The 72,089-nt window shown below is 40.8% G+C and overlaps 2 protein-coding genes across 3 annotated transcripts; both read right to left on the minus strand.

Moving 5' to 3' along the window:
• Positions 1-20,032: 20,032 nt before the first annotated feature.
• On the minus strand, positions 20,033-29,560 carry LOC127542517 (UAP56-interacting factor-like). Of its 2 annotated transcripts, none has more exons than XM_051968175.1 (8): positions 28,995-29,560; positions 27,199-27,320; positions 24,330-24,380; positions 23,373-23,424; positions 22,440-22,504; positions 22,268-22,342; positions 21,485-21,605; positions 20,033-20,722 (listed from the first exon to the last, which is right to left on the minus strand). In XM_051968175.1, the coding sequence occupies exons 1-8, from the start codon at positions 29,136-29,138 to the stop codon at positions 20,624-20,626; spliced, it is 729 nt and encodes a 242-aa protein (XP_051824135.1). In that variant the 5' UTR covers positions 29,139-29,560; the 3' UTR covers positions 20,033-20,623. The 2 variants fall into 2 exon arrangements, with proteins under 2 accessions (XP_051824135.1, XP_051824134.1); XM_051968174.1 differs by having other exon boundaries at positions 22,268-22,360; positions 28,995-29,559.
• A 3,134-nt stretch (positions 29,561-32,694) lies between these two features.
• Positions 32,695-50,792, minus strand: LOC127542397 (uncharacterized). Its single transcript, XM_051967948.1, has 2 exons — positions 50,012-50,792; positions 32,695-33,788 (listed from the first exon to the last, which is right to left on the minus strand). The coding sequence occupies exons 1-2, from the start codon at positions 50,508-50,510 to the stop codon at positions 33,670-33,672; spliced, it is 618 nt and encodes a 205-aa protein (XP_051823908.1). The 5' UTR covers positions 50,511-50,792; the 3' UTR covers positions 32,695-33,669.
• Positions 50,793-72,089: the final 21,297 nt, after the last annotated feature.

The following is a 72,089-nucleotide window of genomic DNA, read 5'->3' on the forward strand; positions in this document are numbered from 1 at the left end:
AGATGGCCTGGAGTCAGGAAAACTTCCTAAATTCAAATCCTGCCTCTGACACTTCCAAGCTGCGTGATCCTAGAGCAGTCACTGAATCCTGTTTGGCTCAGTTTCCTCTTCTGTAAGCTGAGCTGGAAAAGGAAATGGCAAAATCCTGCAGTATCTTTGCCAAGAAAACCCCCAAACAGGGACACAAAGAATCAGACAGGAATGAAAGGACTCAACAGCTACAAAGTTGGTATTATCATTCTCATTTCACAAATGAGAAAACTGAGGATACAGCTAGTATCTTTTGTTTTCACTTTTATTTAGTATTTTATTTTCCCCACTTATATTAAAAACAGTTTTTGACATTTGTTTTTAAGACTTTGAGTTCCAGATTCTCTCTCTTTCTCCCTTTGACAAGGCAAACAGTTCAATATGGGTTGCACATGCATAGTCATGCAAAACATTTCTGTAAGTCATGGTAAGTGAGTAAGTCCGTAAGAAAACAGACCAAAATGCTCAAGAAAATGTTGAAAAAGTCTGCTTTGATCTGAATATAGACTCCATCACTTCTTTCTTTGGGTACAAGAAGCATTTTTCAGCACAAGTCCCTCAGAGTTGTCTTGGATCATTGTATTGCTGAGAATAGTTCTATCATTCATAGCTTTTCACCTTACCATATTGCCTTTTCTTTGCACACAGTATATGCCACTTTGCATCAGCTCATGGAAGTCTGTCCAGGTTTTTCTGAGAGCATCCTGCTCATTGTGTCTTATAGCACAATAGTATTCCATCATATTCCCATATTACATTTTATTTAGCCATTCCCCAGTTGATGACCATCCTCTTGATTTCTAGTTTTTTCCTCCAGAAAAGAGAAGCTATAAATGTTTTGTGCTTTTGTTTTTTGTTTTTTTGTCTCTTTGGGGCTCTAGACCTAGTAATTCTATGGCTAGTATATTACATGGCTTTATAACCTTTGGGGCAGTTGCTCTACAGAATGGTTAAATCAATTCACAGTTCCACCAATAATACACTGTCTCATTTTTTCCCATAAGCCCTCTACGATTTTTCATTTTCCTTTTCTGTTCTATTAGCCAATCTAATAGGTATGTGAGAGTACTTCAGAATTGTTTTAATTTGGATTTCCTCAATCAATAGTGAGTTAGAACATTTTTCACATGGCTATAGATAGAATTAATTCATTTGAAAAGTGTTCATATTTTTGATCACTTGTCAATTAGAAAATGGTTCTTATTTTTATAAATTTGACTCAATTCTCTATTTGAGAAATGAGGCCTTGATCAGAGAAACTTGCTTCAATTTTTTTTTCACAGTTACTCTTGCTACTTCTATTTCCTCATTTATTCTATTATCTCTCTCCTTTCACTCTATGCTTTCTCAAAAGTGTTTTATTTCTGACTTCCCCTCCCTCAATATGCCCTCCCTCTAGGAAAATATTATTATGATTTTCATAATTATCAAGATGATGTGTGTAACAAATATACTAATCATTTCAATTTCTCAGAACTGTCCCTTCTGGCCTGGGAATCAGAGTATTACAATGCAACTTGATCAATGAGCAATCCTTGACAGTGCTCTCCTATGCATGTTAAGTGAAGTGAATTGAAGATTGCAGAACCTGTTCCCATCATAGAACTCTGGTCCTGTCCTTCATCGAGTAGCAAAGCCCATAATTTGAAACATTTGCTTATGAACTGTTCACAGGATTAGAGAATAGCCATCTTGTCCTGCATTTGTGGGCTTGTCATAGGAAAGCACTCAGGCCTTAAACATGATCATATTGGAATCTGCTTTGCCCCTCCCTTCCCATTATGATTTGTCTACCTTTCCTGCATCAGGAGGAGGTCTTCTGCCCCAGAAAACTTCCAATTTGAAAACTGTATTCCTCGCTCTGAAAATGATTATTAGAACTGCAACTTGATCTCTAAAACCTAAAACCTGTAAAACCAAGAGAGCCAAATTTGGTTACCACTTCTAACAACCTCTCCCGCTTCTCATATTCCTTTCCCCTTCTATTTTTCTGCAGGGTAAGCTAAATTTCTATACCCATCTTGAATGTGTATGTTATTTCCTCTTTGAGCCAATTCCTAAAGAAGTACATAGTGATAAAGATATCCATTTTACAGGCGCTTCAGTAGCTAGGCTGCTTTCATCTTGGCCAATCACCTGGCACCTCCATTGGGCCTACTGGGTCCCCAGTCATCAGGAATGCTTGAATGAATGGGGTACTTAAAACTTCCCCTTCCTAAATTCTCTGGAGAGCACTAGTATTCACTCTCTCCCCTCTCCGTTTCCCTCCACTGTAAAATCTTTTTCTTGCCTCTTTTATGGCAGAAAATTTAGGCCATTCCAACTTTCCTTTTTTCTTTCTCCTAGTACATTCCTCTCTCACCCCTTAATTTGATTTTTTAGCTATCATCCCTTTACATTCAACTCACACCTGTACCCTCTGTCTAGATAGACTCCTTTTAATTGCCCTAATAATGAGAAAGAGCTTATGAGTTATAAGTATTATCTTCCCATATAGGAATGCAAATACCTTCATCTTCTTAAGTCCAGTATGATTTCCCTTTCCTGTTTACTGTGGTATGCTTCTCTAGAATCTTGTATTTGAAAGTCCAATTTTCTACTCAGCTCTGGTCCTTTCCTCAAGAATGCTTGAAAGTCCTTTATTTCATTAAATATCCATTTTCCCCCTGAAAGCTTACACTCAGTTTTGTTGTGTAGATGATGTTATCGTGGCTCCATTGCTCTCCGGCATATCATATTCCAAGGCATGCAATGATCCTTTAATGTAGAAGTTGCTAAATCTTGTATTATCCCGATTGTGGTTCCACATTACTTGAATTGTTTCTGGCTTGCCATATTTTCTGGGAACTCTGGAATTTGGCTATAATATTCATGGGAGCTTTTAATTTGAGATCTCTTTTAGAAGGTGAACAGTGGAGGCAGCTAGGAGGCACAGTGGATAGAGCACCAGCCCTGAAGTCAGGAGGACCTGAGTTCAAATCTGGCCTCAGTCACTTAACACTTCTTAGCTGTGTGACCCTGAGCTAGTCACTTAACCCCAACTGAATCAGCAAAAAAACAACAAACAAACAAAAACAGAAGGTGATCAGTGGATTCTTTCAATTTCCCTTCTGGTTCTAAAATATCAGGTCACTTGTCCTTCATTTCTTGAAAGATGATGTCTAGTCTCTTTTTTGATCATGACTTTCAAGTGGTCCAATAATTTTTAAGTTATCTCTTGTGGATCTATTTTTCATCAGTTGTTTTTCCAGTGAGATAGTTCACATTTTCTTCTATTTTATCATTCTTTTTGGTTTTGTTTGTTTCTTGATTTCTGATGACATCACCAGCTTCCATTTGCTCAATTCTAATTTTTAAGGAATTATTTTTGTAGGTGGAGCCAAGATGGCAGAGAAGGCACACATGACTTCCTAAGCTCCTCTCATACCCTCATTACCAATTTTTAAAATCAGCCTCAAAAATAGCAATTGACTGGTAAAATTCACGAAGATTGGAAGTACAACAGTGTGCCGGCCAAAGATAATCTGGAAGATTGTCAGAAAAGGTTTGTCCTGAGCAGCAGGAACAGACCAGCATAGGCAGGGATAGAACGGGGAGCCGGGAGCTGCCTCCATGGTTGGAAGGTTTACAGAGAGCTTTCTGTCATAGGCTAACTGCTTTGCTTTGGTTGCAGAGTAGTGGACCAGCAGAGAAATTAGAGCCTAGGGTAGAGGGCACTGTGAAAGACACCAGAGCCTAACAGGATCTGGCTGTGCCCACCCAGGACTGGAAGTGACTCAGCGCAGACCATAACACAGCTCTGCGGTGGCATTCTGCAGCAAGGGCTTTCAAATCTACACAGCAGGGGCACAGCCCGGGACAGCCTCTAATCTGCACAATGGGGGGCTTGGCCTGGGGCAGTGGAATTTCCCCAGCTCAACTACACTCCCCAGACAGAGACACTTCTGGTGCTGTGAGGGATAGGGTAACTGCTAATACTCAAAACAGGCTTCTGTGGGGGACAGTGATACTTTCACTGCTTAGCCTCGAGCCCCAAGGCAGTCGCTAATCCTCACAGCAGGGTTCCTCAAAGAGCGCTTCTACAACTCAGCCATTGATACCCAGGCCTAGTCACTTCTAGTGTGGAGCTCTTCCCAGTGCACTCCCGCAGCTTGGCCTCTCTTTGCAGCCCATTCACAGGACAGCTACTGTCCATATACCTATCCCTGCTCTGCAGAGGAAACTGGTAACCTGCTTGCCCTGAAGGCAGACCCTAAAGGCTTTTTTTTTAAAATGAGTAAAAAAAAATCAAAAGTATGATTGATAGCTTCTATACAGAAAGAGAGCAGGTTTTCAACCTGGAGAAGACTAATAGCAAATGTGGAAGCAGCCAGAGAGAGAATAGCAAAGAGAACTGCACAGATGTAATAGAATCAGAAGGTAAAATAGGCATTGAAAGAATTCATCAAATACAGAGAGGACTGGCGAGACTTACATGAACTGATGCTAAGTGAAATGAGCAGAACCAGGAGATCATTATACACTTCGACAACGATATTGTATGAGGACATATTTTGATGGAAGTGGATTTCTTTGACAAAGAGACCTGAGTTTCAATTGATAAATGACGGACAAAAGCAGCTACACCCAAAGAAAGAACACTGGGAAACGAATGTGAACTATCTGCATTTTTGTTTTTCTTCCAGGGTCATTTATACCTTCTGAATCCAATTCTCCCTATGCAACAAGAGAACTGTTCGGTTCTGCAAACATATATTGTATCTAGGATATACTGCAACATATCCAACATATAAAGGACTGCTTGCCATCTAGGGGAGGGGGTGGAGGGAGGGAGGGAAAAAAAATCGGAACAGAAACGAGTGTCAATATAAAGTAATTATTAAATAAAAATTAAAAAAAAAAGAAAGACTAAAAAAAAAAAAAAAAGAATTCATCAAATACCTTCTGAAAAAGACTAAAATAAAAACTCCAAGGACTATTGTGGCCAAATTTCAGAACTATCAAACTAAGGAAAAAATATTGAAAGCAGTCAGAAAAAAGCAATTCAAATACTGAGGTGCCACAATAAGGATCACTCAAGATCTGGCTGCTTCCACATTAAAGGATCGAAGGGCCTGGAATCTGATATTCCAAAAGGCAAAAGAACTTGAAATGCAGCCAAAAATAAACTATCCAGGTAACCTTAGCATTTTCTTCCAAGGAAGAATATGAATATTTAATGAAACAGGTGAATTCCATTTGTTCCTAAGGAAAAAAACAGATCTAAATAAAAAAAAATTGATCTCCAACCATTGGACTCAAGAGAAGCAGAAAAAGGTAGAAAGAACTCTTGAGAACTGTATTTCTGTTATGGATATACATAAAGAGTACATCTATCATTTGATTTTATTGATATAACATAAAAAGGGAAGTAGAAATGGAAAGGGGATAGTGTCAGAAAAAGGGAAAAGGGCAGATAAAAAGAGGGAAAATACATCCCATGAAGAGGCAAAGGAAACCTCTCATATCTGAGGGAATTCAGAGAGGGGGAGGAACGTTGTGTGAATCTTACTCTCATTGGAGTTGGCTCAAAGAGAAAATAATTGACATATTTGTTTTACAGAGAAACTTCTCTCACCCCACTAAAAAGTGGGAGAGGAAAAGGGAAAAGGAAAAGAGTAATAAGGGAAAGGTACAAGAAAGGGGAAAGGATTCAAAGGGGGGAGGGAGGGATCCTAAAAAGGGACAGCTGCGTGACACAAGTGGTGCCCATAAGTTTAATACTGGGAAAGAGGGTAAGGGGATGCAAGAAAAAGAAAAGCATAATCTGGGGATAATAAGATGGCAGGAAATACAGAATTAGTCATTTTAACTGTAAATGTGAAGGGATAACTCTCCCATAAAGCAGAGGCAGATAGCAGACTGGATCAAAAGTCAGAACCCCACAATATGTTGTCTCCAGGAAGCACATTTAAAGCAGGGAGATACATACAGAATAAAGTTAAAAGGCTGGAGCAGCATCTATTATGTTTCAGGTAAAGTCAAAAAAGGGGGTAGCCATCCTTATCTCAGATCAAGCAAAAGCAAAAAATTGATCTAATTAAAAGAGATAATGAAGGAAACTATATCTTACTAAAGGGTAGCATAGCCAATGAAGCAATATCAATACTAAACATATATGCAGCAAGCGGTATAGCATCTAACTTCCTAAAGGAGAAGTTAAGAGAGTTGCGAGAAGAAATAGACAGCAAAAAGAGAATAGTGGAAGATCTCAACCTTGTACTCTCAGAATTAGATAAATCAAACCACAAAATAAATAAGAAAGAAATTAAGGAGGTAAATAGAATATTAGAAAAATTAGGTATGATAGATCTCTGGAGAAAACTGAATGGTGACAGAAAGGAATATACTTTCTTCTCAGCATTTCATGGAACCTATACAAAAATTGACCATGTATTACGACATAAAGACCTCAAAATTAAATGCAGGAAGGCAGAAATAGTCAATGCTTTCATTTCAGATCACAATGCCATAAAAACTACATTCAACAAAAAGTTAGGGGTAAATAGACCAAAAAGTAATTGGAAATTAAATCATCACATCTTAAAGAATGATTGGGTGAAACAGCAAATTAAAGACACAATTAATCATTTCACCCAAGATAATAACAACGATGAGATATCATACCAAAATTTGTGGGATGCAACCAAAGTGTTAATAAGGGGAAATTTTATATCTTTAGAGGCTTACTTGAATAAAATAGAGAAAGAGAAGATCAATGAATTGGGCTTGCAACTTATAAAGCTAGAAAAAGACCAAATAAAAAACCCCCAATCAAATACTAAACTTGAAATTCTAAAATTAAAAGGAGAAAGTAATAATATTGAAAGTCAAAAACTATTGAATTAATAAATAAAACTAACAGTTGGTTTTATGGGAAAAAACCCAATAAAATAGATAAACCTTTGGTAAATCTGATTAGAAAAAGGAAAGAGGAAAATGAAATTGTTAGTCCTAAAAATGAAAAGGGAGAACTTTCCACCAATGAAGAAGAAATTAGAACAATAAGGAATTACTTTGCCCAACTTTATGCCAATAAATTTGATAAGCTAAGTGAAATGGATCACTACCTCCAAAAATATAGGCTTCCCAGATTAACAGATGAGGAAGTAAATTGTTTAAATTTCAGAAAAAGAAATAGAACAAGGTATTAATCAACTCCCTAAGAAAAAATCCCCAGGACCAGATGGATTTACATGTGAATTCTACCAATCATTTAAAGAACAATTAGCCCCAATGCTATATAAACTATTTGAAAAAATAGGGAATGAAGGACTCCTACCAAATTCCTTTTATGACACAGACATGGTTCTGATACCTAAACCAGGTAGGTTGAAAACAGAAAAAGAAAATTATAGACCAATCTCCCTAATGAATATTGGTGCTAAAATCTTAAATAAGATATTAGCAAAAAGATTACAGAAAATCATCCCCAGGATAATACACCACAATCAAGTACGATTTATACCAGGAATGCAAGGCTGGTTCAATATTAGAAAACTATTAGCATAATTGACTATATTAATAACCAAATTAACAAAAACCATATGATCATCTCAATAGATGCAGAAAAAGCATTTGATAAAATTCAACATCCATTCTTATTAAAAAACACTTGAGAGTATAGGAATAAATGGACTTTTCTTAAAATAATCATTAGCATCTATTTAAAACCATCAATAAGCATCATATGTAATGGGGACAAACTGCAGCCATTCCTAATAAGATCAGGAGTGAAACAAGGTTGCCCACTATCACCGTTACTATTCAATATTGTATTAGAAATACTAGCTTTGGCAATAAGAGTGGAGAAAGAGATTAAAGGAATTAGAGCAGGTAATGAGGAAACCAAATTATCACTCTTTGCTAATGATATGATGGTATACTTAGAGAACCCCAGAGATTCTACTGAAAAGCTATTAGAAATAATCCACACCTTTAGCAAAGTTGCAGGATACAAAATAAACCCACATAAGTCATCAGCATTCTTATGTAACACTAACAAAATCCAACTGTTAAGAGTTACAAAGAAAAATTCCATTTAAAGTAATTACTGATAGTATAAAATATTTAGGAATCTATCTGCCAAGGGAAAATCAGAAATGTTATGAGAAAAACTATAAAACACTTTCCACACAAATAAAGTCAGATCTAACCAATTGGAAAAACAATAAATGCTCTTGGATAGGGCGAGCAAATATAATAAAGATGACAATCCTACCTAAACTAATCTATTTATTTAGCACTATACTAGTCAGATTCCCAAAAAAACTATTTTTAATGACCTAGAAAAAATAACAAAAAAGTTCATATGGAAAAACAAAAGGTCAAGAATCTCAAGGGAATTAATGAAAAAAAAAATCAAATGAAGGTGGCCTAGCTGTACCTGATCTAAAATTATATTATAAAGCAGCAGTTACCAAAACTATTTGGTATTGGCTAAAAAATAGACTAGTTGATCAGTGGAATAGATTAGGTTTAAAGGACAAAACAGTCAATAACTTTAATAATCTAGTGTTTGACAAACCCAAAGACCCCAGCTTTTGGGATAAGAACTCACTGATTGACAAAAATTGCTGGGAAAATTGGAAATTAGTATGGCAGAAACTAGGTATTGACCCACATTTAACACTGTACACCAAGATAAAGTGAAATAGATTCATGACCTAGGCATAAAGAATGAGATTATAAATAAATTAGAAGAACATAGGATAGTTTCCTTCTCAGACCTGTGAAAGAGGAAGGAATTTATGACCAAAGAGGAACTAGAGATCATTATTGATCACAAAATAGAAAATTTTGATTATATCAAATTGAAAGTTTTTGTACAAACATCTTTAGAGGCTTACTTGAATAAAATAGAGAACTTTTTTGAGCATAGTTCAACAACTTGCTCTAATTCTAATTTTTAAGGAATTATTTTTGTGGGTGGAACTAAGATTAAGGGCTGATGCTCTATCTAATTGAGAAATGGTTAAAGGATATGAACAGACAGTTCTCAGATGAAGAAATTGAAACTATTTCTAGCCATATGAAAAGCTGCTCCAAGTCATTATTAATCAGAGAAATACAAATTAAGACAACTCTGAGATACCACTACACACCTGTCAGATTGGCTACAATGACAGGGAAAGATAATATGGAATGTTGGAGGGGATGTGGGAAAACTGGGACACTGATACATTGTTGGTGGAATTGTGAATCCATCCAGCCATTCTAGAGAATGACATGGAACTATGCTCAAAAAGTTATCAAACTGTGTATACCCTTTGATCCGACAGTGTTAGTACTGGGCTTATATCCCAGAGAGATCTTAAAGAAGGGAAAGGGAACTGTATGTGCCAAAATATTTGTGGCAGCCCTCTTTGTAGTGGCCAGAAACTGGAAACTGAGTGGATGCCCATCAGTTGGAGAATGGCTGAATAAATTGTAGTATATCAATGTTATGGAATATTATTGTTCTGTAAGAAATGATCAGCAGGATGATTTCAGAAAGGCCTGGAGAGACTTACCTGAATTGATGCTGAGTGAAAGGAGCAGGACCAGGAGATTATTATATACTTCAACAACAATATTATATGAGGATCAATTCTGATGGATGTGGCCCTTTTTAACAATGAGATGAACCAAATCAGTTTCAATAGAGCTGTAATGAATTGAACCAGCTACACCCAGCAAAAGAACTCTGGGAAATGAGTATGAACTACTACATAGAATTCCCAATCTCTCTGTTTTTGTCCAGCTGCATTTTTTATTTCCTTCACAGGCTAATTATACACTATTTCAAAGTCCGACTCTTTTTATACAGCAAAATAACTGTTTGGACATGCATACATATATTGTATTTAACTTATACTTTAACATATTTAATATGTATTGGACAACCTGCCATCTGAGGGAAGGGGTGGAGGGAAGGAGGGGAAAAGTTGGAACAAAAGGTCTTGCAATTGTCAATGCTGAAAAATTACCCATGCATATAACTTGTAAATAAAAAGCTATAGTAAAAAAAAATTTTTTAAATTGTCATATGGTTGGAACATTTTTTTTCTCTCTCCTTTTTTTTTTTGTTATAACCATTTGGCCTATTCTCCTATTTAAGGAGGTTTTTTTTTCCTTTAGTGAATTTTTGTGCTTCTCTTTCCATTTGGCCAATTGTGGTTTTTAAGGCATTCTTCTCCTCATTTGCTTTTTGGACTTCCTTTACCATTTGGCCTAGTCTCTTTTTAAGGTATTATTTTCTTCAGTATTTTTTTGTATCTCCTTTACTAAGGTGTTGGCTTCTTTTTTATGATTTTCTTGCATCATTCTCACTTTTCTTTGCATTTTTTCTCTGCTTTTCTTTATTTTCAAAATCCTTTTTGGATTTCATGGCCTTTCATGTCCTGAGACTGGTTCATATTTTATTGAAGGCTTTGGATGTAGGAGTTTGACTTTGTTGTCTTCTGAGTATGTGTTTTGATCTTCCTTGTCATCACAATAACTTTCTATAGTTTGACTATTATTCCTCTTATTTACTCATTTCCCCAATCCATTACTTGACTTTTAACTTCTTGTTAAAGTGGGGCTTTGTTTCCAGGTTGAAGAGTACAATGTTCCAACCATCAGGGGTTTTGTGCAGCTGTTTTCAGAGCTCCTTCTAGGGATCTGTAAGTTTTCAAGTCTTCCAAGATGGTATGATCTAAGAAGAGGTGTTTCCTAATCTCTTGACCTGTGTTCTGCTCTATGAATAACCACAAGCACTCTTTTCTTCCCTGGAACTGTGAGGAGGATCCCTGTTCCACTGTGGCCACAGGCTGTGGTGTGCTAGAACTCCTTTCCACTAAGGACAACCACCCCAGATTGAAACCTAGATCCAAGTATAGGAAAAGCTGCAGAATTCTACCTTACTGCTAGCAAAGACACCCCCTATTATCTCCTTCTGACCAGTTGTTTCACTTTCTTACCACCTGTGGGCTGAGAACCCCAGAAGTTGCCACTGGTGTGGATTCAGTGGCTCTCAAGGCCTACTCCTGATTTGCTGGGGCTGGGGTTGTGCAGGCTCTCCCTGCACTGGACTGTACTCCACTTTCACTCTGGTGCAACAAACCTTTCCTGCAATCTTCTAAGTTGTGTTGGGCTAAAAAATTGTTTCTCTTCATCTTTTGAGGGGTTCTGCTACTCTAGTTTGTTTAGCATCATTATTTAAAGATCTTTGGGGGGCAGCTAGGTGGCGCAGTGGATAGAACACCAGCCCTTAAGTCAGGAGGACCTGAGTTCAAGTAGAAAGAAAGAAAGAAAGAAAGAAAGAAAGAAAGAAAGAAAGAAAGAAAGAAAGAAAGAAAGAAAGAAAGAAAGAAAGAAAGAAAGAAAGAAAGAAAGAAGATATTTGGAAGGATTTGGGGAAAAACTCAGGCAAGTCCTTGCCTTTACTCCATCTTCAACTAGTAAATATCTAAGACTGGATTCAAACTATGTCCAAGAAGGAAGGAAGGAAGGAAGAAAGGAAGGAAGGAAGGAAGGAAGGAAGGAAGGAAGGAAGGAAGGAAGGAAAGAAAGAAAGAAAGAAGATATTTGGAAGGATTTGGGGAAAAGCTCAGGCCAGTCCCTGCCTTTACTCCATCTTCAACTAGTAAATATCTAAGACTGGATTCAAACTATGTCCAAGAAGGAAGGAAGGAAGGAAGAAAGGAAGGAAGGAAGGAAGGAAGGAAGGAAGGAAGGAAGGAAGGAAGGAAAGAAAGAAAGAAAGAAGATATTTGGAAGGATTTGGGGAAAAGCTCAGGCCAGTCCCTGCCTTTACTCCATCTTCAACTAGTAAATATCTAAGACTGGATTCAAACTATGTCCAAGAAAGAAAAGAAATAGAAAGAAAGAAAGAAAGAAAGAAAGAAAGAAAGAAAGAAAGAAAGAAAGAAAAAAAAGAAAGAAAGAAAGAAAGAAAGAAAGAAAGAAAGAAAGAAAGAAAGAAAGAAAGAAAGAAAGAAAGAAAGAAAGAAAGAAAGAAAGAAGATATTTGGAAGGATTTGGGGAAAAGCTCAGGCGAGTCCCTGCCTTTACTCCATCTTCAACTAGTAAATATCTAAGACTGGATTCAAACTATGTCAAAGAAAGAAAGAAAGAAGAAAGAAAGAAAGAAAGAAAGAAAGAAAGAAGAAAGAAAGAAAGAAAGAAAGAAAAAGAAAGAAAGAAAGAAAGAAAGAAAGAAAGAAAGAAAAAGAAAGAAAGAAAGAAAGAAAGAAGAAAAGAAAGAAGAAAGAAAGAAAGAAGAAAGAAGAAGAAAGAAAGAAGATATTTGGAAGGATTTGGGGAAAAGCTCAGGCGAGTCCCTGCCTTTACTCCATCTTCAAATAGTAAATATCTAAGACTGGATTCAAACTATGTCCAAGAAAGAAAGAAAGAAAGAAAGAAGATATTTGGAAGGATTTGGGGAAAAGCTCAGGCGAGTCCCTGCCTTTACTCCATCTTCAACTAGTAAATATCTAAGACTGGATTCAAACTATGTCCAAGAAAGAAAAGAAATAGAAAGAAAGAAAGAAAGAAAGAAGAGAAAGAAAGAAAGAAAGAAAGAAAGAAAGAAAGAAAGAAAGAAAGAAAGAAAGAAAGAAAGAAAGAAAGAAAGAAAGAAAGAAGATATTTGGAAGGATTTGGGGAAAAACTCAGGTGAGTACCTGCTTTTACTCCATCTTCAACTAGTAAATATCTAAGACTGGATTCAAACTATGTCCAAGAAAAAGAAAGAAAGAAAGAAAGAAAGAAAGAAAGAAAGAAAGAAAGAAAGAAAGAAAGAAAGAAAGAAAGAAAGAAAGAAAGAAGGAAAAAAGAAAGAAGGAAAAAAGAAAGAGAAAAAGAAAAAAAAGATATTTGGAAGGATTTGGGGAAAAACTCAGAGGAGTCCCTGCCTTTACTCCTTCTTCAACTAGTAAATATCTAAGACTGGATTCAAACTGTGGCCTTTCTGACTTCAGGTCTAGCTCTCTAACCATTACGCCACTGTAGCCAATTCAACAATGAGTTTTTTCAACTTTTCTAGCAAGATAGTTACAAAGTGATACCTCAGAAGTATTTCAATTTATTTTTTTTTTCTGGTAGTGATTTTGAACATTTTCTCTAGGAATTGAATTTCTCTGGAAAATTGTTAATATGTTTCCCCAGGTTCGTTGGGGGGACCAAATAGGATGTTTTTCACACGAGGCTTTGCAAACATGAAATTTAAAATAACCCATTGTTTCCTTGCAATAGTGGCCCTCCAGATCCCTTGCCTTGCTTCTAGCCTACCCCCACAGAATGCCACCCTTGGAGAGATATGGCCTGGAAGTTGCTTCTGCTGGGGCTGCAACCCCTGCCTCCTCCTCAGCAGCTACAGAGGGGAACCCCCATAGAGGAAACCGAAGTCCTCAATTCTGTCACATGATTCACCAGCCCAAACTGCAGTCATTTTATCAATCAAAATGCTATGAAGGAAGGGGGCCATTCACTTTGCGGCTGGATCCTAAGGATCAGGAAATGTTTTCATGCTATTTGCTGAACCGTGTGTCTTTTCCCCATCAGAATGTGGGCACCAGAAAGTGGATCACTTTTCTCTTTGTATCCTCAGGGGACCATCCTCAGCACATATTATATACTTAATAAATGCTTTTTTCACGAATTCGCTTTGTCTATTGGGAAATGGCACTTAATTTTCCAGATTTATATCCATTTTCAAAGCCTTTGGTTGTTGCATTTTATGTAATGCAAAGAACTTTCCCTGAATCTCTCTCTTTTCTTCTGATTCTGAGTGAATTTTACTTTGTCACAGGCTTTTTGATTTTATAGAATTGGGATTTCTTAATATGTCTCTTACATTCTCTATGTACCATGTTTACAGTTTTTTTTTTTCCTGCTCACAGTCACAAGAGATATTGAATATTCATTTTTATGGTATAAAGTAACACTGAGGTGGGCAATCCTTTGGGGAGCCATTGTGGTATATAAGAGATTGAGCCATATTGAATTTGCCCACAACTGAAAGCCATGCTTTTGTCTTCCTCGTCATTCTTACCAAATACAGTTTGTGTTACTGGGTTAATTGAACCAGATTTGGGGGCTCATTTGTTTTAAGGCCTTTTTATACTCTGTTCTGCTAATCTACTTTCCTTTGGTTTTTTTTTGGGGGGGTGGTGGTGGTATAAATGTCAAATAGTTCTGATAATTATACAATCTGGTCTAACCAAGCCATGCTCCTCCCTCCTTGTTTTCATTATATCCCTTGTTTTTGTTTTCATTTAAGTTCTCCATGGGAATATTTTAAAGTTTTTTTCGGTTGTTCTAAAGTATCCTTTAATTTGAGTCATTTCCATTAGGTCTGACTCTTCATGACCCCATAGGGATTTTCTTGGAAAAGACACGTGAATGGTTGACCATTTCCTTTCCAGCTCACTAGGGAAACTGAGGCAAACAGTAAAGTCTAGAGTTGCCCAGTCAGCCAGCTAGTATACCTCTAAAGCTGGTTTTGAACTTAGGATGATGAGTCTTCTTGACATTAGTGCTCTATTCACTGTGGCACCTTGCTGCACGCAAACCTGCCAGCGAACAATGTAACTGGCCTAGACTAAATCTATGGAGTGATTTGAGTTGTTATTTTTACTATCCTAGGTATGTCCTGGCCATGAACAGTGAATATATACTAATTCTTCTGTGAAAATGGCTTTGCTTAGTCCATAGTTGCATTTTGATCAGTCCTGTGTATGTCTAAGTAGTTTAATACCTAGATCTTTAATGCATTTTATTGTCATTTGAAATAAAATTTATTTTTTTACCTCTTTCTGTTTTGTGTTGGTAATGTACAGAAAAAGTAATGACATTTGTGGATTCATTTTATATCTCCTACTGGGCTAACACAATTGTATCAATTCATTTTTTGGTTGATGATCTATGGCTCAGGAAATAAACCTAGGAAGACTTGGAAGTCATCCATATCGCGTAGAGGGAGACCAATTGGGAGACCAGCTGGGGCGTTGGGTTGAGTAGTCAAAGAATCTAGGTCTCTGATTTTCAGTTACCTCGTCATGAAAATGAACAGTTTGGGGATTTCTTGATCAGAGGGAGGAGGTCTCTTTGATTGCCTGTGGCCAGCTGGGGGAGAATATGTTCTGGGTTTAATAGTGAAAATGAATAATATTTTGTAGATGTTCCTGTAGCCTCTTTACTAATAGATTAGTGGATATTTTTGCATTGATATTTATTAGCGATATTGGTCTATTGTTTTTGCTTCAGTTTTCCTGAACCACATTTGTTTTCTAGAAAGAGTCTGGCATGGTGCCTTCTTTCACCTTTTTGGAGTTTATGCAGTATATAGTTGATCTTTAAATGTTTCTCACACTTCACTAGTCGGTGTATTTGGAGAAGGGGCTTTCCTGGGGCACTCGCTCATGACTTGACTTCCACTTCTGAGACTGGATTGTTGAAAATCATCTTTTTCTGATTTTGTTACATTGGATATTTGCATTTTGGGCCACATTCATCTGTTTCATTTAAGTTTGACTGGTAGTCAATAAAAAGAGTAGTTTTGATAATTTTCCTGCTTTCCTCTCTATTTGTTGTGAATCCCCCTTTCTCCTTTTTTTTCCTTTGGGTAATTTGGTTTTCTTCTCTGCTATCCTAGTAGTTGATGGTTTATTTTATGAGGATTTAAAAACAGCTTTCAGTTTTATTTCTCAGTTCAATTGTGTTGCAGAAGAAAAACAGTAATCATATACTCTGTGATGTAGACTCAAAATTGCAATTTGGACCTGAACTTATGGTTAATCTAAATTTAAACACTTTTCCAATCAGAGGGTCAATGGGAGGGCCTCCTCATAGTGTCTGGCTTCATCCAACACGAGCACAAAGTTTGGTTCTGTTTCCTCATTGCTATCTCTAATGGCTATCTATCCTCATTGCTTACTATTTCTATTTGTTTTTTTGACAAACTCGTTATTTAGATAAAATTCTTTTTCCTTTGCTCCAATTTCCCTTCCTGATTATAAATTTTACTGTTATTTGTCAAATGTTTTTCTGTATTTCTTGTGAGTTCTTTCTGCCTGAGCACTAACCAGTTTTGGTTCAGAAGCTATGTGATGCTGAAAAAGAAATTTCCACCCAAAGTTTTTAAATGTCTAGCATCATCTAGCTTTTCTACATTCTGTTCAAAACATGTCATTTCTTCCTTTTGGCTTTCATTTAAAGTGTGCAGAAGCACATTGAATTCCCCACCTATTATTATCTTATCTTTGTGTGTTCCTGTAATCCAGTTAGTTTTTTTTTTTCCCCCAGCAGTCTTTAGGTGCTGGCCACTATTAGTGCATATCCAGTTAATGCTGACATGTTTTCCTTATCAGTGATTCCTTTGGGTAAGATGGCGTCTCCCTGACGACTGTCTCTCTTGAATATGTTGCCTTGTCTGAGATCATGATCGCAACTTCTGCTTTGTGGGATTTAATTGAGCCACAAATAATTGTACCGCAATACCTTATTTCAATTGGTATGGTTATGATATTGTGTGTCTGTATACATGTATGTATGTGTGTAGTATGTGCATCTATAAATATATACATATATGCGTGTACATTTTATACATAAGAGATTGTTGGGTTTTGTTTTCTAATATCTTTTGCCATCCTCTTTCCTTTTAAGGATTTTTTTTTCTGTTTATAACTATAATTATAATTATGTTTGGTTTTCTTTGCATTTAATTGTCAGAATACACACACACACATACACACACATACACACACATACTGACATATGCACATTCACACACACACACACACACACACTTTTTAAATTCAATCAATACTAGGGATATGTATTGCTTCAAACAACCTGATCTCAGGCCCTTCTGTTTTCCCCATCCCCTCTCAACCTAGACACAAATCCTTGATCTGGTTTCCCTTCTCTCTCTCTCTCTCTCTCTCTCTCTCTCTCTCTGGTAATCAGTCGTTATGTATTCAGAGCATCATAGATTTATAGCTGAAAGGGATCTCGGAACACAAGCTCCTGATTTTATAGAAAAGGAAACTGAGACTCCCGTTAGTGAAAACATTTGTTCAAGGTTACACAGCTGGTCAGTGGCAGAACCAGAATTTGCATCCAGATCTGCTGAGTTCAAATACTGGGCCCTTTTCCGCAGTTCCAGACAGCTTCCCTGGCAATATTTTCTGAACTTACTCTTTTTCTGTTATAGTTGCTTCTTTTCTTTTTCTTTTCCCTTTTTATGCCTGGTCCAGATCAGAATGAGATTCCAAGCGATCCCTCCCCATTTCCATCTTTACTTTTGAATAACCTTCCCCTGTGAATGCCCTCATCCATCGTTTTTGAGGGTATTTACTTTTTTGGACACCCAAACTGCAAGCTTGTGTTTTTGTTCCCTCGTTAACCCTTAAGCACAGTTCTGGGAGGTAGCTGCTATTATTCCCATAATAGAGATGGGGAAACTGATTTGGGGATATTTGAACCCTAGTTTTCCTGTCTGTAGCACTGTCTCTTACACCAGACTGAGTCTTCAAGAACTCTCTCCTCCCCAGCTTTCTACAAATGATGTTCAGAAGTCTGTTCAGTTAACCCTTAGGTCATTTTGAGACAGACTGCTCCTTAGCCATGCTTCCCCAATCTCATACCTGGAAAGTGGATTTTTGAACCCAAATGCTAAGTATTGATCCCTGTATCAGCTTCTGCCCAATCTTCTGGCCTATCAAGATCTTTCAAAATTTGGGCTCTGTCATGGAGAACATCAGCAGTTCTCACTAGCTTGGGGCTATCTGGTGAGCATGTTATCTATATGTTTACCCAAGTCATTTCAGCGTCAAACAGCAGAGACTCCAAGGACATTTCACTTAACATGTGGGAGTCTGACCATCTCACAGGTACAATTTCCCAGCTGTACTAATATCTAGCCACAATTCCTCGCCTGTCCCCCCGGAATAGAATGAGAGACTACCCGATACTGAACTAACACCGAATATGGATTCATCCATTTCTGGTCTTCTATTTTCCTCAGTTTGTGCCTTTCCAAAAAAAATGGTGGACTTCTCGTCTTTTCTAATGAGATTTCATGTTCTCTGGATGTTCCGTGATTGCACAAATAATTGCTTTTTGTTGCCGATTCAAAGTATTAAGATGCAAGGCCACGCTCTTTGGTACCCCGCCAGGAGCAGACAGAACAGCAGGAGACAGCTCATCCTGTTCCCACACGACCATGAGCTCTTCTGCTGAATTTCTCTAATTGGAAAGTGTTTTGTTCTCCAAGTGTAGCTCAGAGATGATGTTTATTTGCTGGCCTACCATCTACTTAAAATGCTTTTCTGAATTTTTCATGAATCACTGTTATGCTCAGGCAATTGTGGCCAACACACACGCATATTGGCAGTTTGGGGATTGGCATAATGGACGGCAAGCTGGCCTAGAAGCCAGAAAGCCCAGAGTTTAAGTCTTGCCTCTAGGTGATGGTCAGGTCATTTCACCTCTGAAGCCTCAAGGCAACGAAGATGCTAAGTTGCAAAAACTGGTATCTGTGGAGGGAATGTCTGTGGGTTGAGAGTTCTCTATAACACCAGTGACATCACAGCTACAGGCCCTAGTTCCTTTTCTTGTCTGGTCCAGTGCTACGGGTACCCAAAGAGCAAAGAACTATTGGGCTACTGTCAGAAACCATCAAGATGTTTGACCCTTTCTGTTTCCTATCTCACCTGACAAGTTTTTAGTCAAGGAATAGAAAGAGAGCCCAAAGGCACTTGGTTTTTCCCTTACACTATATGTATATATCTGATGATAATGGATCACTGAGACTGAGGCTGTAGAATAAGAAGTTTTCTGTGAAGTAGAAAATCTGTTAGCAAACTATTTGAAGGAAAAATCACTCTCTCTGGTCAAAAAGAAATGCATGAAGGGACTATTGACTCTAGCACTACAGCACAGTCAGGTGGCCTAGTATAGTGCCAGACCTGGAGTCAGGAGGACCAGATTCTAATCTGACCTCAAACCCTCTCTAATTCAGGGCAAATCAATCCGTCCCGTTTTCCTTCTGTTGTAAAATAAACTGGAGGAAGAGATGGCGAGTCACTTCACCTTTGCCAAGAAAACCCCAAATGGGGCCATTAAGAGCTTAAAAGCTCTATGATGACTACTACTCAGTTGAAAAGTCTGTTTTCATTGGCCTCTACAGTTACCCATGGTCCACTGAGGCAGCATTGACCGGTACTCACTCTGCTTGTTTGTGAAGTATAGAAATGTCCCACGATCCCTTTTGCCGGTGTGTAATGGGGGCAAAATATGGTGACCCAATGACTATTATAGTTTCATTGAATTCTAAACTGTTGGACATGGAAAGGACCTCAGAGATCATCCGGACTAAGCTGTCATGTAACAGATGGGTACACTGAGGCTCACTGGACTGAGCTTAAAGGAGTTGATTTGAAAGATCCTTCTGGCTCCAGCATTCTATCTATTCTTCTAACTCAGTGGTTCTCAAACTTTTGTTCTTAGTATCTTCATATTATTAAAAATTATTGAGGATCTCTCCAAGAGTTTTTGTTTCTATGGGTTATATTTGTAGATCTTTATCATCTTAGAAATAAAAACTAATTTTGAATTTGTTGACACTCTGAAAGGGTTTCAGAGACCCCACAGAATTCTCTGGACCACACTTTGAGAACCACTGTTCTAATTGAATGGAAAATGGCACTGCGTGAGTTTGAAGGAAGCCCACCTTGTCTGTATCTCTATACCCGGTTCTTGTGCATAGGCTAGAGCCTTCCAGAACAGGTCCGTGCAAGCTCATGGAGGATCTCCCCTGCCAAGCAGCTCAAAGCTGACATTTTCTGTTGTCCATTTGAACTCACTCTGCCAGTAACCCCAAAAGCCAGTAACCCTTGAAGCTCCTGGGTGAGCCTGCCCCTCCGAGGAGGAGATCGGGCTCATCTGGCCACGGATACAGGTATGGACTCACGAAACATAGAAATGGACTCCAGGCTTGATTTGCAAAGTCTTTATTTACGTTGTATACACATAGCATCACACTCAATCTTAGAACTGATTATCTCTACATCGTCACAAAGCTATGTTAAGGTTCAATAACACTTAACGTCAAAAGAAATGCCTGATGGTTTGTCCAAGATGTCACACTGGAAATAGCAAGTTTGGCTGAACTTAATGAGTGTTTTCACAAGGCTATGGGCACTAGCTTATTCTACTGATGGAGCAGAATCTGAAATGGATTTCTTAGTTGCGATGAACGAGTGAACTCAGAGTGAACAAGCCCTCGACTGCTTCAAAAGCAAAGAACGATTGTGCTACCATCAGAAACCATCAAGGTATTTGATCCCTTCCTTTTCCTGTCTCACCTGACAAATTTTCTCGTAAAGGAATATGAAGAGAGCCCACAGAGATTTTTTTTCTTATGATTTATGAATACACTTGACTGGGATGGATTACTGAAGCTGTAGCATAAGAAGTTTTCTGGAAAGCGGAAAGTCTATGTTAGCAAACTATTGGAAGGAAAAGCACTATCTGTGGCAAAAAATTGTACGAAGCAACTACTGACAACTCTGTATTATCATAACATTTAAGGCAGTGTGACGGTTCTGCTCCCAGATTTGGTAACAGTGAAATTCCCTTTGATGATCTTCAGGCCAGAGAATCGCTCGTTGAGGGTCATTTTAGTCTACAGAAGAGAAAGAGAAATGTCTTCTATTAGTTGTTGTGATTTAGTGGTGGAAAACAGTTCCCCAGTACCCACAGAACCTGGCCACTGAAGCATTTGAAAGGAAGCAAGGGATTCTGGGAACATTGGCAATCCACACACACATCACATTCTTCCATTCCCTCAAGAACTTACCATGGCTCCCCAGTGCTTAGAGGTTCGAGTCGAAATTCTTTATCTTTGGCCCCAAAGCCTAGATCCTACACTGCATCCCATCAAGGAGCCTCCTTTCCAGCTAAAGCAGCCCCTCGAAAACCTCTGCTATCCTCTGCATCTGTGCTTGTTTTGTCCCACCCCCGATCTACTGCTGTTTCTTCAAAGTTCAGACCTTTCCCAACAACCACAGAGATCAGTGGTTTCTTTGCTTATCAAACTCCATCAACTATCTGAACCACTCCTGAGACTTGCTGGTATCTCCCTGACTGGCCCGGGAAGCCAGGATGCAGAGTGCAGAGCCTGGAGTCAGGAAGCCCTGAGTTCAAATTTCACCTCAGATGCTGACTAGTGGTGTGACCCCAGAAAAGTCACATCTCATTGGGAGCTCCTCAGAAAAGTGAAGTACGAGGCAAAAATCGAGTTCACTGGAGGCTCTGGTTAATTGAAGTTCTGTTCTAGTATTCAGTACAACTAGACCTCGTATAATCCAAGTTCAGCCTGAAAGCAGGGTGGGATTTTGACTTGGCACCTCGTAAGCGATTTCTGGGGTGATCACCTGCGTCTTACCTGATTGGCAACGGCTCGGAAATTGTATCTCAGGGAGATCCCTCTGGGCTGAAACTTCTCATGTTTGGGAGCGCTCCATTTATCTTTCAGAAATGAAGTTTCGCCATCAGAACGCTTGAATCTGTGAATTAAAAATACATGTGGAAAGCTGTAACTGAAACTCTGCATGCACGAAATCAGTGCTGCCTCCTCCGGCCCTAGCACTGGGACTCTGCAGCCGGAGTGCAGCTCTTCCCCTCTCGGGCCCAAACTTTCCTCTGGAAACCAAAGGGCTTGGATCAGCCCATCTCGAAGTTTCCTTTTGGTTCTAGGTATCTAAGGGGCTAATTGACGAATCTGGGCCCACTAAACATTACATCCCCCTAAACACCAGCAGCTGGGTCACATCTGGGGTGGGGGTGGGGGTGAAGCTCTGCACCAGGAAAGAAAGGCTGGTTTTCCATAGGACTTTTTCAGGTATCCCCTTATTTCCTCCACCAGATCAAGAGGGCTGGAGTTTTTCATGGAGCTGTCCTCCCCTTCCTTCCACCCTTACCTAGAGGAAGCTGGAGGAGTGAGGGGAGGGATGGGGAAGGGCCATTTTGAGCATCAACATTCACTAATGTGGAGAAAATGGACTTGAATGAATCCCCTGAGATGCCCCCGCATCTACGACTCCATGAAAATCCAAAAGGAGGAGGGGGTAGAGGGTAGATGAAAGTGGCTACCCATTGAAAACAGACACACACACACACACACATATGAACAGTGGCTGAACCACAAAAGGTAGCAACTGTTACTTACTGTCTACTTATGCTTATTTGAGGGTTGGCAACAGACACCGTCAGGATTGACCCAGGCCTGAGCTGGACTTGGTACCTGCCAGAAAAATTGTACCTACGGACAGTTAGTGAAGACCCAGCCCCGCCCACCCCCACCAATGAGATGGACGAACCTCATCCCGGTATATAGTCACCTGTTCTTGTTTGGAGATTTCCCCTCGGTTGCCCGCATCTTGTGCGATGGTGGAGGTGGTGGTATCTGAAGGAAAGGTTAGACTTTGGAGTCAGAAGGGGCTTCCCAGGCCATCTCGGCCCATCTGGCGCCACCCAGAACTCCTGCAACATCCCTGGCGGGTGGGGTTCCTGTGCCCTCCGGTGAAGGAGGGGGCCCAGCCCATCTGAGGTCAGCTAGCTCTCGAGGTTAGAAAATTACTGCGGAACTTGAACCTGAGACTCGGTGGCTCGGCACCCCTAGCCTTGCACCCAGGGCTAGTGGAGACATGGTGTTCTGGACCTAAATGGGTCTCAGTCATTCTCTTCCCCTCTATTAATCGAGTAACACAGGGCTGTGGTGGAGAAGGAACCGTCTGGAGGCAAATCCACCCAGGATAAGGGAAGACATTCGCTGTTTTGGGAGGCACACTGATATTGCTATCCTAGACTGAGAACTGGCAGGAACTACAGAAGTGAAGCCTCATCTGGTCCTCTTATTTACAGAAGAGATCTGTTCAAGATCACAAAGTTAGGGGCAGCTGGGTGGCACAGTGGCTAGAACACCGGCCCTGAAGTCAGGAGGGCGTGAGTTCAATTGTGACTTCAGATACTTAGCACTTCCTGGCTGGGTGACCCTGGGCAAGTCACTTAACTCCAATTGCCTCAGGGAAAATAGATTTAAAAGATCACACAGCTAGTAGGGAGCAGAACTTTTGGTTTTTTTTGGTGTGTGTCTGTTGGGGAGTGGGGAGGGGGCTTCTTCCCATATAAGCAGATCTTATGGAAATAATAATCGGCTCAAAAAGTAAATAATGAAATTGGCTACTTGAAGAAAGCCGGCCCACCAGAGCCAAAACAACCTGTAAAATAAAACCCGGACTGTGACTTGGGAAATGAAAATGATGGAGACTCACCCCCCGGTTCTGGTTCACCCTGTTGTCTCTCTGCTTCTTCTGCTTCATTGTTCTGTGCGGTACATAAGACTCGATATTAATAGTAAGCAGAGCCGTCTCATAGGACGTGGAATTATGACTTTGTGATGAGTTCTTTAGGATGGAAGCTTTCAGAGTTTGCCCATGAGATTTAAAGTATGACCTCAAAAGCCAAAGAGGCCCCTGGGAGCAAATGTGGGGGTGCAAAGGCGGCTCCCAGGGCATCTTGGGGTTTAGCGACTAGGTCTTTTTCTTAAGGACCAGGCCTTCAACCCAAACCGATCTGATTCTAACTGGCCACCAAGAGGTCCCAGGCCAAGCCCCATTTGGTCATCTTTAGGGTCCGGATCAGCCCAGATTGACGGTAAGTAGCAATTGTTTGTGTTTCTTCATTCCCTTCCCCCTCCCGGATTCGTTTGTTTATTTGTTTAGATTTTGATTTGGGGACTAGGTGAGAGAGGAGATTCTTTGTCTCAACGGCTCCCTAGCCTTACTCGCTGAATGGGTGCCGCCTCAGGCAAACTGAGACCTGTTGGGGCCAAAGTCTCCCATTTCATCCCATCTCCAGTCACCTCGATCTGTGGTTAGCCATTGGGTCCAGATGCTCCGGAGGGGAAAGTGAGGCAGGTGCCCTTGCACAGCCCCCCCTCCCTCCCTGAAATCCCATTTACTTACGTGTCATGGCATCGCTTCCCTGATGACCCGGGCCTCTCGAAGGACAAACAACAACAACCTCAGTGGAGGCATGAAGGCTTAGTGTTTATCATGAAGTCTAAGGAAACCTAACTTGGAACGTTTTTGTTCAAAGAAATCAGGTTTTCCCAACAAGCAGACTGAACCCAGCGCTCAACACCAATGGCAGCATGCAGACTCAACTACGAATGAATGAACGAGAAGGGATGAAGCGGCTGAGTGGCCAAAAATGAAACTCCTTCCTACCTGGTGGCCAAGGACTCCCCAAAGACGACGGAGCTGGATCCCTCCGAATTGCTGAGGAAACAGAAAGGGGACGGGGAGGGCAGTGAAGGAACCGGGTGGCGGTGCCGGGGAGCCGACTGTTTTGACAGGCGTCCAGAGGGGCCCCGTTTCCAAAGAGATGCCCCAAGCCCCACGGCTTGTTTGACCTGGAGTTTCTCCAAGGGACTCATTCCCAGGCTTAGGTCATGTTGTATAAATTCAAAGATGCTCCGAAAGGATGATGGTGATACTTGCTAGGGTTTTCTAGGTTTGTGTTTGGGAAGCTAGTATTCTAAAGGGAACACAGTGGAGGAAAGGAGAAGGGAGAGAGAGACCGGGATAAGACCTACCATCAGCGGTCAACGTTTCTTCGGCTCTCGTGGAAAGCCCACACTGGCTCAGTGTGGTGGTGGTGACTCTCACCGGGCAGTGACTCAGTACCCTGCTTTATCCTTCACTGCTGGTGGGAATTGGGCCTGAAGTAGCTAGTATTTTGTTTGAGGACCCTGACGGGGGGGGGGGGGGCGGTATTTTACACTTGATGTATTATTCGTGAGCATTTGGGGACTTCCAAGGGAAAAGCCCTCAAAGTCCTAAACCAAAGCTCCTCCATCCCCGAACTCAACAGAGTGAGGAGAGCCAGCTGCCAAGCCCCTGCACACATAAGACCTCCCTCTCCCTTGAGGTCCCCTATGAGTTTTCGAGAAATGTTTACTCGTTAGCCCTCCCTCAAAGTCTTCCCCAAATCCGCGTTCCTGGCACGAAGGTGAGCCTGGGCTCTTCAAGGCTGCGGCCGCACCCACCGGATCTGGCCGTTGGGCTCTGCCGAGGTAGAAAGGGCTGACGATGGGGAGACCATGTGCCTGAAGCCCGATGCCTGGGCAGGCCAAGTACCAGCTTAGCTGCAGAGGGATGACTTTTTACTTACCTGCAGTTCTTTTACTTATTTGTTTGTTTATTTATTTTTGCTGAGGCAATTGGGGTTAAGTGTCTTGCCCAGGGTCTGAGTGTCTGAGGCCAGATTAGAACTCAGGTCCTCCTGACTTCAGAGCTGGTGCTCTATCCACTGCACCACCTAGCTGCCCCATCCACAGTTCTTCAAGTGCATTTAAACACCTGATTCTGAAAAGGAGTACGGAGACTTCTGCAGTCGTCCAGTACGGCATCCATGACGCCAAAAAAGAAGCCCTGAGATATTAAGTTAAAGAAAACCCATGATCTCCATCGGGAGTACCCACACTGAAAATGGAACAGATCCTTAAATGATGAAGTCATATTTTAATCAAACAAATAGTATTCAGCTATACCATCGTGGAATTGTACAATGTTCCAGCCAGATGGGGGCTGGAGGGTCATCGTCAACCCTCTGACTTCATAAATGAGGAAACTGAGGTTGGATCTTTTGATCAAATCCACACGGCCAGAATTTGAACCCAGCTCTCTTGACACAGATCAAAAGGACAAAAAAGAACAGAGAGGGAAAGGCAAATCAGACCATTTCACATTCATAGGCAATGGCCATCAGTTAGGAAATTCAGACCAAAATTTCCATTTTATCAAATTGTTTGGTCTTTCTAAAGGCTTTTTCCTTTGAAGGAAGTGGGAGGAGCTAAATTATCTGGACCATTTTTTCAATTCTTAGAGGCAGGCCTTTGGGCTAAGGCAGGAGCATGTCCAGGAAACCAGGCAACAGCCCAAGGGGCTGCGAGGGGGGGGGGGAGAGCGGGACAGTGCCCAAATGGCAAAGGAAGGAAGGTAGCTCCAAACACCTGCTCCACAGCCAGCATTGGTCCAGGGGGATCATGAGAGAGGGTTTAATAATGAAACCATAGCCAAGGCCTGTGGTGGGCTGGGGGCATGCCCATCTACTTTTCAAGGCCCAACTAGAACGATCGATATTTAAGTACCTGCTGTGTCTGAAGCCTGCTGCCATCTTGCTGGAAAGGATCAAAAATCAATTTCAGACCCTTCCTGCCTTCGAGGACCTTATATTTTAGTAAATAAAAGAAGAGACCTATACAAATAACTATCACAGAAAATAAAATAGGAATATGTACATATAGGAAAGACATGCAAAAAATGTTATGAGGGATCCAAAGGAAAAAAAGACTATTTTCAAATTGGACACAATCTGGTCAACTGGTAGGAGGAAATCAAAAAATCTGGCTCTCTCCTCCTTCTAGCCGACAGAGAGAGAGAGGGAGAGACAGAGAGAGAGAGAGACAAGAGACAGAGAGATAGTTTATAGAAGCAAGTGTGGAATTTTTTGCAAAAGCATGGCTACAGCTAAGAAGTGGCTTATATTCTATAATAGTCTTAATCCCTTAATATCTCGATTCATGATAGAAAAGAGGGGAAAATGTGGCTCTTGAGAACAGACAGCTCCAGTGTCTCCCCGTCCCCCTCCCCAGCATCTTCAGCTACTCTGGTATAGAATAATATAGAAAAGATTTCTTTGGAATGGAGTCTATGATTTTTTCCTTGTGGAAACTTCCATTTGCAAACACGGCTCCATCAGACCTGAGGATCTTCAGAGGCTTCTAGAGCTGGAGCTGTCAGCTGAAGCCTGGGGAGGAGCAGTGGTTGCCAATGGTTACGAGACAATTAGCTTCTACCTTCAAAATGCCGCTTGACTCACTGAGATGTACCATGACGTGGCCCTGTTTGAGGCAAGATCTGAGAACGCGAGCGTTCCAGATGCTACGCTGGGCCCTCTCTCCTAACATTATGCTGTTTCTGGTCTTCTCAATGACCAAAAGGGGCATCTCGTTGTCACGGAGCTGCCAAAATCCAGCTGTCACTAAAGGGATATGGAGAAGGCTTTTGCAGTCTTACCCAATTCTATCCTTACCTTCGTGTATCATTTACCACTGATTTTCTTATTGGCCCGAACATCAGCTGTCTTCCAAATCTCTCAGGCCGGTTGTTGTAGTTCCTGAACTGCCTGATGGTTGTCTCGATGTTGTCATTGTCCTGGAAAGAAACGCCATTTGACAAAACAATTTAAATACCCCTCCACGATTTTCCTCGGCCGTGGCTTTATTTGGCTCCCCGAGCCCCTGCTTTCTCTGTGCCGGTGATGATACCAAAGGGACAAATCCACCGAATTCAATTTTTTTTAGAACAGAGATGAAAAAAAATGTATTGGGTGCTTTAGCACTATGCAAATCCAATTTTAGCAAAATTAAAAATCTAGATGGAGTAGAAACTGACTCCTATGTGAATGGGATGAAATGCCAAAGTCCCACTCGGGAGGGCCGTTTTCAGGTCCTGAGATCTCTCTCGAGGAGTAGAAAATCAAGAGGGAACTCGGCCAGCCCAAAACAATATGGCTGTGGTAGTACTAGTAGTAGTAATAATAATAGCATCTAGATGTCACTTTAAGGTTTGCACATCCATGTACCCAAGCTCCTCTCCAGAGTCCCAAAGCCCCCACGTCATTGATCAAATCGTGGTCTTCTGATTTTCAGGGGGAAAAAACATCTTGAAAAACATCAAGCTAATCTGTCACACTGAAAAAATTATTGGAAACGTTAAGCACTCATTCAGATTTGGGTTGTTTTTTTTTTTTTTTTTTTTTTTTTTTTTTTTTTTTTTTTTTGGTGCAACAATGATGCTCAATCTCCCTGCCATTGCTGCAGTTCAACGTATTTGCTTGGAGTCCTATTTAAAAAAAAAAAAAAAGCTCAGAAATGTGCGTTATCCACCAACTGGAAAAAAAAAATTTAATCTATCAGCAGGCAGCCAAAGGGCCGCCAGGTAGAAAAGAAATGAATGAATGAATTTGGTCGGGCACCCTCCCAGGAGAGGGCGGGCCCAGGAGCGGCCCTGGGGGGCAGCTGCGGAGAGATTAATTTCACCCCACCGGGAGGAAACGGTTTGTTCAAAGTGAAAAAGGCTTTGGGGGGGGGGCCCAAGGGGCCCCCTGACTAGCGGCCTCCAAATGAGGGATGGGCCCCTCGGTGGAGAGCAGATGACATCATCCAGGTAGATGGCTTTGCAAATGTGGCTGCGTCGGGCGAATATTAGCCATCTTCATCGCCATGATCATCACCGTGATGATCAGCATCATCTGGGATGTTGGCGTTCAGGGACGGCCTGGCTCTGGGCTGCCACGCACTTTGAAATTGGCAAGGCGCTGCCTTCCCCGGGGGGAGGGGCGGGTGGGCTCCCCACTATGGCGTTGGGGGGGAGGGGGGTTTCGAGGGCCGCCCGGCCGTCTATCCCTCTGAAATCCCTGACACTTGTTGCCCCGGGGCAGCGGGGCCAAACGTGAAATCGAATTCTCCGTCGCCCCGAGGTGTCTGCCCAAATGGTTTTTAACCGCGCCACAAGACCTGAGCCAATATGGCAATACGCAACCCAAAATGGCTCTGGGTGGCCCCGTCAAAAGAGCAGCATCTCGCCAGGCTCCCCCCTCTATTTTAGCGGAGCCTGGGAATCGAAGGGAAAATTTCCCCACGACCAAAAAAAAAGGGGGGGGGAGGGGGCGCTAATGAAAATCAATCGGGGCGGCCGTGCCCCGGGCCGGCCGGGGTCAGAAGGATGCTGAGCCCCTGGGCGGGGTGGGGGAGGGGGGCCATCTAGGAATAAATCGTGGCCGTCCGCGAGGCGATCCGAGTCGCCAAATATCGATCGGGGCTTTACCTCGGCGGCCGCATTGTTCGCGTCGTACGGGATCCGGCGGGTGAAGGAAGGGTATGCCCTCGGCTTGAACGTATTCTGAATGGTCCTCCGGTAATTGTTCTGGCGGCCGAACCACTTCCTCAGGCGCGGGGGTCCTAGGAACATAATGCCCGACTGTATGGATCAGGCGCTAAGGCAGAGCGGCTCCCAGCAGGGTCTGCTAATGCTCCCGAGCTCCGGAAGTCATACACTGGGCTTGGCAAGAGGGCTAATCTGCCTTCCCAGCGAATCCTTCCCAGCAGCCCTCTGCTCGCGCTCACACTGCTGCTGGGCAGAAGAGCTGCCCACTAATGTCCTGCCGAAAGCGACTGCAATGGAGGGCTCCTAGCCTTTCTGCCAATGGAAGGCAGGCTGACATACTGTGCCCAGGGAGGACGGCTGCCTTCCTGACATGCTGGACCAGAAATAGGACGCCAGGCACCTGCTTAAAATAGATGCCGTCTCCTAGAGACGGCCAATTTGGAGGGGAGCGACGCGGGGCTGGGGCGAGGGCAATACAAAGCGCCAGGGGACGCGCGCGCCCGCGCCGGCCACTCGGGGCCCTCCCCTGCACTCAGTCACACTGACAATTGGAGGGCTGCAGATCGATGGGCGGGGGAGGGGACTCGGGGGGACTGGGGAGGGGAAGGGGCAGGGAGGGGAAAGGGGCACTGGGTGGGAGAGGGAAGGAGCAGGGAGGGGAGGAGAGAGGTAGGGACGGGGAGGGAGGGGAAAGAGAGGGAGAGGGGGGAGGGAGGGAGGGGAGGGGAAGGTAGGAGAGGGGGATGGAGGGGGGAGGAGGAGGGAAGGGGAGGGAAAGTGGGATGGGGAAGGGGCAAGAATAGGGAAAGGGAAGGGGAGGGGGTAGGGAGACAGGTTGGGAGGGAGGAGGAGGTGGGGAAGGGAAGGTGGGATGGGGAAGGGGCACAGGGTAGGAGGGGAAGAGGAAGGGACATAGGGTGGGAGAGGGAAGGGGATGGGAGAGGGAAAGCAGGGATGAGGAAGCGACACAGGGCAGGATGGGGAAGGAGTGGGGAGGGCAAAGGGAAGGTGGGATGAGGAAGAGGAGGAAGGAGGAAGGGAAAGATGGTGTAAGAGAGGAAAGAAAAGGGAGGGGGCAGGGGAAGATGGTGGAAAAAGGGAATGAGGAGAGAGGGGGGCGGGAGATAGGCTGGTTTGAGGAAAGAGAAGGGAGGGGGCAGGAAAAGATGGTGGAAGAGGGGAAGGAAGAGGAAGGGGGAAGGGAGACAGGCTGGTTTGAGGAAGGAGAAGGGAGGGGGAGGGAAAGATGATAGAAAATTAGAAGGAACAGGGAGGGGGAAGGGAGACAGGCTGGGATGAGGAAGGAGAAGGGAGGGGGCAGGGAAAGGTGGTGGAAAAACAGAAGAGGGAGGGGGAAGGGAGACAGGCTGGGATGAGGAAGAAAACAGGAGGGGGCAGGGAAAGGTGGTAGAAGAGAGGAAGGAGAAGGGAGGGGAAGGGAAAGATGGTGGAAAATGGAAGGAGGAAGGAGGGGAAGAGAGTCAGTCTGGAATGAGGAAGGAGAAGGGAGGGGGCAGGGAAAGATGGTGGAAAACCAGAAGGTGCAGGGAGAGGGAAGGAGACAGGCTGGGATGAGGAAGGAAATGGGAGGGGGCAGGGAAAGATGGTGGAAGAGGGAAAGGAGGAAGGAGGGGGAAGGGAAAATGGTGGAAAATGGAAGGAGGAAGGAGGGGAAGAGGAAGGGGGAAGGGAGTCAGTCTGGAATGAGGAAGAAACAGGGAGGGGGCAGGGAAAGATGATGGAAAAACAAGCAGGGAGGGGGAAGGGAGACAAGCTGGGATGAGGAAGAAACAGGGAGGGGGCAGGGAAAGGTGGTAGAAGAGAGGAAGGAGAAGGGAGGGGAAGGGAAAGATGGTGGAAAATGGAAGGAGGAAGGAGGGGAAGAGAGACAGGCTGGGATGAGGAAGGAGAAGGGAGGGGTTACAGAAAGATGGTGGAAAAACGGAATGAGGAGGGAGGGGGAAGGGAAAATGGTGGAAGAGGGAAAGGAGGAGGAAGGGGGAAGGGAGACAGGCTGGTTTGGAGAAGAAACAGGGAGGGGGCAGGGAAACAGGCTGGGATGAGGAAGGAGCAGGGAGGGGTTAGAGAAAGATGGTGGAAAATGGAATGAGGAGGGAGGGGGAAGGGAAAGATGGTGGAAAATGGAAGGAAGAAGGAGGGGGAAGGGAGACAGGCTGGGATGAGGAAGAAACAGGGAGGGGACAGGGAAAGATGGTAGAAGAGGGGAAGGAGAAGGGAGGGAGAAGGGAGACAGGTTGGGATGAGGAAGAAGCAGGGAGGGGGCAGGGAAAGATGGTGGAAGAGGAGGAGAAGGGAGGGGGAAGGGAAAGATGGTGGAAAATGGAAGGAAGGAGGGGGGGGAAGGGAGACAGGCTGGGATGAGGAAGAAACAGGGAGGGGACAGGGAAAGATGGTAGAAGAGGGGAGGAGGAGGGAGGGGGAAGGGAGACAGGTTGGGATGAGGAAGAAGCAGGGAGGGGGCAGGGAAAGATGGTGGAAGAGGAGAAAGAGAAGGGAGAGGGAAGGGAAAGATGGTGGAAAAAACAGAAGGAGCAGGGAAGGGGGAAGGAAAATAGTCTGGGATGAGGAAGAAACAGGGAGGGGGCAAGGAAAGATGGTGGAAGAGGAGAAGGAGAAGGGAGGGGAAGGGAAAGATGGTGGAAGAGGAGAAGGAGAAGGGAGGGGGAAGGAAAATAGGCTGGGATGAGGAAGAAACAGGGAGGAGGCAAGGAAAGATGGTGGAAGAGGGGAAGGAAAAGTGAGAGGGAAGGGAAAGATGGTGGAAGAGGGGAAGGAAAAGGGAGGGGGAAGGGAAAGATGGTGGAAGAGGGGAAGGAAAAGGGAGGGGGAAGGGAAAGGTGGTGGAAGAGGGGAAGGAAAAGGGAGGGGGAAGGGAAAGGTGGTGGAAGAGGGGAAGGAAAAGGGAGGGGGAAGGGGAAGGTGGTGGAAGAGGGGAAGGAAAAGGGAGGGGGAAGGGAAAGATGGTGGAAGAGGGGAAGGAAAAGGGAGGGGGAAGGGAAAGATGGTGGAAGAGGGGAAGGAAAAGGGAGGGGGAAGGGAAAGATGGTGGAAAATGGAAGGAAGGAGGGGGAAGGGAGACAGGCTGGGATGAGGAAGAAACAGGGAGGGGACAGGGAAAGATGGTAGAAGAGGGGAAGGAGGAGGGGGGAAGGGAGATAGGTTGGGATGAGGAAGAAACAGGGAGGGGGCAAGGAAAGATGGTAGAAGAGGAGAAGGAGAAGGGAGGGAGAAGGGAAAGATGGTGGAAAAAACAGAAGGAGCAGGGAAGGGGAAGGAAAATAGGCTGGGATGAGGAAGAAACAGGGAGGGGGCAAGGAAAGATGGTGGAAGAGGGGAAGGAAAAGTGAGAGGGAAGGGAAAGATGGTGGAAGAGGGGAAGGAAAAGGGAGGGGGAAGGGAAAGATGGTGGAAGAGGGGAAGGAAAAGGGAGGGGGAAGGGAAAGATGGTGGAAGAGGGGAAGGAAAAGGAGGGGGAAGGGAAAGATGGTGGAAGAGGGGAAGGAAAAGGGAGGGGGAAGGGAAAGATGGTGGAAGAGGGGAAGGAAAAGGGAGGGGGAAGGGAAAGATGGTGGAAGAGGGGAAGGAAAAGAGAGAGGAGGAAGGAAGATCTGGGATTTTCTAGTGCAGGGAACCCCACCTCCCAATGCAGATTGACCCCTTTTCTGCAACTTTTCATCTGAGAGACTAAATTACCCCCTTTGGAATTTGAATCCAGGGCTTCCTGCAGATCACCAAAGGGAACAAAACCACTTTGGGAAGAATTCCATGACTATTTCAGGCCAAAGAAACATGTTTGGGCCAAATCAGCCCAATAATTTTCCCCATCATACATTTGTCTTCAAGTGAGCAAAAAGAGCTGTTTAGGATTTCCAGTGGGTTCCGATATCACCTTTGCTCAACTTTGGGCTTTTGTCCCATGTCTTCTGCCCCTCTTTAAGCAGATTCCTTTTGGGTCACTTGGATAGCGTGAGGGAAACAGCTGCTGAGGGATTCTAACATTGACCCTCAGAGAGAGTCTAACTTTGACCCTCAGGGGGAAGATTCTCTGGCCCAAAGCCTCAGGTGCTTTCTGATCTGTCTAGAGTGCACAGTGGTTCCTGAACAGTGCTCCCCCATAGGACTACTCAGGCAGTAGCCATGAAAGGTTCATGGTCAGCAGCGCAGTGAGGCTGGGCCTGGGCCTAAGCATCAACTCCCTACAAAGAACACAAGCATTTTTCAAAGCTTCTTTCGGGTTTGCCCCACAACAGGCAGTCGGCCTGTCCAGCAATACTGTGGGAGGAAATGACACCCACTCCGTTAAGTTGGAGTGGCCAAGGGGACCCAGACGGGCCCCAAACCATGGTTCCGACCAGGGCCAACAGCCCCTGTGAAGGGGATGACAAGCCCAGCAGAAATAGCTGCATTTTGTATTTCCCCCAATGGGAGTGACTAGGTCAACAAGCATCCTGGAGACTAATAAACTAAGCCCCCGATTCAAGTGGCCGGACCCTCTGTCCGCGCTTGGAGGGAGCAGGAAGGCTGCCTGAAGTCAGATTGCTTTCACAGCTCACTAAGTTAAGCTAGTGAGTATCATAAAATAACAATTGTGAAGCTAACCATTGAAATCTCCAGTCTCCTGCTTGATATCTTCATTTCTGTTGAACTCAATGACTCTCCGATCACCCTGTCCTTGGTTCCAGTTCTGCTGCTTCTGTTGGACCTTTATGTCATCTAGAAAGGGAAACACCAACATGGGTGAGGGCTTGGCCACTCCACACTGATCCTGCCTCCAGAATGAGGGTGGGAGACACTTCGAAAGTCCCAAAGAACAACAAATGTTATTCTACTGGTAAAAAAAAAAATCGTTAAAGGAAGGCTGTTGGGCCAATTGATGGCACTTGGCTTAAACAGGCTTGTACCTCAAGAGAAGCAGTATGGACATAAAGGTTATTGCAACTGTGATGAGCAGGGGGAGGGAGTAGGAGGAGGGGAGGAGATAAGTAGTCCAGAGCCATGAGTTCCTCTAAAGCACACCACCAGATGTTCACCAGCTGGCTCCACTTTATGTCAGTGGGCAGCAGTGCAGGAGTCCCCACAGGGCCTGGTCTCAGGGCATCCCACTGTCTTTACTCTCCCCAAACCCATTCACCTTCACTCCCCATCCCTATTTCAAAATAAACCAATAAAAATTAATTACCTTGGGTGTGATGAGTTTCTCTTCAAGAGGCCTTTTTTGAGATAAATGCCCCAAGTGGAGATAGACTCAACCTGGATTTCACCAGCTAACACCGCACTGGGCCATCCAGTTAAGAGAACAAGAGATCGCGAGCGAGGCCCCTGAGGAGAGGCAGAGGCTGCCGAGGGTTCTGGGAAGAAGCATGGAAGGCAAGGCCATGGTGTGCTATGAAACAATTTTGCTTGGACCCCCAGGTATCTGAAACATTCGAGATACTGGATGAAGGGTAAGAGGACTTGCCACTCAGTACCAGTTCTTACCATCTGTGTCCCCTTGAGCAGTAAGCCTCAGAGGCCTGGTCTATAAGACAAAGAGTTTGGACTAGAACCTCAGAGGTCCCTACGATCTCCCCATGTCGCCAAACATTGGTGAGTCTGCTTTCACTGAGCACATCCTGAGCATTTCTTGGGAAGCCCCTGCTCTATTGGACCCTTGGCAACCAAAACCATGGTTTGTAGCCTCTTAGAGAGTCCTGTTCTTTCCATTACCTAAAGTCGGACATTGTTACCCACACTTCCCGGCCCTTACCCTTTTGCCCAGCTACTGGATTCCACCCTCTCCAGCCCATTTCAACTCTTGAATCTCTACTCTATTGGGGGGGGGGTCCCTCATGAGATATCCTTTTGGACACCATAAAAAAAGCTCTCCCTTCCTTCTAGAAAAGTCTCTCTGAGGATTGTGGGAACTGAACGTGGATCACAACATAACATTCTCACTTTTTGTTGTTATTCACTTGCTTTTTCTTTTCTTTCTCATTTTCTTCCCTTTTTGTTCTGATTTTTCTTGTGCAGCAAGAGAATTGGATAAATATGTTTACAAATATTGGATTTAACATATTTTAACCTGTCTAACATATATTGGACTGCTTCCATCTGGGGAGGGGGTGGGGGAAGGAGGGGAAAATCTGAAACTCAAGGCCATGCAAGGGGCAATGTTGAAAAATTATCCGTGTGCTTATGTTTTGGAAATATAAAGCTTTAAAAAGAAAAAAAAAAGTCTCTGCCCCACCCTACCCCAATGCTAGGGACTGGGAAGGGCTTGCCATGCCCCTAAGGCCAGGGAGGATCCTATTTTCACATGTAGAATCCAAGAAGGTGCAGGAGGTGCTCAGACTCTCATACCATCCTTAGGTGCACCTCTCTGGGCCTGCATTTCCTCCCCTGTAAAATGAATAATTTGTACTAAATGAATTCTAGCTCTAAGTCTATTAACCCACCACCCAGCAAACCCAATTAAGCCTTCCTTAATTCTTTTCCTTTTTCGTCTGACCAGAGTTAGTAGCAGTGTGGGCCTGGCCGTGCCCTGGATGGATGCCTCAGGCTGGCACATCATCCTATCAGATCATCTTATCTGTTTGGACCTCAGTTTACCCACCTGTAAGAGAGGCTGATATCACCTCATTGAGTGGTTGCAAGGAGAGTGCTAAGACAGGTGAGTGATCAGTACATTTCGGGCCCCCTCCGCTACCCCTAGGCCAAAAGCTGGCAGAAAGGAAAAACAGTGGCAGGCCAGCAAAAAGAACGGGGTGCCCGTGAGAAAAGGGAGACTGCCTCCAGCTCGTGCAAACCCACTTTCAGACAAAGACCAACTGTCCTGCTCCACATCGAACAGATGCAAATGCCTTTCCTATGAGTCGGACATTTTGGCAATTCCCCGCAGTTGGTCTAGGGCAGGGAGGGCACCGGTGCCAGCTGGCCCGTCTCCTACTCCCGATGAGGCGAGCAACAAACAACCAGCTGGGCTTGAGCCTTCTTTTGGCTTTCTGCTCGATACGCTGGGTCAGAAAGGGCAGGAGCCCCAACAACAACAATACAGACAGTGCAAACCATTGGATGCCTGCGGGAGAGGCCCGACACCACCCTCTGATGGGAAGGAAGGTGACCATGTGACACGGGGGCTGGGATTCCAGGCCTACTGTTGACACTTCTTGTGTGACTCTGGGCCAGTCCCTTAATGATCCTGGCTATCAGTTTCCCCGGCCAGCATTTGAAATTCCTCCTAGCTCTAGAACCATGAGCCTCTTCTCCACAAGCACCTCTGGCCTCAGTCATAGGATCGAAAGTAAAATAAGCGAGCGGCAGGATGGACCGAGGCTGGTTCCTCTGCTGGCCATCTTTGCTTTCTGGCCTAGTTCTCAGGTGACTCTTTCCTTAGCCATGTAAATGTCTTTTGAACTGGGTTTTCAGGACAGAACCCTGGACACTGAAACAGCTTGAACTGGCTAGCAAAAACTTTCTGGTAGCTTCCCACTTTTAGCATGTTTGTTGTGCAATTGGATTCTGGGACAGCTGAGAGGTTAGTGCTGGGGACAGAGGGAGAAGTACTCAGAAGGCAGGAAAACCAGCAGTCCACATGATGGCAACAAGTTGACTTCTCAGCCTGCGATGCAAGGAAACCCAAGTGTTGTTGAAAATTGGGAAGAGAGCAACAGCAGAGTCTCTCAGGCCTGGAATGGGGCTCCCCACCTAAGCAGTCACTACACCTAAATTTGCAATCTGGGAGAGAGCGGCAGCAGGCCCGAAGGGAGGGCTCTCCTAAGCGAGCAGTAGTTTCAGCTAGCTGCCATCTCAACGTGGACGATATCAGATTGTTGCAGCACTTTGGCTGGTTTGGCCAAAGTGTTCTTATGTGCCTTAAAAACATTTTGGACAGGGGGTTTGGAAGGGACATATTAGGAAATAAATCAATGTATTTGAGGGGGAAAAAAGAAGAGGGACTGGTTATTTAGGGAGAGGGGGAATTATCAGGTGAAAAACCTACGTGCCTCGTGGCTAATGTTACTAGATCTGAAAAAAAGGTCGCTCCAGAAAGGCAGAGCCAAGAAAACTTGTGAAATATGGCCCCATATGTCTAGCTTCCAAAGGCTCTGGTCTCTGTAGTTCTGTACCCTTATTTCATTATATGTCTAAGGAAATCGTTTTGTTATTTATACATTTGTAACTGCATATGCTAGCCCTCTTCTTTATTCTGGAGAACACAAAGGAACCATTAGCACTTCACAATAACATACACACACATGTATACACTTGTACATGATTATATGAAGGCCTGTGGTTGGACGTGGGAGGTTTATGCCCTCTCTCGTATGGAAACTGAGTTCATATTTTAAATATAAAATCCCCAGTGCAAAAAAAAAAAATCAGCCAGTTTTCCTATTATTTGCTTGAGTAGTGCTTCTTCTATGCTCATCACTCGCCATTCAGCTGGCCCAGAATTCAATTGTACAACAAACACGATCAAAATGGAAAGCCACCGGCGAGAAAACAGAATTTTCCCATCCAGTTAAAAGTGTTTCCTATAGATCTCTTTGAGGCCTTTGATTCATCATTTGCTTGCTTTTTTGTTTTCTCATTTTTTCCCCTTTTTGATCTGATTTTCCTTGCACCGCATGATAAATGTAGAACTAGGTATAGGAGAACTACACATGTATTCTCTCAAATGATGAATTCTCTTTCCTTTCCACCTTTCTGTGTGAAAAGCATTAGTCAATGATGCTGTCTCAGTAGCACGACATATCAGCAATCTCCTTAACATAACCAATCCTGCATCGGTCTCAAGGCCGATTTCAATCCATCCCTGCTTCCTGACCCCGTGCCATTTTTGCCTCTATTTATATCATACATTCTCCCCAAAGGAACCACCCACTGAGCTGCAGGCCTCCCTTAAGATTTTTTGGGTGGGCTTTTTTATTTGTATTTCACAGGTTGCCAGTAAGGTTCTTCGCTCTTGTCACATGATCAGCCCATTCTCTTTTCCATCTATACCGAAAAACCTTCCGGGGCTAGGACTTCGATTTTCATAGGAGGCAGTGTGCCATTGAGAATAGAATACTGAGCCTGGAATCGGGAAGATCCATAGCTTAGCACAACACATAGCAGACATTTAATGGATGTTTGTTGGCTGACTTACTTAGGTCATAGATTTTTAAAAAAATTTTTAGTAATAGCTTTTCATTTTCTAAATTCATGCAAAGATAATTGTCACCATTCACCCTTGTAAAATCTTGTGTTCCAACTTTTTCTCCCTCCCTTTCCCCCCTCCCCTAGACGGCAAGCAAGCCAATATATTAAACACATACAATTCTAAACATACTTCCACATTTATTATGCTGCACAAGAGAAACAATATCAAAAAGGAAAAAAAAATGAGAAAGATAAAAAACAACAATACAAAAAGTGAGAAGGTTATATTGTGACCCACACTTGGTTCCCACAGGCCTCTCTCTGGGTACAGATGACTCTCTCCATCACAAGACCCTTGGAAATGGTCTGAATCACCTCTCTGCTGATGAGAATTGAAGATCACAGATTTAGAACTGGAAAGATCACACAGAGATGGGACACGAATCTGGATCCTGAGATTCCAAAGTAAACCCTGCATTGCTATTTTGTCTCTGAAATTTTTTAGATGTGATCCTGAGCAAGTGATTTCTCTTTTATGTATTTCAGGTAATTCCATAAGACCCAGCTACTAGATTACAGATAGATTGTACGCTGTTTTAGTGGAGAGAGATTTCTACATTGAAGAAATCAGATCTTTATCCTATTCACACATTTATAGTAATAAATTCTTTAGTTTTACAGTCATTGTATTGTATAATTGGCAGCTAGATGGCACAGTGGATAGAGTGTAGGCCTAGAGTCAGGAAGACATCTTTCTGAGTTCAAATTCTGCCTCAGACTGAGCAAATCACTTAACCCTGTGTGCCTCAGTTTCCTCATCTATAAAATGAGTAGGAGAAAGAACGGACAAATCACCCCCACTATTTTTGCCAAGCAAACCCCAAATGGAGTCACAAAATCAGACATGTCTGAAAAACAGCATAGCAAAAATATTATGCAATATATATAAACGGCTATTGTTCTAAAGTGTCACATAAACTACAAGACAGTAATTAAGTTTTGATTGACTTTCGAATTCATTATTTGATAAAAACTGCTGGGATAATTGGAAATTAGTATGGCAGAAATTAGGCATGGACCCACACTTAACACCATATACCAAGATAAGATCAAAATGGGTCTATGACCTAGGCATAAAGAACGAGATTATAAATAAATTAGAGGAACATAGGATAGTTTATCTCTCAGACTTGTGGAGGAGAAAGAAATTTGTGACCAAAGATGAACTAGAGACCATTACTGATCACAAAATAGAAAATTTCGATTACATCAAATTAAAAAGCCTTTGTACAAATAAAACTAATGCAAACAAGATTAGAAGGGAAGCAACAAACTGGGAAAACATTTTCACAGTTAAAGGTCCTGATAAAGGCCTCATTTCCAAAATATATAGAGAACTGACTCAAATTTATAAGAAATCAAGCCATTCTCCAATTGATAAATGGTCAAAGGATATGAACAGACAATTTTCAGAGGATGAAATTGAAACTATTACCACTCATATGAAAGAGTGTTCCAAATCATTATTGATCAGAGAAATGCAAATTAAGACAACTCTGAGATACCACTACACACCTGTCAGATCGGCTAAGATGACAGGAAAAAATAATGATGAATGTTGGAGGGGATGCGGGAAAACTGGGACACTATTGCATTGTTGGTGGAGTTGTGAACGAATCCAACCATTCTGGAGAGCAATCTGGAATTATGCCCAAAAAATTATCAAATTGTGCATACCCTTTGATCCAGCAGTGTTTCTATTGGGCTTATATCCCAAAGAAATACTAAAGAAGGGAAAGGGACCTGTATGTGCCAAAATGTTTGTGGCAGCCCTGTTTGTAGTGGCTAGAAGCTGGAAAATGAATGGATGCCCATCAATTGAAGAATGGCTGGGGTAAATTGTGGTATATGAATGTTATGGAATATGATTGTTCTGTAAGAAATGACCAGCAGGATGAATACAGAGAGGACTGGCGAGACTTACATGAACTGATGCTGAGTGAAATGAGCAGAACCAGGAGATCATTATACACTTCGACAACGATATTGTATGAGGACATATTTTGATGGAAGGGGATTTCTTTGACAAAGAGATCTGAGTTTCAATTGATAAATGACGGACAAAAGCAGCTACACCCAAAGAAAGAACACTGGGAAACGAATGTGAACTATCTGCATTTTTGTTTTTCTTCCCGGGTTATTTATACCTTCTGAATCCAATTCTCCCTGTGCAACAAGAGAACTGTTCGGTTCTGCAAACATCTATTGTATCTAGGATATACTGCAACATATCCAACATATAAAGGACTGCTTGCCATCTAGGGAGGGGGTGGAGGGAGGGAGGGAAAAAAAATTGGAACAGAAACGAGTGTCAATATAAAGTAATTATTAAATAAAAATTAAAAAAAAATAAAATAAAATAAAATTAATTTGAGGATAAGTGCCACAAGCCAAAAAAAAAAAAAAAAAAAAAAGAAATTGTTGTTCCTGCAACTCATATTAGTGATCCTGTCTGCTGAGAGCCTCCTCCTTAGACCAGACGACCAGGATTGTCAGGTCAGTACAAAGTAATGAGTTTGTGGGATATGACCAGATTTCTTTTTCTTTTTCTTTCTTTCTTTTTTTGGGGGGAGGGCTAAGGCAATTGGGGTTAAGTGACTGGCCTTGCCCAGGATCACACAGCTAGGAAGTGTTAAGTGTCTGAGACCAGATTGGAACTCAGGTCCTCCTGGCTTCAGGGCTGGTGCTCTATCCACTGTGCCACCGAGCTGGCTCGGATAGGACCAGATTTTTAACCAAATCTGCCATTCCCTCCATGATCTATTCATACAAGCCTCACTCCCAACAACAAAGAAAAGTAGGGTAGCGAGCATTTCACCTGTCCCCAAACACTGCTAATCTCCTGTCTTTGTTCCTTGATACCTAACCTCGCTGTCCCAGCAAGACAGATCTGGTCTCGGGCTCAGCTCTTCTAGAACCCAGACACCAGCACTTGAGTTAAAGTGTCAATTGTGCCTGGAGTTAAGTGGGTGAGGTCATTTTTCACCTTGGAAGTGCTTTGGATTCAAAGGGGAAGGGTGGAAAGTGACCACCTTCTTTGGAATCCCTGGGGTTTCCCTATTCTAGAATCCTCCAAAATCCACACCGGGTCCTTTTTTGGCTAGAGTAACATATTATAAATCGATGAGTGTTCAGATTGAAGAACTGGCAGAAGGAGAAGAGAAACTCTCGCTCCCCACCTCAGATAACAGGAAACACAGAGCTGTGCCATGGGCTCAGTCACTTAGTCACCAAGCATGTGTTAAGTGCCTGTGTACCAGCCACCGAGGGCTAAGGTCTGGCCTAGAACACAGAGGCAAGACCGACCGAGACATTCCCCACTATCGAGGAGCTGAGCGTCTAAGAGATCGCAGAATGACCTCGGACCTGATGGACTTAGCAGTCAAAGTACAAAGCGGGCAAACTGAGGAATGATTTCTCATTGGCATTGGAGTCCAGTGTGGCTGGGTTTAGGAGTTCAGAAGGACTCTTTTCTTTATAAGGAAGGAGGCCAGCGGGATGGGGAAATGACTGGTAAAGAAATCCCAAAGCATCAATAAAATAAAAATAAGGAAAAGAAACAATGCAATGAAGTAAGTGGTCAACCTAGATGATCTTTAAGGCTCCTTGCAGCATACTATCCTATCAATCAATACTGAGAACTGAACTAAAATTTCTTCTGGGTCACCTAATTAATTCACCTTTAGCTCTATATTTCACCTCCCCCAAAATCTTGGTAACAGGGAAATCGGCCTTCTAAATGTCTCCGGAACAGATTGTTTCCCGCTCCCTCATCTGGTGGTTGTCACCTTAATCCTGGGCCTCCTCCCGCTGGCTTAATCTTCTCAAACTAGACTTTTTGTCATGCTAGTCTGCTGCTCCAGAACCTCAAATGGCTCTGGGATATCTAGATCAAATTTTTCTCCCTGGCATTCAAGGTTCTCCATTATCTGAGTGTCCATGTCTTCCTTTGGGGGGATCTTAGGACCCTGATATTTTGAGCTAGAAGGGACCTTCTACATCATCTATCCAAATGTCCCCATTTTACTACTGCAGAACTTCAGGCAGAGAGGTCAGCCTACCTACCCAGAGTCCTCCATGCAGGGAGACAGGAAAAGAGCAATGGGAAAGTTTCACTTGGTATTCTGCCTTCCAAATCTGGGGTTCTCCAACTTAGGCTCGTCCTACACTGACACTCCACACTCTTTGTATTATCCCAAGTGAGTTTCAGTCAGTCAGGTTGGTACCAGACATAATTCTATTCTCTGAGACTTCATACATGTTATTTTTTATTCTTTATTTTAGTTTTTCTCAGTACATACCAAGAAAATTTGTTGCATTCATTTTTACAAGGTTTTGAGTTCCAAATTTTTCTCCCTCCCTCCCCACTCAGTTTATACACAAGCTCTCATGTAAAAGACACACACATACATATCTACACATATACATATACATACATATAAATGTATGCATACACATATATAAATATATCCATACACACACACACACACACACACACACACATATATATATACATACACTTTATACATACACACACACACACACACACACACACACACACTTTATACATGTTATTCTTCCTTCCTGGAGTTCTTTGTCCCCTCCCAAATAATCCTTTTAAGGTAAATTCAAGCCCAATCCTATTTTTAAAAAACCAAAGAGACAGATATTTTCTAGCAGTTTGGAGAAAGGCTTCAACATCTAATATTTTTTCTAACCCTGTCCATCTGCTTTCATTTCCTTTTTTTTTTTAACTTTCTAATTTCCTTTCAAATAAAACAAAACAAGAAAAAAACTGGATTTTAATCCTTTTCTTTTGAAAAAAATAGTATTTTATTTTTCCAAATACATGCAAAAATAGTTTTCAACGTTCACCTTTGCAAAACCTTGTGTTTGACCCTGTTTCTTTTTTTTTCTTTTTAAAGTTTGTTATTTTCAAAACATACACCTAGTTTTCAACATTCACCCCTGCAAAACCTTGTTTAACCATGTTTCTAACGCTCACTCTGTACTAACTTTTAAGCAGATGATTCCACTAACATTTTTCCAGAGTGTCTTAATACAATCAACACTTCAAAGGAGAGAGTCTCCAAGATCCACTAAACTGTACTTCCCAGCTTCCACTTCTGAAAATTTGAAGTCCCTAAATTCTCTGCTCAAAGCCTCTTTTTCCGGCCTTCTTAACTTAAGCCCAAAGGACGGCTCTCTATACTTAGTGAACCTCAGCAATGCAAATCTTCACACATCAAACTTGTCTGTTCTTCAGTCTCAAGTATCATCTTCCCATGAGCTAAGTTACACATTGAGAGTTCTGAGTAACTTGGATGAAGTGAGAACACTTTCAAGAAGCCCTAGCTCACTTTGCAGTGGCAGCCTCTAGTTCTCATGTTTATTAAAATGTAGTACTTTGATCATTAATCTTTTCATTCTATATGCAGAGGCTCTGATTGGATCTAAATTAATTGCGTTACTTAGTCATGTATTTGTTGTTTCTGAACTTTTGTGCCTCAGGTTTTTAAAGGAAAAAAAAAACTGGAGTCTTAGGATAACATATTTTAGTTAGAGAAGCCTGTAACTGGCTTTGCTTGGATCTGAATTTATTTATTTATCCATGCATCCATCTATCAGTGTATCTATAACTATATTTCTCTATTTCTATCTATTTAGCCATCCACTTATTTATCTCTCTTTATCCATTTATTCATCTATCTATATTTATCTATCCATCTATATTTCTATCTTTGTCCATCTATCAATCTACATCTATCCATCTATCTGTATGTCTGTATTTATCTATCTATCTCTATCTATTTATCCATCTATATCTATATCTTTCTCCATGTATCTATCTCTATCCATCTATCTCTACCTAGCCATTTATGTATTTATCTGTTTCTATCTACCCATATATCTATGTATATCTCTGTACCTATTTATCTGTCTCTCTATATCTCTATCCATCTATGTATGTATGAATGTAGGTATCTATCTAACTTTATAATTTCTGGATTTCTGGGCCTTGGGTTCTTAAAGAAAAAAAAATGCTGGAATTATAAGATAACATACTTTAGTTAGAAAAGTCTGTAACTGGCTTTGCTTGGATCTAAATTCATTTATTTATCCATCCATCCATCTGTCCATCTTTCCATCTATCTATGTATCTATATCTATTTATCCAACTATCCATATGTATATATTCATCTATCTATATTTGTCCACCCATCTATCTCTCTATGTATCCATTTATTCATCAATCTATATCTATTTATTTATCCATCTATTTATCCATCTCTATGTATGTGTATGTATGTATGTATTTATCCATCTATTTAGATCTATACATTTCTCCAATATCTATATTTATTCACTTATCTATATCTACCACTTCATGTAAGTATCTATTTCTATTTATCCATCTATCTATGTATATCTATTTCTCTATATCTATTTATCCATCTATGTATGTATTTATCTATCTATTTCTTTATAGTTTCTGGATTTATGGGCCTTGGGTTCTTAAAGAAAAATGCTGGAGTTATAAGATAGCATATTTTAGTTAGAAAAGCCTGTAGCTGGCTTTGCTTGGATCTAAATTCATTTATTTATCTATCCATCCATCCATCCATCTTTCCATCTATCTATGTATCTATATTTATTTATATTTCTCTATCATATCTATTTAGCCATTCACCTATTTACCTCTCTTTATCCATTTATTCACCTATCTATATCTCTTTATATCCCCATCTATTTATCTATCTATCTATCTCTATCCATATATCTATCTCTATCTATGTATTTATTTATTTATCCATCTATTTAGATCTATACATTTCTCCATATATCTATATTTATTCACTTATCTATATCTACCATTTCATCTATGTATCTATTTCTATTTATCCATCTATCTATGTATATCTCTCTATATCTATTTATCCATCTATGTATGTATGTATCTATCTATTTTTTATAGTTTCTGGATTTGTGGGCCTTGGGTTCTTAAAGAAAGAAAAATGCTAGAATTATAAGATAGCATATTTTAGTTAGAAAAGCCTGTAACTGGCTTTACTTGGATCTAAATTCATTTATTTATCCATCTATCTATGTATCTACATTTATTTATATTTATCTATCTCTATCTATTTAGCCATCCACCTATTTATCTCTTTTTATTCATTTATTCACCTATCTATAGCTCTTTATTTCCCCATCTATTTATCTATCTCTATCCATATATCTATCTCTATCTATGTATTTATTTATTTATCCATCTATTTAAATCTATACATTTCTCCAGATATCTATATTTATTCATTTATCTATATCCACCTCTTCATCTATGTGTCTATTTCTACTTATCCATCTATCTATGTATATCTATCTCTCTATATCTCTTTATCCATTTATGTGTGTATGAATGCATGTATCTATTTCTTTATAGTTTCTGGATTTATGGGCCTTGGGTTCTTAAAGAAAAAAAAATGCTGGAATTATAAGATAGCATATTTTAGTTAGAAAAGCCTGTAACTGGCTTTGCTTGGATCTAAATTCATCTATTTATCCATCTATCTATGTATCTATATTTATTTATTTTTATCTATCTCTAGCCATCCACCTATTTATCTCTCTTTATCCATTTATTCATCTGTCCATATTTATCTATCCATCTATATTTCTATCTTTGTCCATCTATCAATCTACATCTATCCATCTATCTGTATGTCTGTATTTATCTATCTATCTCTATCTATTTATCCATCTATATCTATATCTTTCTCCATGTATCTATCTCTATCCATCTATCTCTACCTAGCCATTTATGTATTTATCTATTTCCATCTACCCATATATCTATGTATATCTCTATATCTATTTATCTATCTCTCTATATCTCTTTATCCATCTATGTATGTATGAATGTATGCATCTATGTAACTTTATAGTTTCTGGATTTGTGGGCCTTGGGTTCTTAAAGAAAAAAAATGCTGGAATTATAAGATAGCATATTTTAGTTAGAAAAGCCTGTAACTGGCTTTGCTTGGATCTAAATTCATTTATTTATCCATCCATGCATCCATCTTTCCATCTATCTATGCATCTATATCTATCCAACTATCCATATGTATATATTCATCTATCTATATTTATCCACCCATCTATCTCTCTATGTATCCATGTATTCATCAATCTATATCTATTTATTTATCCATCTATTTATCTATCTCTATGTATGTATGTATGTATTTATTTACACATTGATTTAGATCTATACATTTCTCCATATATCTATATTTATTCATCTCTGTCCACCTCTTCATCTATGTATCTATTTTAATTTATCCATCTATCTATGTATATCTATCTCTCTATATCTATTAATCCATCTATGTATGTATTTATCTATCTATTTCTTTATAGTTTCTGGATTTATGGGCCTTGGGTTCTTAAAGAAAAAAATGCTGGAATTATAAGATAGCATATTTTAGTTAGAAAAGCCTGTAACTGGCTTTGCTTGGATCTAAATTCATTTATTTATCCATCCATGCATCCATCTTTCCATCTATCTATGCATCTATATCTATCCAACTATCCATATGTATATATTCATCTATCTATATTTATCCACCCATCTATCTCTCTATGTATCCATGTATTCATCAATCTATATCTATTTATTTATCCATCTATTTATCTATCTCTATGTATGTATGTATGTATTTATTTACACATTGATTTAGATCTATACATTTCTCCATATATCTATATTTATTCATCTCTGTCCACCTCTTCATCTATGTATCTATTTTAATTTATCCATCTATCTATGTATATCTATCTCTCTATATCTATTAATCCATCTATGTATGTATTTATCTATCTATTTCTTTATAGTTTCTGGATTTATGGGCCTTGGGTTCTTAAAGAAAAAAATGCTGGAATTATAAGATAGCATATTTTAGTTAGAAAAGCCTGTAACTGGCTTTGCTTGGATCTAAATTCATTTATTTATCCATCCATGCATCCATCTTTCCATCTATCTATGCATCTATATCTATCCAACTATCCATATGTATATATTCATCTATCTATATTTATCCACCCATCTATCTCTCTATGTATCCATGTATTCATCAATCTATATCTATTTATTTATCCATCTATTTATCTATCTCTATGTATGTATGTATTTATTTATTTACACATTGATTTAGATCTATATATTTCTCCATATATCTATATTTATTCGTCTCTGTCCACCTCTTCATCTATGTATCTATTTTAATTTATCCATCTATCTATGTATATCTATCTCTCTATATCTATTAATCCATCTATGTATGTATTTATCTATCTATTTCTTTATAGTTTCTGGATTTATGGGCCTTGGGTTCTTAAAGAAAAAAATGCTGGAATTATAAGATAACATATTTTAGTTAGAAAACCCTGTAACTGGCTTTGCTTGGATCTAAATTCATTTATTTATCCATTTATCCATCGATCTTTCCATCTATCTATGTATCAATATCTATTTATCCAACTATCCATATGTATGTATTCATCTATCTATATTTATCCACCCATCTCTCTATGTATCCATTTATTCATCTATCTATATCTTCTTATTTATCTATATCTATCCACCTAACTATATATCTATTTATATGTATATATGTATTTATCTACATATGTGTGTATGTATTTATGTCTATTTGTCCATCCATCTCTATCTGTACATCTATCCATCTTTCAATATGTATGTATTCATCTATCTCTCTATAAAATATGTATTTATCTATCTGCCTATCTATCCATCTATCAATATATCTATATCTATGTATTTATCCCTCTATCTACATGTATATATATTTATCTAATCTATTTAGCCGTCCATCTAGTCATCCATCTATTTATCTCTATCCATTTATTCATGTATTTTCTTTCTCTATACATCCATCAATCTATCTATTTGTATGTATTTACCTATCTATCTGTATCTATTTATCCATCTATCTATATCTATATATTTTCCATGTATCTATCTCTACCTATCCGTCTATGTATTTATCTATTTTCATCTGTCTGCTATGTATATCTATCTTTCTATATCTATTTATCTATGTATGTATGTATCTATGTGCATTTATCTCTCTATAAAATATGTATTTATCTATCTTACCTATTTATCTATATCTATCCATCCATCTCTATCATCTATCAATATATCTATATCCATTTATCTATCTACATGTATCTATCTATATTTATCCATCTATTTATCTATCTCCATCCATCTATACTTATCCATCTATCTATATGTATATATGTATTTATTTATCCAGATATTTAGATCTATACATTTCTCCATGTATCTATATTTATTCATTTATCTGTACCTATTCATCTATGCATCTATTTCTATTTATCCATCTATGTCTATCTAGCTCTCTATATCTATTTATCCACTTATGTATATATGTATCTATCTCTTTATAGATTTTGGATTTGTGAGCCTTGGGTTCTTAAAGAAAAAAAAATCTTAAATTATAGGATAACATATTCTAGGTAGAAAAGCTGTAACCACCCATATCCCCATACCCACCTCTGTGGTATTACGAGAAGAGCTAGGCTCAAAGAAAAGGAATCGGCCCTTAATTATATAATGGACTCACATACGGAGCCTCTTATTTGAACTGACATCCCATACTTAGGATGTCAGGAGTGCTACAAAGGAAAAGCAAAGTTACACACAACACAAAACAAATTTCAATAAGATCAAATTTAAAATTAGAAAAAAAAATAAAGAACCCCACAGTGACTAAAAAAAAAAAAAAAAAAAAAATCAAACCTCTGCCTTTTATACCACTAACAGCTCAAAATGACCTCTGGAGAAAAAAAAAACTCGTGCCATTTGAACGGTTTCCAGAGCTAAGGGCCCTTTGTACTGGCCATTTTTAAAAGTGTAACGTTCAAAGCTTATGGATGCTATTTTAGATGCAACGACATTATTTTAAGTTCACAAACATTCCCTTTTATTCTGGTTCCTCTTTCTCAACATATTAGTATAGAAATAGCTTTAACATAATTATACATATATAATCTATATCAGATTGCTGGCTGTCTTGGAGAGGAGGGATGGGAGGGAGGCGAGACTGAAGGAGAAGAATTCAAATCAAAATCTTCTAAAAAGGAATGTTTAAAACGGTCTTCCATGCGGAAAAACACAATACTATGCAATTTACAAGACTCAAAACCATATATAGTCTTCCAAAATATCATTTTGAAATTCCCCAAATGAACCCTGACAGGAATCTTGGAGCATGGGGGGGGGGGGGTGTTCAGCCAGACCAAGCACTTGGATGGTAATTCCTCTGTAAAGCGCATAGGTCTTTTTTTTTTCCCCGGGGGGGGGGGGGCTGTCTCCCAAACACCTTTCCTTTGATCGGGCCCTTTCTTTTTCTCCCAAAGAGGTATACGTGGAAGATTGGGGTGGGTGGGATGGGAGGAAGGGCCTAGAAGAGCCCCAGAAAGTACCATCGCCTGGGCCCAGCCTCTCCTGATGTGGGGAGGAGAGAAAGGGAGGAGCATGGTCAGTAGCTACTGGTCAGTGGGTCGGAAGTCCCAGCAATCAGAGTGGCCGGCTGACCCTCCCCGCCCAGGATCTCTTCAGAAAATGGGAGGAAGGCTTCCCATAGGCTCTTTGTGAAAGGCTCTAGATGGGGATAGGCCACATGCTTCGGGCCGGGACCACTCACCCAGAGACTTGGTGACAATGCTGTAGCGGATCATCCTGATCGAAGCCAGCGTGTGTGCAGCTAGCGAGGCTGGCGATAGTGGTATCCGCACTGGTCTCTGTGCTACCGGCGCTTCCATCGCTTCCTCCCTAGCCACCGCTGCCTCCTCACTGGCCTTCATCTCCTCCGGCCCAGCAGGCGCTGCCCACGGTCCCTGAATCGAGAAGTTTGCGATTCTCCACGGAACTTGCAGGAATGGTGGAAGACGACCCCTCTCCGTGGTCTTCGGCTTCTTGGGCATCGTGGCCTTCTCTGCATCGGAGGTGGGGGCCTGGGCCTGTTGTGCTTTTCCCCTAAAGGAAGGGGAGGTGATGGCCGAGAACCTTCCTCCTCCTGCTGCCTTTGCTTTTGGTGCCTGCGCCACCATCTCCGCAGCCATCTCCTGTTCTTTTTCTGGGGTTTGGGCCTGGGCCGAGGCCGGTGTCGCCTTTTTTTGAGTGCCCGCTGAGGCAGCTGCCATCGTCTTCGAATTTCTTCCTCCAACTTGGAATCCGGAGCTTCGTGTGGCTCACAAACCACACGCCAAACCGTACGAAGAAAAAGTGTGCTGCGACCTCACCACATTTATAAGGTCTGCCTCTGGCCCCGCCCTTCTTTTTTCCACGAGCACTACGAGCTGTGGCCAATCCCACTCATCCTTCCGGCTCAAGGCCTAACTCTGACAGAAGTCGCCTGGAGAACTCTAGGGTATCCCAGCGAAGCCCATCCCCATTCCTGTGGGCTTTTCTGCCTGGTATTTCATTCCCCGGGCCTTTCCCACCGGGTCTTTGGCCCTCACGGGCTTGCAGACTGCCTGCCTGCCTGCCAAAGCCCTGGGAAAGGGAACCTTTCAGAGTTTCCCTCGGCACAAAGCTGTGCCAATCGTAAAGCCAAGAGATTTCTGGACAGGGTTACATAAAATCCTAACTGTGTGTGAAGAAGCAAAAGCAAACTCTCCTCAACGGCTATCTTGGCAAGCCTCCGACATGACAAGACAATAGAAAGACGAGCCTCCGAGCAACTGGATGCCAAATATTAGTGTTCCATGTAGCTTTCCAAAATATTAGTGTTCCATGTAGCTTTAAAAAATGCCTAGGGAAAGAATCCTGTATTTCACAGACCTACTTGAGAAACCTGGTCATGATCGGCAATTTGGCTGGAAACAAAGTTAGCTCCCCGGTTCTCACTCTTTGCCTCAATGAATTGAGCTCGATGATAAACAGAAAGGGGGAAAACAGCCTAGAATTTAATTCACCAGACATCGAGTGCCCACTCCTTAAACATAAAAAGTAGAAGCAAATGGGCTGTGAGGAGACTGTAGAAACTATTAAATTAGTGCAAAATAACTGGACTTGACTACATTACATGGCAAGATCAATTTGACAAAGATGAAAGAAATAGGAAAAAATATTGACGGCTAAGAGCAGAGATTGAAATATGGTATCCAAGTTGATATACGGAACTTGTGAAAAAAAATACCGGAGTAATCCTAGACCATAATGGATGAGAGAGAGAGAGAGAGAGAGAGAGAGAGAGACAGACTTTTGAAAAAAGGACATACTTGAAGATAAGCACTTGGAAAAAAATGTTCCAACCATATGACAACTTTCAGGTACAAAGTTAAAAGTAATGAAATGAGCTGATGAAGGGAAAGGAAGAGGGAGACTTGGATGTTGTAAAGAAACACTTGAAAATAAGCAATTTAAAAAAATGTTCCAACCAAATGACAATTTTCAGGGACAAAATTAAAAGTAATGAAATGAGCTGATGAAGGGAAAGGAAGAGGGAGACTTGGATGTTGTAAAGAAACACTTGAAAATGAGCAATTAAAAAAAATGTTCTAACCAAATGACAATTTTCAGGGACAAAATTAAAAATAACAAAAGGATGGGACAGAGGGAAAGGAAGAGGGAGACTTGGTTGTTGTAAGGAAGCATTTGAAAATAAGCATTTGAAAAAATGTTCCAACCATAGGACAACTTTTAGGTAAAAATTAAAAGTCATGAAAGGAGGGGACAGCGGGAAGGGAAGAGGGAGATTTGGATGTTATATACAAGAACCTGGAATTAAGCAATTTTTTAAAAAAGTTCCAACCATATGACAACTTTCAGGTACAAAGTTAAAAGTAATGAAATGAGCTGATGAAGGGAAAGGAAGGGGTAGACTTGGATGTTGTAAAGAAACACCTGAAAATAAGCAATTAAAAAAAATGTTCCAACCAAATGACAATTTTCAGAGACAAAATTAAAAGTAATGAAATAAGTTGATGAAGGGAAAGAAAGAGGGAGACTTGGTTATTGTAAGGAAGCATTTGAAAAAAAATGTTCCAACCATAGGACAACTTTCAGGTACAAAATTAAAAGTCATGAAAGGAGGGGACAGAGGGAAAGGAAGAGGAAAACTTGGTTGTTGTAAAGAAGCACTTGAAAATAATCAATTAAAAAATGTTCCAGACAATTCTCAGATGAAGAAATTGAAACTACCTCTAGCCATATGAAAATATGCTCCAAGTCATTATTACAGTGTTTCTACTGGGCTTATATCCCAAAGAAATCTTAAAGAAGGGAAAGGGACCTGTATGAGCCAAAATGTTTGTGGCGGCCCTGTTTGTAGTGGCTAGAAACTGGAAAATAAATGGATGGCCATCCATTGGAGAATGGCTGAATAAATTGTGGTATATGAATGTTATGGAATATTATTGTTCTGTAAGGAATGACCAGCAGGATGAATACAGAGAGGACTGGCGAGACTTACATGAACTGATGCTAAGTGAAATGAGCAGAACCAGGAGATTATTATATACCTCAACAATGATACAGTATAAAGATGTATTCTGATGGAAGTGGATTTCTTTGACAAAGAGATCTAACTCAGTTTCAATTGATCAATGATGGAAAGAAGCAGCTACACTCAAAGAAAGAACACTGGGAAATGAGTGTAAACTGTTTGCATTTTTGTTTTTCTTCCCGGGTTATTTTTTACCTTCTGAATCCAATTCTTCCTGTGCAACAAGAAAACTGTTTGGTTCTGCACACATATATTGTATCTAGGATATACTGTGCCATATTTAACATGTATAGGACTGCTTGCCATCTGGGGGAGGGGAAAAATCGGAACAGAAGTGAGTGCAAGGGATAATGTTGTACAAAAATTACCCAGGCATGGGTTCTGTCAATAAAAAGTTATAATTTAAAAAAAGAGACAGAAAAAAATGTTCCAACCATATGACAATGTTTTTTACATTTTTTACTATAGTTTTTTATTTAGAAGTTATATACATGGATGATTTTTCAGCATTGACAATTGCCAAACCTTTTGTTCCAGTTTTTCCCCTCCTTCCCCCCTCCCTCTCTCCCAGATGGCAGGTTGACCAATATATGTTAAATATGTTAAAGTATAAATTAAATGCAATATAAGAATACATGTCCAAACCGTTATTTTGCTGGACAAAAAGAGTTGGACTTTGAAATAGTGTACAATTAGCCTGTGAAGGAAATCAAAAATGCAGGCAGACAAAAATAGAGGGATTGGGAATTCTATGTAGTGGTTCACAATCATCTCCCAGAGTTCTTTTGCTGGGTGTAGTTGGTTCTGTTCATTCCTGCTCTATTGGAACTGATCTGGTTCCACATCCATCAGAATTGATCATCATATAGTACCATTGTTGAAGTCTATAATGATCTCCTGGTCCTGCTCATTTCACTCAGCATCAGTTCATGTAAGTCTCTCCAGTCCTCTCTGTATTCATCCTGCTGGTCATTCCTTACAGAACAATAATATTCCATAACATTCATATACCACAATTTACCCAACCATTCTCCAATTGATGGGCATCCATCCATTTACTTCTAGTCACTACAAAGAGGGCTGCCACAAACATTTTGGCACATACAGGTCCCTTTCCCTCCTTTAAGATCTCTTTGGCATATAAGCCCAGTAGAAACACTGCTGGATCAAAGAGTATGCACAGTTTGATAACTTTTTGAGCATAGTTCCAAATCGCTCTCCAGAATGACTGGATGTGTTCACAATTCCCCATCAACAACGTATCAGGGTCCCTGTTTTCCCACATCCCCTCCAACATTCTGCATTATCTTTCCCTGTCATTCTAGCCAATCTGACGGGTGTGTAGTGGTATCTCAGAGTTGCAGATGACAATTTTCAGGGACAAAATTTAAAGTAATGAAAAGAGGTGACAGAGGGAAAGACAGAGGGAAAGAAAGCCTTGGATGTTGTAAAGAAGCACTTGAAAATAAGCATTTGAAAAAATGTTCCAACTATATGACAACTTTTCGGTAAAAAATTAAAAGTAATGAAATGGGAGACAGAGGGAAAGGAAGAGAGAGACTTGGTTGTTATAAGGAAGCATTTGAAAATAAGCATTTGAAAAAAATGTTCCAACCATAGGACAACTTTTAGGTAAAAATTAAAAGTCATGAAAGTAGGGGATAGCCTGAAGGGAAGAGGGAGACTTGGATGTTATAAGGAAGCATTTGAAAAAAGTGTTCCAACCATATGACAACTTTCAGGTACAAAATTAAAAGTAATGAAAGGAGGGGGCAGAGGGAAAGGCAGAGGGAGCCTTAGTTGTTGTAAAGATGCACTTGAAAATAAGCATTTGAAAAAAATATTTCAACCATATGACAACTTTTAGATACAAAAATAAAAGTAATGAAATCAAGGGGCAGAGGGAAAGGCAGAGGGAGACTTGGATGCTGTAAAGAAGCACTTGAAATATTAAAATGTTAAATTGCAATATTTAAAAAGGTTCCAACAATATGACAACTTTCAGGTACAAAATTAAAAGTTATGAAAGGAGGGGACAGAGAGAAAGGAAGAGGGAGACTTGGTTGTTGGAGATTTGAACAATCTTTATGGATTTTTTTTATGGATACCTGACAGTAGACAATCAAAATTTACCATCAACCCCCTATCTAAATCATACCCATTGACCCAACAATTTAATCCCTAGAGATATAGATGCCTTGCAGGTTTTCTCAGGAAGCAAAGCAATGAAAGATCTGCAAATTCAAAACTTTTTAAATAGAATTATTGTTTATAATAACAAAGCCCAGGAAGAAATCTTAATATTTAACATTGATGGGAATGATTGAATAAGTTCCGAAAAAGTGAGTGGGAATGAACAAAGAACCCTGATGGAGACATCAAAAAGTGAAATTATTTGTGGGGTCAAAATTCATTTCCTTAAATTAAGTCTCAATTATATCTAAATGTGGTATGGCTGCCATAATAGTAAAATCTCCATGATTCATTTAATGAAATGAGGAACTAACAACATTCTGAAGCTTCCCCGATGCCTGCCCTGGTGACTTGTATATGGTTTGAATTTGTTATCTTGTGCTGAAAAGAGGCAGAAAAGAAACTACAGGCTGTGATTTCTCCTGTGTTTTCTCATCATTGCTCACATTGGGATAATCATTGGATTAGCGGAACTGTGTAGGGGACAGCCAGGCTGCCCTGCCTTTTGGTGCTCTCCTCTCTTGTCTGCTCTCCTAAAAAGTTTTTTAATGGAACATATAAGTTGATGATTCAGACTACTCTCTTTCTCTGGACCCTTGAGAAGTTAAGAATCATCCCTGTTCTATCCCCATCCTTTGCAGGGATTTCAGGTCTAAGCAAGCTTCATCTACTTTTTTTAGGACTGTTCTTATTTTTTTCTTGGCTTAAAGGACATTTGCCCAAAGCCTTCTTCTTGATAGAGATTGATTATTAGCTGCTTCGTGCTTTTATAAGCAACGGAGTTGACAAGAGCTTGGGACAACAGAGAGCTTGGACTTCTGGCTTTCAGCCTCCATAAAAGAGACATAGGTTCCGATTCTTCTCAGGTCCCTGAAGGGAGAAAAAGACTGAGAAGAAGCCTAAATGGAAGGGGCCAGCACTGTATCTCAGCTTTCTACACTAGATTTAAGGGGACTCGAGGAGCTGTCAGGTATGTTCCTTTCTGTATTCCTTTTCTGATTTCGGTTTACCGTGGGCTTGGATAAATGGATAATTTGCTTTTCGGTCCGGGTGTTCATTTTGGAATTGGCACTTGTTGGGAAAGAAGGAAACAAGCATTTATTAATGCTAAGTATTTTATAAATACTATCTCATCTTATCCTTACAACAGCTCTGGGAAGTAGGTGCTGTTATTATCACTAGTTTACAGTTGAGGAAACTGAGACAGCTAGCCCAGAGTCATATAGAGAGTATCTGAGGCTGTGTTTGGACTCAGGTCTTCCTCTGGGAATCCCTGGATCTATACCTTGGGGCACTCTTTCCTCACTAAGAGGAAGCTATCAAGAGCTCAGCGCGAGCCTGGAAATTATCTCCCATAGACAAAAAATATTTGGGTGTTGAGCTGGAGTAGAGAAATATTACAGCCCAGTGTAATTTATCTGAGGAGAAAGGAAGCCTTTGGTCCCATCTCCTGCTTCCCCTTGTCATAGTAACAAAAGTCTCCCTTGGAGAATTGTGAGGAGAGGCTAGAGAGAGCTAGTCATAATTCACTGCAAATTTTATCTACTTCTAAACAGACTCATTTGACACCCATAACCTATAGTAGACGTGCTGCACATTGTGGAATTATGGTGAGAGTGTTGGACCTGGAGTCAGGAACATCTGACTGCAGATTTGGCCTCAGACACTTAATAGCCGTGTAATCCTGGACAAGTCTCTTGCCTGCAGTCCACCCTCTGTTTCCTCATCTGTAAAATGGGGACAACACCCCAACTCCCAGAGTGGTTGTGAGGATCAAATGAGATCATATTTTTAAGTGCTTAACACAGAAGTACGCTGGTACATAATAGGCTGTAATCGTCCAGTCATTTGTTTCCAGCCTATATTCCCTCCGAGTTTTGTTCTGTTTAATTTTGCAGATTTTTGTTGATTGACTAGTAAAAATACTCATAATTATTATTGAATTCTCCATAAATATTGGCATTGAGTTTAGCATGAGAAGGCTTTTTTGTATTTTTTATTTTATTTTATTTTTTGCTGAAGCAATTGGGGTTGTCACTTGCCCAGAATCACACAGCTAGGAAGTATTAAGTGTGTGAGGCCAGATTTGAACTCAGGTTTCCTGATTTCAGGACTGGTGCATCAGTTCTTCTAAGTTCAGCTTTTTCTGGAACCATTCCCTTCATCATTTCTTATAGCACAATAGCATTCGATTCTAATCGTATGCCATCCATCGTTGAGGTGTTCCCTATTTGATGGGCGTCCCCTCAGTTTCCAGTTCTTTGCCTCCACAAAGAGGCTACGCGTATTTTAGAACATATGACTTCTTTTCCTTTTCCCCTGATCACCTTGGGAAACAAACCTAAAAAGTGGCTTTGCTGAGTCAAAGGGTGTATATACCGTTTTCTAACTGGGCATAATTTCAACTTGCTCTCCAAAATGGTTGGATCAGTTCACAGTTTTAACAGTTAGTGAATGGGTTCTGATTTTTCCACATCCCCTCCAACATTTGTCATTTTCCTTTTCTATCATTTTAGTTAATCTGTTGTGAAATGGGAGATGCTATCTCAACATGACATTTCTCTAATCAATAATGCTTTAGCCTTTTTTCATAGGACTATATACAGCATTGATTTCTTCATCTAAAAACTGCCTGTTTATATCTTTTGATCTTTTATCCATTGGGGAATCTCACATTTTAATATATTTGACCAAGTTTTCTATATATTTGAGATATGAGACTTTTATCCAAGAAACTATTAAATTTTCTCTCATTTTTTCTGCTTTCCTTCTAATCTTGGTTATACTGGTTTTATTTGTCCAAAACCTCTTTAATTTAATGTAATCAAAATTAGCCATTTGAAACCTCACAATGTTCTCTATCTCTTATTTATTCATGCATTGTTCTCCTATCCATATGTCTACTAGGTAATGTGTTCCGTGCTCTCCTGATTTTCTAATATTATCTCCCTTTATATCTAGCTTAAAGATCCACTTTGATCTTATCTTGTTAAATGATGTGAGACATTGGTCTATATTCAATTTCTGCCAGACTGCTTTCCAGGTTTGCCAACTCTTTTTTTTAACCAAATGAATTCTTATCCCCAAAACTTAAATCTTTATATTTGTTTTTTTTATTATTATAACTTTTTATTAACAGTACACATGCATGGGTAATTTTTACAACATTTTCCTTTGCACTCACTTCTGTTCTGACTTTTCCCTCTCTCCCTCCACCCCCTCCCCCAGATGGCAGGCAGTCCTATACATGTTAAATATGGCACAGTACATCCTAGATACAATCTATGTGTGCAGAACTGAACAGTTTTCTTGTTGCACAGGAAGAATTGGATTCAGAAGGTAGAAATAACCCGGGAAGAAAAATCAAAATGCAAGCAGTTTATATTCATTTCCCAGTGTTCCTTCTCTGGCTGTAGCTGATTCTGTCCATCATCAATCAATTGGGAAAATCTTTATATTTGTTCAACACAAAGTTACCATAATCATTTACCACCGTGTAATGTATGTCTACTCTGTTCCACTGATCCACCTTTGTTTTTCTTAGCCATCACCAGATAATTTTGATAATTATTACCTTATGATTTAGTAATTATAGCCTTTATATAATATAGTAAATTTACTGTATTTAATATTTATATATTTACTATGATTTAGTAAAAATAGCCTTTATAATTGAAGATGTGGTCCTGCTCAATCTCCTCCTTTTACATTTTTCATTAATTATTTTGTCATTATTGACCCTTGCAAATGGATTTTGTTATTATATTTTCTTCAATAAAATTAGTTTTGGTAATTCAATTGGGATGGCATTCAATAAATAGATTAATATAGGTAGGATTGTCACTTTATTATATCGGCTCTGCCTTCCCAGAAACACTGTTTCTCCAATTTTAAAGTGTTTTAGAATTATGTCTGTGTAACTCCCAGGTTTTGTCTTGGCAAGTATACTCCCAAATATATTATTTTTTATTTTAAATGGGGTATCTCATACTACCTTTTCTTGCAGAGTTTTGTTGGTGATATATAGAAATGCTGATAATTTGTGTATTTACTTTATATCCTGGTACTCTACTAAAATTATTGTTTCAACTAACTTTTTAGTTGAATCTGTAGGATTTTACAAGTATATCATCATCTCATCTGCAAAAAATATATAGTTTTATTACCTCATTGCCCATTCTTATTCTTTCAATTTCTTTTTCTTCTCATATTTTGACTGCTAGCATTTCTTTTTTCCCTTTATTCCCTTTTTAAAATTTTTATTTTTTATACAATCTTTTTTTCTCCCTTGTGTTCCAAATTTTCCCTCCCTTCCTCCCACTCCCTCCCTTAGATGGCAAGTGAGTCAATATATATTAAATGTGTGCAATGTACATATTTCCACATTTCTCATGCTGCATAAGAAAAATCAGATAAAATGGGAAAAATGAGAAAGAAAACAAGATGCAAGCAAACAGCAACAAAAAGAGTGAAAATGCTATGTTGTTTGCATCAGTTCCTGTGAGTCTCTCCAGGCCTCTCCGTATTCATCCTGCTGGGCATTTCTTACAGAACAATAATATTCCATAGCATTCATATCCCATAACTTATTCGGCCATCCCCCAACAGATGGGCATCCACTCAGTTTCCAGTTTCTAGCCACTACAAAGAGGGCTTCAACAAACCTTTTTGCACGTGTGGGTCCCTTTTCCTCCTTTATGATCTCTTTGTGGTACAGATTACTAGTGTTTCTAATACAATATTGAATAATACTGATGATAATGGGCATCCTTGTTTTATTCCTCATCTTGCTGGGAAGGCTTCTAGCTTATCCCTATTACAAATAATGCTTGCTGATGGTTTTAGGTAGATGCTTATCATTTGAAGGAAAAATCTATTTATAACTATGCCTTCAAGTATACTTAATATTTGAAGGGTTTTGATTTTGAGAAGTGGGATGATACAGTCAGAATTATGCTTGGAGAAGACGATTCTGGCAGTTGTGTGATATGCCATGGAAGGTAGCCTGTAAAATAGAACAGGCCTTGACATTTAGTAACTATCAATAAGCCATAAATATAGTCTGATGTTGATATTCCTTAGGCAAGAAACCTGTAGTCACAATCATTTCAGTGTGTAGCTCCAGAGGCCACAGGATTGCTTGGTGAACCTGTGAGTTGCCAGTTTTTAAAATAGGTTTTTCTTTTTATGGAAAACAAAGGAGACAGATCAGATTATTTCAAAGTTGGGTAATTACTGCCTTGTGCTCAAATCAGCAAACGAATTAAAAAACCACTCTGTTGACTTTCATTTATACTCTTATAGTCTGGTGAGGAAAAAAAAAAGACACATCTAGCTGTCAACTCTCATGAGCACTTTGTCCTAGAAGGGTAGCCGGGAACATTCATGGGGTGGATCAGTAGGTGATTTGTCATGAAAGAGAGAATGGTACAGATGGACTGTGAATACCCAAGTGTGGGGTTTCCCTCATTGGACACACGAGGTCAAACTGATATTCCAGACTTAGACTGAAATATTTGCAAATCCATCTGTCCAAGTTTACAGAAAAGTTCAATTTAAGGCCACAAATACAGTCAACTAAAAAGCACCAGAACAAAGTTAAAAACAAATGTGAAGAGCAATGAATTTTAAAGTAAATGAAAATTTCTGCAAAAGTAGCTTCAATTTGGATTACTCTTAACTAAATATATTACACAGTCACAAAATTATGCAGTGGAAGGTGATCTCAGTATACTATCAGCCAGGCCAACCTGTACTTGAAGGGAATCTTTATTATAACATGCATATTGAATACTGAGAAATCAGGGCTGGGCCCAGTGGGCCCGGGACACTCTCCCTGCTCCTCTTCCATTGAGAAGTTCATCTCAGCTCTGGACCCATGTATGGAGTTCAGACTAGGTCTGGTCCTAGGGGAACCTGAATACTAATAAAAGGGTTTGGCTATCCTTTTCTATCACTGGGCTCTTTAAGCCCCTTCCTGAGGCACATCAGGGAAATATTGTTGAAGGCCAGCTCTGGTCTAGGGTGTCTCCAATGGGAGTAGTAAAAAAATGTGCTCAGTAGATGATGAATCGGATCTTTATTCCCCACATACAAAAGAAACACCCAAAGACTCAGTGTAAACTGGCAGAGTGACCTAAATGGGACCTGGCAACTTGATTTCTAACTTATGTTCTTCCAGGAAGTTACTGAATCACAAACATCCCGACATCAGGTTGTGGGACTGATGAAGAAGCACATTCACATTTCATCTCTTTTCGTCACTGTCCGGACAGTTCCCAGAATCCTCTCCCCAGGGGTCATCTTCTTGGATGAAGAAACTCTGCTTAGAGTTTATCAGCTTCATCTAAGGGAATTCATAACGTCACCTCCTAGCCTGGGCGTGTTCCTCTGGAGAACGCTGTTTAGTCAGTTAGATCAGAAGGCCCGGGTGAGCCCGTGCTGCAGCGGACAGAACAGTGCTCCCTTCCTCAGACTCCTAGTGCCCCATGGGAAATCTCGTGCCACCTGGGAGAGAAGAAGGAAGAAAAACAGCCAGAGACTGAGTCTATTTGGAAACTTATACTCTCCCTGCTATGTATGGGAAGGCTCCAGGGACCACCCATAGTTTGCTACACTCGTACCAAACTTCTAAGGTTTTTCAGCAGGAACAGGATAAAGATTTGGCCAGAAGTGTCCCAAAGCTTCTAATCTTCAAAACACGAAGAACCCTGAGCACTGGGTCACAAACATGGTCAGCCAGAAGCAGGATACCTGCTCAAGCTTCTTCCTATTATAGGCCTTTGATAGATTGGTATAGATATAGATATATAGATATATATATATAGATATATATAAAGAGTTTTGTGATTTTACAATTCTTCTTAAGCACCTGTTTAATTCTGACAAGTAAGTCAACTCAACAAACACTTAGTATATATACATATATGTATGTATGTAAACACACAAACCATCTCCTGTTAATATATCTTTGACTAAACTGTTCCCCCACCACCACCACCACCCCCCATTGATCCTTTCCTGGTTTCCCTCTTGCAATCTCTACTAGCTGCCTTCAAGGAGCTTCTGGGACTTCTTACGTGAAGCATTTCCTGATCCTCCCAGTTGTTAGTACTATCTTATATTTCTCTATCTGTGTCCATTTCGTATTTGCCTCTCTGCCAATCCCCCCACCCCAAGTAAAATGTAATAAATAGACGGCGGGGTCCTGTGTTTTGAAGCAGTTAGACCAAATCCCCCCACCCCCAGAGACTGGTTTGGTTTATCTTTTTATCCCCATGTACTAGCACTGTATGTACCCTGTACACAGTAAGTGATCAATAAATGCTTATTGAATCTAATTAAATGAAGAAAAACATTTTACTGAAGTAACAGGAAATTTAAAAATGAAATTAATGAAAACCTTTCAAGTTAAAAATAGTTTGTTCTTTTTCAAGTTATTACTTCTTGACTTGCTTTAAAAATTAGTTCCCTTATTACTGATCCAGGAATATAATTTTCTCTAATTGCACAGATTGCGTTGATCGGTCTATAAATAGATTGGTTTCTGAAGCTAGACTTTGACATCAATGTAAAGTTTTGAAATTCAGATTTCACCATTGTAGCCGGTGTCTTTCTAAGCCTTAAGGTTTTCAGTGGGAGCTAGGGAACGTGATTATCTATTGCTATAAGTATTTTGTGATTTTCACTATTGATTAGAGAAATGGAAATTAAAACACCTGTCAGATTGGCTAATACGGCAGAAAAGGAAAATGATAAGTGTTGGAGAGGATGCGGGAAAATTGAAACACTAATGCATTGTTGGTGGAGTTGTGAACTGATCACAATATGGAACTATGCCCAAAGGGGTAGAAAACTGCATACTCTGACCCAGCAATACCTCTACTAGGCTTGTATCCCAATGAGATCATAAAGATGAAAAATGATCCATATTTACAAAAATATTTATAGCAGTTCTCTTTGTGGGGGCAAAGAATTAGAAATTGAGAGGATGCTCATCAATCGGGGAATGGTTAAACAAATTGTGGCATATAAATATATTGGAATACTGTTGTTCTATAAGAAATAATGGGGCAATTAGGTGACTCAGTAGATAGAGCACCAGCCTTGAAGTCAAGAGGACCTGAGTTCAAATGTAGTCTCACATACTTTTTAGGTGTGTGACCTTGGGGAAATCACTTAACCCTAATTGCCTCAGGGGAGAGAGAGAGAAAAGAAAGAAAGAAAGAAAGAAAGAAAGAAAGAAAGAAAGAAAGAAAGAAAGAAAGAAAGAAAAGAAAGGGAGGGAGGGAGGGAGGAAGGAAGGAAGAAAAAAGAAAGAAAAACAAAGAAAGAAAGAAAGAAAAAAGACAGAAAGAAAGACAGAAAGACAGAAAGAAAGAAAGAAAGAAAGAAAGAAAGAAAGAAAGAAAAGAAAGAAAGAAAGAAGGAAGGAAGGAAGGAAGGAAGGAAGGAAGGAAGGAAGGAAGAAGAAAGAAAGAAAGAAAAAAGAAAGAAAGAAAGAAAGAAGAAAGAAGAAGAAAGAAAGAAAGAAAGAAAAGAAAGAAAGAAGAAAGAAAGGAAGGAAGGAAGGAGGAAGGAAGGAAGGAAGGAAGGAAGGAAGGAAGGAAGGAAGGAAGGAAGGAAAGAAGGAAGGAAGGAAGGAAGAAAGGAAAAAAGAAAGAAAGAAAGAGCAGGCAGGTTTCAGAAAAATCTGGCAAGACTTACATAAACTGATGCTGAGCAAGTGAGCAGAACCAGTACACAGTAACAGCAAGACTGTGTGATGAGCAACTTTGATCTACTTGGCTCTTCTCAGCAATACAATGATCTAAGACAATACCATAAGACCCACGATGGAACCGCTATCCACATCCAGAGAAAGAACTATGGGGTCTGAATGCAGAGTAAAGCAGACTATTCTAGCTTTTTTCCCCCTTTCGTGTGGTTTTTCCCTTTTGTTCCAATTCTTCTTTCTCAACAAGACTAACATGGGAATATGTTTAATGGGATTGTATATGTATAAGCTATGTCAGATTGCCTTCTTGGGGAGTAAAGAGAGGAAGGGAGAAAAACGGCAATCAAAATCTCATAAAAGTAAATGTCAAAACTAATAAATAAGTTCTCAAAAGAGTTTTGTGATTTTACAATTCCTCTTAAGCACCTTTTTAATTCTGACAAGTCAGTCAACTCAACAAACACTTATTCAATGCTTACTACGGCACATAGAAGGTGCGGCTGATTTGGAAGTGCACAGAGGGGGAGAAGAATAGGAAAGATGTAGGAAGGGGCTTGGGGTGGCTCGAAGAGCATTTTATATTCGATTCCCGGAGCTAATGGGAAGCCACCGGAGCAGATATTTTATGGGGGAATCAGTGTGTGACACGGTCAAATTTACCAGTTAAAAGAAGCCACCTGGCAGTTGAGTGTGCGGTGGACCACGGCCGAAAGACAAGGCAGGGAGAATCATTTTGTGGTTATTGCCGTAGTCTAGGTGAGAGGTGACGAGGGTCTGGACTGTGGTAGCGGTTTTGCGAATGGAGAAAAGGGAACATTATGGAGGCTCGAAATAAGATTTGGCTGGAGAACTGCTGTGTGGGATGGGTGAAAGGGGAGGGTGGGCACAGATGACACTGAGCTTGGGAGTCTAGGAGGATGGCGATTGGGAAATTCAAAAAGTGGGAGGTTTGGGAGGGGAAGAGAATGAGTTTTACTCTGAACACGCTAAGTTTCAGGCATCCACGGGACATCCGGTTCGGGACGTACAAAACTCAGCGGGGGATGTGCAACTAGGGTACGAGGGTAGTGCTCAATAGCTACATCTGGGAATCATCTACACGGAGGTGCTAATGGAGCCCGTGGGAGCTGGTCAGAGAAGGGTGAGTGAGTGAGTGTAGAGAAAAGAGGAAGACCTTTTGGGGACATGCATGGTGAGCCAGCGTGGCACATGGAGGAAAATGCCGGAAAGGAGACTCAGAAGCAGTCATCAGACAGGGAGAAAACGTAGGTGTCATTAAAAGCGAGAGAGAAAAATATCCAGGCAAATATAGTCTGAGAAACGAACAAAAGATAGATCTTGGGTTTGCTAGGTGGTGCAGTGGATAGAGCGCCAGCCCTGAAGTCAGGAGGATCTGAGTTCAAATGTGACCTCAGTCACTTAACACTGGGTGATCCTGGGCAAGTCACTTAATCCCAATTGCCTCAGGAAAAAAAAATTCCGCAGATGGCTGGAGGACTTTTAGAAAGGTAGTTGAAAGAGTCAGATGCAGGCTTCTGAACAGCTCTCAGGGAGCCTTGGTACCACAGACCCAGAGGTGGAGCCAGCCTAACATGTCCCTTGACTTGGAGCCCGTGAAAACTTAGAAATTTCTAAGAGTGTTCTATTCTCAGTAAGAGCGTTCTCTTCCCTTGGGAACAGACGCGCCATCTCGCTCCCAAAGAGCTCACCTATTTCTGTGGATTCTTGAACCTATTGTAATCTGTAGAAGTTTCCCAACTTCTATTTACTGCCGACTTAAATAGCCAGGATGGGAAGGAGTTGGATAACAAGCCAAAGATTATCCTCCCTTGAAAGCATCTGGATGTTTATCCCGGGCTCCAAAAGTATCACCTGAGTTATCCACATTTGAGATGGGGGAGATAAATGGCATTTAATTTATTTTAATTTAATTGAATGGATTTCACACTTCTCTTGGAGATAAGTTAGGCCAAGAGCAAGTTCCTAGCTCCCACCCTCCTCCAGTTCTCCCAAAACGCAGAAATTTCCAAAATACTGCCGCTCAGATAAGGTATGGTTGACTTTCTGCAGATACGGAAATTGAGCCTACTAGGTAAGAGTAAGAGAAGAGCTACCTGGCTAATAAGTGATAATCAGGATTTGCACTCTGATTATCTGGGCGCCAATCTAGAGGGCTATTCAGTACACATGCAGGATTTTCCTAATCAATATCTTGTAGCTAGGGAGTTTGTTTGGTAAAGAGATTTTTTTTTTTCAGAGACTTGCCCACAGCTAGGAAGTATTAAGCGTCTGAGGCCAAATTTGAACTCAGGTCCTCCAGGGCTGCTGCTCTATCCAGTGTGCCACCCAGCTGCCCCAAGACAATTTTTTAAGTGCTGCTAAATAAGAAGTAGATAAAACGATTCCCATGAAGAAATGCCAGTGATCAGACACTGTCTCATCTTATTCCCTGACTCAACCTGTATTGAAAAGGATAGATTTGAAAAGCGTGGTTTTAGGGGCAGCTAGGTGTGTGTGTGTGTGATCCCGGGCATGTCACTTAGCCCTGATTGCCTCAGGAAAAAAAAAAGTGTGGTTTTATTAGATCATCACTAAAGAAGATCCTGGGCACGATGAAATGGCATATATAGCTGAGAGAAGGCTTTACCAGGAGTTGAAATTCTTCCCTTGGCCCTTTTTAATACTGTGATCCCAAGCAAGCACTTTCCTTTCTCTGAGACTCAGTTTTCCCATCTGTAAAATGAAGATTTCACCTCTCAGGATTGTTGTGAGTATCAAATTAGATAGTGTCTGTAAAGCTTAATGCAAATGTCAGTTATTGCTGTTTTCTGTTTCAGGAGGGGAAAAAAAAGAACATTTTTGTAGTCAGATTAATTTGGTTACTTTTAAGTCGTTAGGTCAGCTGATGGCTGCCACGCTTGTCTCCTTTTAATTTGATGTAAGAAATAAAAAAATCGCCCTTTTGGCATCAGGCCATGTAAGGCAGACTTGGAATCATCTTAAGTACTGACTTGGCTTCGGATGTCATAATGGATCTTATCCAGAGGTAGTGACCGATATATTCAGTGAGTGGTGAAATCAAAGAGATTTTAAAACTTTTTAGGCTCTTGTGCCCTGGAAAACCAAATTATAATAGACCATTTTCTAGACAGTGAAAATCAGCCTAGAAAGATTTGCCCCAAAAACCAACATGTGACTTTAGAATTTTTTTCATAGGCTATTCGAAAAGTAATTTTCTTTTTCATTTGCAAAAATTATTTTAATTATGATGATGAAAGGAAATGTTATTTTTTTACATGAAATGTTACTTTGTACTTTCTTTTTTTAAAGTAATTTTTAAAATTTAAATTAAATTTAGTTTGAAAGTAAAATTTGAAATTGCCAATAGACCACAGAAACTTCCTTTGCAGCCAAGCTACTGTCAGTGTTTCCTAGTAAAACCTGTTCAGTGGGAGCACTCGTGTAATTAGAGATTCTGTCTTTCCATTTGGATTGAGTAGCCCCAAACAAAATATGGATCTTTCCCCTTAAATGAGAATTTTCAAATCATAGCAGAAGGAATTTTCTCGATAGTCTAAATCTATGTTTTCATCCTCCAGGAAACTGAGATGAGGAGATGAGAAAGGTCTTGACCAGAGTCCTTTCCAGCCAGCTGCTAGGTGAGTTGGGCCTAGGACTCATAGCTGTGGTACAGAGCTCTTTGCATTTGGCCACGCTGCCAGAATGATCTAATAGCCTTTCTGAGAACAGGGGCAAGAGAAATTGGGGTCCGACTCCACAAACCAGGTTCTGATGGTCTTACTAACCAGCGTGGGGGACAAATGCAATATATCACACAGTTTTGGCTTCTTGAGCCAAGCTCTTATCTGTTTCCGAACAAACGGGAAGAGAAAAACAATGTCATAGTTTTATTTCTGGAAGATTATTTGGACAAACGTTTCTTCCTTTTAAAAAAATGTTTCATTGCATATTCTTAACATGTATTGGACTACCTGCCATCTTGGGGAGGGGGTGGAGGGAAGGAGGGGAAAAGTTGAAACAGAAGGTTTAGCAAGGGTCAATGCTGAAAAATTACCCATGCGTATGTTTTGTTAATAAAAAGCTATAATAAAGACAAAAAAATTTTCATTAAAAATTGAACCCTAAACTAAAGCAACTAAACTTGCTTTGCAACTATTGTATATAAAACATTCTAGTCATTTTGTAGGCATTGCTTCTTAGTCTTTACGAGGATTCTTTGTCTAATCATTCTTATTCACTTTTCCTCTTATGTGATCGTCATAGTAGGATAGAGTTCCTTTTCATTTTTGGCCTTAAAAAATAACTTTGCTTATTTCCTAAAAGTGTTTCCAGATTTCTCTGCATTTCTCAACTTGTTGGTCTTAATGACATTGTAATATTCAATGATGTTAATGGGCTGCTCTTTATTGAACTGTAGCCCCTATAAAAACTGGGGTCCTTCTCTGAACTTTCCTTCAGGCTGATGAGTTCGGTCCCTCCCAGCAAGGCTACATCTTCCCTTCAGGGTTCTAGGGGTACCTTGAAGAGTTGAGAGATATTTTTAATACTGTTAGTAGTATTATATTAATGCCGTTATTATATTATTGTATTACATTAATATACTTAACCATTTTAGATAGAGCATTTTGGACAATTTGACTTATTAGTTATATTATGGAAGGTAAATAAAAATGAAAAATTACTCTGTGAGCGGCAATCAGAAAGAACTACAAGGTCTGTTTCTACAGACTTTCCCCAAACCAAGTCCACCAGGACGTATGGAAAAGGAGATGACCAGTTTGTACTGGACCGTGGGCTATTTTCCTGATATTCTTTGTGATTTCTTTGACCAATTTACCATTATCATCAATTTTCTGCAACAATTTGACAAGTTGAGCTTTCCACAAACACCCCCTTCTGTGGCCAACAGGTAAACTAATACTAGTCTGCGCTGAATGATCGCTTCCTGGGTCTGGGTAGCCTGATCAGCTGATAAATCCAGTGTCTTCACATTTTGGCCAGTGATGATTCCAATACTGCTTGAAGGCTGATTAGTCCATTTAGGATATAGACTGGAGTTCTATAACCCCAGTTCCCATCTTGGGCCCAGGTAGCGGGGCCACGTAACACCCCGACCATTTGCATCCCCAGTAATTGGAGTAGGTGACCCCTTCACAAATAAAAGCGCCTGTCACAAAAGCCAGAAACAACAGAAATGCTAAAAGAAACAGCCAGCCATATGCATTTAGCAACAGATAGATAACTGGGCCCAATACTCACTTATCCACTTATTTAAGCTATAATGACTATGTATTTTCAGATTGAAAACTGCAAGATCTTACATACTTGAATTGTGTTCATAGCTTTTACTGGCCACTTATTTTGATTATAGAAATCTGCTACAAAAGAACAGGGATGTGATTATAATGACATTAAAATCGGTCCTTCAGACCTCATCCTGAGAACCCATACATGACAGTATAAAACATCCTTAGCTCAGTTTGATTTTCAGATAATCGTCACAGTTTTAAACCAGTCACATAGCAACAAGTTCATCTTATAGCCAGACTCAGAAATAATCAGGTGGGTTCCTATTTAAAGAAACACCAAGGGGAAACTGAGTCAGGATGCTCCCACCTTAAGCAGAGGTCAAGGTTATCTTCCCACCTCTTGTCTAGATACAAACCTCCACCCGGAACCATTTAGAATCACCTTCCTCTGAATAACTTGTAGCGTATTTCTCTCAGATGGCAGGTTACTGGCTTGTGATCCAGCAGCCAATTCTACCTGAATTTAAAACTCCAAATAATATAAGCCACAGTCCCAGGAAATTTCCTCTCCAAAGCAAGACTCATTAACCAAAGCTCCGGGTGAATTTGGCTCTCAAGAATCACATATCCTAAATAAGTATTGACTATAACCTTATGCTGATAAGAGGAAAAGCTTCATCCTAGAAAGTTCACAGTTTATCTTTCATATCTAAGTAGATGGTTTTAAGTTCAACTTTTCCACAAATCATTTTGCTTTTAAGATGCTCAATAACCAATGACCACGGACTCAAGCTTGAGAAATAAACAATCCCAAATTTCATATTGTCTTTAGCAAAAAAAACGTTCCGTTATTAACCGTGTTCAAAGGGACAAAGGCATAGACTACTATATTCAGAATCCCTTTAAATACTAGATATAGCTTTAAGATGGCTCAATACAACCAACTAAACAAAAACTTTACTAAACCGTACATACATAAGAGCTTTCACTTAACATCTTGGACTTCCTCCCCTTCTTTTTCATTTCCTTTCTTGAGCTTAAATCGTTCTGGTCTTAGAGGTAAGCAATCTGAAATCATTTCCATGTAACAAACTTGTAGATGATCAAGAAACCCACTCCTTGTTTGGAGACTGTAAAACTCAGACTCTTTTCCCAGGGCTGACAAGATGGTTTCAAGAAACATAATAATCTTTTAAATGAGGGGCATCAGCAGAGATTCAACAGGAGGGACTGAACTTGATGCTCTTGCCTGTCTATCCAACTCTCCTCCAAACACAATTTATCCCCCCTCCCATCAAAACATTCATTTCCCTGGTGAAAAGTCAATTTTAGAGCTTATAAGCTGTCCTTAAAAATCCTTTCTTGAGATTCCTTCCCAGCTCCTCTAGCCCCATTACATCAGGGCTAAAGGTAATAATTACACTCATTACACGAGTCTGCTCGGCCTCTGGACCTCAGTCTCGATTATCAGTAACATCTGACGCTGAGCCTTCCAGGACTTAAAAGATACCCAGTCTTCTGGAATTACAAACCCCAAAGGTGTCGTCTAGACCGGCGGTCCTTGTTTCCCAAGGACTGAAAAGGATAAGAACCCTGCCGGAATATAATTCTTTGTTTCAAAACAGGGTATTTCCCTTTTCCCTCCTTTATGAGGTTAACTAAACAACATCTCCTATGGGGAAAGCCCCAGATCTCTTCTGGGAGCAGTTCTAATTCTTTAACAAAGCAGAAAAAAACCATTTGGTCCAAGGGAATTTAGTATCTGATATCATTCAGTTTCTTAAGAGCCTGATTCTTTCTTTTCACTTTCCTTGATGAGGGCAGATGCACGCAATTCGCAACGCCCGGCACTTATTTCTTATAAAACCTTAGAAGTAAAGAATGTTCCCTTGTCATAACTCAATAGTCCCTATCAATCTATATCTAGTTCTAATTTATTCCAGTGTTATTTTACTAACCCTTCTTGAGGTAGCAGAGCTGGGGGGAGGGGGAGAGTGTCCACCCGTCCTATCAGATGATCCGCTATAATCAACAAATTCCTCAGTTTCCCTACTAATGTCATTTCAGTAAAATCTGCCTCGAATATTCCCTCTGGAGGGACACCTCCTGGATAGCTTCTGATTTGTCGTTAGACACATGGAATACCTTTCCGATATTTGTGTTGCAATCGAACATATCCCGATTCGGGCAGATTTTCTCAAAAAGCCATCACACGTTGCTTCCTTAATACAACACAGTTAAAATTTCCCCACTCAAGGCCTCATTCTCCTCCCATCAGGTAATTGCCAATATCCTTCAGGGAGTTTTTATTGCTCTGGTATCTTCCAACCTCTTCTCCTCCTCTTTCAAACATATTGGAGCTGCCTCTTTTTTAGACAGAGTGGGATAAAGACAAACATCTGTTCCCCACTCCTCCCTCTACAGAGCCACTTCCTTTAAACATTTTCCTCCTCAGTTAAACAGTTCCCCACTACCTCAGGAGGTTATTCTCTTCTGATGCTCTCTAACATGTTGCTAAAATTTTTCCTGCCCCAAGGTCTTGTATTAATACATAAGTCTCGTGTGATTTCTTAAGGGGGCAAAACAGGGTATTGGAAGGGCACATGCAAAGTTCTAGTAGCCCATTCCTTCAGAAGTCTGCAATCTCTTATCTATCTATCTATCTATCTATCTATCTATCTATCTATCTATCTATTTATTTTGCTGAGGCAATTGGGGTTAAGTGACTTGCCCAGAGTCATAGTTAGGGTGTGTTAAGTGAGGTCACATTTGAACTCAGATCCTCCCGACTTATTTTTTCCTCCATTGATACAGGGTGTTGTTTAACACTCATACCACATTGTCTGGATTTTTCAGGTTGATTTTAAGTGGGGAATTTTTAAACCTCCCCTGTTTCTGCCATTCATATTCTACCAGACCGGGGTGTATTTTAAATACTGCCTTAGGGTTCGATACCTTTAATTCCAATACCAGTTGTATAATCCAGTCTCTGTCTAAGACATCATTCCCCACCTGTGGGATTGACCTCCATCCTTTAAATTTTCCCATATCCAGGAGTGACTTCTCTAATAGATACACAGAAATCTTTTCCTTT

This window comes from Antechinus flavipes, chromosome X, assembly GCF_016432865.1.
Source record: "Antechinus flavipes isolate AdamAnt ecotype Samford, QLD, Australia chromosome X, AdamAnt_v2, whole genome shotgun sequence".
Classification (NCBI taxonomy): domain Eukaryota; kingdom Metazoa; phylum Chordata; class Mammalia; order Dasyuromorphia; family Dasyuridae; genus Antechinus; species Antechinus flavipes.

Excerpts from the sequence above, each read along its gene's own strand:
- LOC127542517 (XM_051968174.1), bottom strand. The coding sequence starts at position 29,138 with ATGTTCCTAGGACCCCCGCGCCTGAGGAAGTGGTTCGGCCGCCAGAAC. Across the intron at positions 22,505-23,372 it reads GGGTGAACCAGAACCGGGGG|ATACCACCACCTCCACCATC; the intron begins GTGAGTCTCCAT and ends CCTTTCCTTCAG. Across the intron at positions 22,361-22,439 it reads AAATCTCCAAACAAGAACAG|GTACAATTTTTCTGGCAGGT; the intron begins GTGACTATATAC and ends AACTGTCCGTAG.
- LOC127542397 (XM_051967948.1), bottom strand. The coding sequence starts at position 50,510 with ATGGCAGCTGCCTCAGCGGGCACTCAAAAAAAGGCGACACCGGCCTCG. Across the intron at positions 33,789-50,011 it reads CATTGTCACCAAGTCTCTGG|ATGACATAAAGGTCCAACAG; the intron begins GTGAGTGGTCCC and ends TTCCCTTTCTAG.